The sequence below is a fragment of the Caretta caretta genome, chromosome 1 (assembly GCF_965140235.1).
Source record: "Caretta caretta isolate rCarCar2 chromosome 1, rCarCar1.hap1, whole genome shotgun sequence".
Lineage (NCBI taxonomy): Eukaryota > Metazoa > Chordata > Testudines > Cheloniidae > Caretta > Caretta caretta.
This window is the reverse complement of record NC_134206.1, coordinates 193231819-193290972: the sequence shown is the minus strand read 5'-3', so window position 1 is coordinate 193290972 and position 59154 is coordinate 193231819. Positions and strand designations below refer to the sequence as shown.

The window sequence follows — 59154 nt, the reverse complement described above, 5'->3', positions numbered from 1 at the left end:
TACTGACTACTAAGAGCTGCTCGGTGACCTTTGTGTGGGTGCTTCCTACAACATACTGTCCTTGTGCTGTCTTTTCAAATTGTGATGTATGTTTTTTAGATCAATAAAAGCTTCTCATATGAGGTTTTTCTGGCATGTCACACAAAAGCCTTTCCCCCAGTAGTTCAAAAGTTTGTTCTGGGAACTGCTCAGCAGGGACAGATAGAAGAACTCTATTCACTGATCCCCCTCAGAAGTTTGAAATTAAGTTGATTTGTCTTGGAATCTTGTTTTTGCAGCTGGCTGAGAAGTCAGCAGTTTATCTGTTGCCGCTGTTCCCTGAGTTGGAAACTGGGGAGTGCACACGTGAGTGTGCATTTTTGCTTCTTCCAAATGACTGCTGAAAACTCTGGTTTGAATATGTCTTGTTGGTCATACAGCACCTCATTGCTTCCGAGCATAGCCATGACATTTACCATGTTGGCAGCACAACTGTCTTAAGGATGGGGTCATGATTTAAAGTAATGAGGACAAGAGATGGCATTGGAGTTACAAGCAAAGATTTATCCCCCAATGGCCTATGTTTAGGAATGGGGATGCCAGATTCTGGCTCATCTAGAGCACAATTTCACTGATTGGTAATAGGGTCAGATATTACCTTTGTGTGAGGGGTACTCAAACTGCTTCTGTCTTGCTGTTTTGTTGTCATTTTAGAAAAAGTAATCCAAGGATGAGCAGAAGAAAAGCCTCAAAACCAATTTATTCTGTTTGAAAAACCATTACCAGTGCACTAAACTTCCTAAAAAATAGACCTTGAACTGCATATAAAAAGCCATTGTGTATAAAATAAATAATTGCCGACTGTAAGTGTGCAGCTCAATTATTTTTGTGAAAATAGAGCCCTATTGCCATAAAATAAAGTGACACTGGTCCTCAGCATATATTGAGTTATTTACTAGGCCCCCTGTGCAAAGCAACCAGCATGTTGTCAGTCTGTCTCTGTGAATCTGCATTGAAGACCACTAATTTGGGCTAAGACTGAAGCTCAAGCTCTGATGTCCAGCTTAGAGTTTGCTTTTACACCATAAAACAAGCAGGAAAAACACCCAAACTCTTTTTAATGAAGAACAGCCACATGTATTAAAAAGAATGTCAACAATTAATCTAACACACAAGGAAAGGGGAAGAACAAAATTACTGGAGGAGAAACTGGTAGTGCTAGAATATTTTTTTCTCATTTCTGTTTTGAAATTTGTCCCTTCATAAGGATACTGTATCAGATCTCAGTGGTTCAGGAGCCAAATTAGCTATCAGTATTACCCAAAAGAGCCACAGTAGTGTGAATTCATTGTTTCATTTACTATTTTATATATATTACAGCACATGATATTAAAACTGTGTCATTTTGTCCAGTGAGAAAATATATATAATATTCTCACCACAAAATGACTGACCAAGTATTCTACAATTGGTTAATAACACAGTAAAAGCATCCTGAATGGTTAATATCTTATATTGGTTAATAATTAAATCACAGTGTTTTAACACCATGTGCCACAAAGAGCCACAGGAGACACATTAAAGAGCCACTTGAGCTCCCAAGCCTCAATCTTAGTATCATTGATCTAGCTAAACCAGTGCAAACCCTAATATAAATGTATTTAAACTGCTTGAACCTTGCTAAATTTGTATTTCTTTTCATTGGTAATTTACCAATTTAAAATAAATTGTTTATGCACAAGGGTTATAACAGCTTAAGTGCACCTATATTAGGGATTTGCACGAGTTTAAGTAGATTTAGTTAAACTGGTGGGAAACTTGTCTAGTGTAGACAAAGCTCAAGTGTCCCCATCTGTAATAAAAGGCATGGACCTTACCAAAATGTGATTGAGCAGACTGGGAAATGTGAATTGGTGAGGGAAGCAGTAAACAATAGGGATGCTCTGCCTGCTCCTAGAAACCCAAAACATGTTGTAATGGGGTGCTTCACCAGCAACAGGACATCTGGTTTATGGCTTTACAAATGCTCTATGGGACAGTCCTGTGGGATTTCTGCTTCTTTGACACTGTGTAAATGGGGACAGGATTTACACACTCTGTATGTTCCAAGTGCAACATTTGTAACTTTCAAGAAGCTGACAATTGACAACACTGCAAACTCAGTCTGCATGATTATAAGTTGCACAGGGTTTACCATACTAATTAGAACTTTCACCCACAATTCTGCAGCTTGTGATACTGTGGTAAATAATTAAACAGGAAACAAAACAAAACGATCAATATAACTGGAAATACCCCAATGCACTAATTCTCTGACCAGTGAATGTAGCATGTGGGTTGTACACCAAACTACTTTGGAGGCACATGTGAGGGAAAAAACACAGAAGAATGGACAAATTGATTCACCGATATTTAATGTAGTGCTGTAGATGCATATGGACCTTACCAGAACAAATAAACATGGAGTCTCTGCCATGAAGAGCTTTCCAAAGGCCTGATCTTGCAAGCCCTTACTTACAGGAGTGATCTTTACAGATTAGAGTAGTCCCATTGATTTCAACTGTGTTGTTAGCAGTAGTAACAGTAATGGTTTTAGCAACACAGATGCTGTTAGCTCACATAATGTTGAACAGAGTTTTTCTGGTCTACACTGAGTCCAAACTGTGTTCCGCATCATGAGGAATCCATTAACATTATAGTACAGAGGTGTTCATCAATAGTAAAATTTGCTCCTCTCAGTCGGGCCTGACAGGTTGAATTAACTTTGAGAACAAAATTCCTGTCTGTTCATTGATGGGTTCTTAAAAATGTAGGAGTGCACTGCACAGCAAATAGTTGCATTCCTGTTAGTTACAATGCACCCCTGCTCTATACAGCACATCATACACACTTCTTAAACGCTTAGGCTATTTTCAAGAAGTTTACATTTATCTTAATAACTGTGTCCATTCTGGAGTTTTGTATAGAGAATGAGACAATGCATTGGGTTTTGTATGTGAGCTGTAGAATAGATGTGGTTTTCAATTTACAGTTTAGATAGATTTTCAGAGAGCATTTAGGGTTTATATTTTGAATAAATCAGCCATGATCTTTACGGAAAGGTTTTAAAGGTTTTTTTCTGTAAAGATCTAATTTTACCACACCAGATGTGAAAACCTCAGTTTCCTGTTGACGTTGCCCTTCTCTGAAGCCGTGCTGGAGTGGTGTGTCTGGGTTGATCAGACATGTTTGCGTAAAGCAGACTGTTTTGGCTTCATTTACAGCAATCACTAAGACAACTACGGAAATGTTAATGTAACACCAAGCGATGAAGATGGAGAAAAGGTGGCCTTCCTGTGCATTGTATTTGTTCATCCTAACACATCATGTTGCTGGTAAGTAAGTGTTTTATGGACTGAGCTTCTTTAATTTGGAAAAAACCTGTTTTAAATTTCACATTAAGGCAAAAATCAAACTAACATTGATTTTATGTTTCAAGGCAACTTTTTCATAGCTACAGTAAGATACAAATTACTACTATTGAATGTTAACTAGAAGTACTGACTAGCAAGCCAACTTCTTCAAAGTTGTAAGCCAGTTTCACAGTTTCTCTCATTGCAAAGAACTCACTCATTTTAGGAGAATATATGTTTTAGAAATGAGCTTCCCTCCTAACTATGTGGGTTTTTAACTTCCTCTTCCCCTCCCCTCCGAAATGTGACCATTAATTGCAGAACCGTGATACTGACTGCTTGGAAATCCTGGAAAGATTTTTTCCCATCTGTGCACTGTATTACGGGCTTGCAAGACAAGGTTGTTGCTGGGCATATGTCTCTACAGCAGCTGGTAGGTATGATTCCCAGCACGGACGGACAGACACACACTAGCTCTGTTCAAGCTAGCACATCAAAAAGAGCCATGTGACCATGGTAGCAAGTACACCAGCTCAGGTTAGCTGACTGAGTACAGTCCCACCTGGACCCCCTGGCTGCATACTTAGCATGAGCTGCTACCCACACTGCTGCAGCCACATTGCTCTTCTTAGACTGCTAGATAAGCACAGCTAATATACATATTTCTACTCAAGCCGGGAATTACACCTATGTAGATATACCCCGAGAGCAAGGCATTTTGAATATTAGAATAAGACTTTAGAGAAGGGAGAGCAACTGTGTCTGTATCAGGGGAGCTTAATCAAAACCAGCCTTGTTAAAAATTAGAGTGGGGCTTGAAACTCAATGCTTCTTTTGTGCATCCTGAAGTTTGGAGTACTTAAAATCCAGGGCCGAGTGTGCGTATGAATGTTGTGGCTTGAGTCCAATTTCCAATTCAAAAAATAAAGATGTTCCAGGTACCTAATTGGAACTGCAAGATGTATCTGATTATGTTTATTAATGGCTGCATATAGATGGAGCAGGTCAGGGAAATTTCCTACTTATGTAAGAGAAATCGATGATGGTAAAAATAAAAAAAAGCCAAGTAAAATGACTAATGAAAATCCATATTGCACACGGAGAAACAGTTGTCCATATTAAATCTCAACAAAACACAAGTTAGGGCAAAATCCTGCTGTTGTTTATCCAGGCTAAACTCCCATTAAAGTTCTCTGCAGCTACAGGTGTTCTGCCCTAATAAAAATCAGACCACTGAGGAAAACAGAACTGGAAGAGACCTTGTGGGTCATTTAGTCCAGTCCCCTAGTATTACAGACAGCCCTGTCATATAATCCCATTCATAAATTTATCAAGTTCCTTCTCAGAACTTCTTAGGTTGTTTGCCCTCAAAACTCCAATTGGAAGGCTGTTCCAGAACCTCCCTCCTCTGATAGTTAGAAAGTTTCTTTTAATTTCCAGCCTAAATTTAATCATGCCCAGTGCATACCGATTTATTCTGGTGCCAACAAAATCCTTCAACTTTATACTTAAGTGTCTGAGTTGCCCATGCTGCACGATACTTTAAATGGGTGGAACATCTTGAAGGAAAAGGGGTTAAGTATGGACGTACTGGCATCTTATTTTTTTTTTTTTAATGTTGGGTTAAATTGGAATTTTTAAAACAATTGGCAAGATTCCAGTGCCAAGAAGAGAGAGCTGCAGGACACTTTTAAATAAAATGGACTCCATCAATTTGGTGCTGTTAAGCAATTAATTAAAAAAAAGTTGAAGTATTAAAATATTTATCCCAAATTCCTGCTTGATGTGGCTCTTTGATCTTAATATGTGCTTTTAAAAATAATTTTCGTTGCGAGTTATCTGTCTGGAAACTACTTAAGTGATGCTACCTCTTGAATATAACAGATGCCTTTAGTAAGTAGAGGTCTTAGATCAGTCATCATACTGGACAGGTACTGAGATTTTTATTTAGGCAAATCTTCCACTTAAATCTTAACTTGTCCACCTTATGCCCCTTTATTTTACTGTAAAGGATGTACATGATGGGAGGGAGGGGTATTAAAATTCTGGAGATAAGTACACTTAACCTGACTATTCAGTCACATTGCTTTTCATGCTCTATTCACTTGGTTTCATATTTTGGTTATTTGAGAACCAGTTTTTCTGCAATGAGGTGCTGGTGGGTTCAGAGAACTGCCCACAAGGACTGGGGTATTAGACTGTAAACCCTTCAGGGCCTGCATCTTGGCTTTATAGCTGTCAATATAGTTCCTAGAGCACTATTAGTGCTGCATAAATGACAAATGAGTTCACTGCTACATTATATGTCCTTGGTCTGCACAGGCATTTAGGGGACTGTAGAACATAGAATCGTAGGACTGGAAGGGACCTCGAGAGGTCATCTAGTCCAGTCCCCTGCACTCATGGCAGGACTAAGTATTATCTAGACCGTTCCTGACATGGTTACATATAACATAAAATCAAATTTCAATTTCCCTTTAAAAATTCATAATGAATAAAATGACTTGAGGGTGTTGACTGCAGTGTGTGGGGAGGCACAAAAAGCTTAGGAGAGAGATGTCATAAATCTCTGGCTCTGACTGTAACTACACCATTTGGGAAGGGGGGGAGGGACGCATCGTGAGAATTTTCAAGGTGTTCTTTAAAGATGGGGAGAGGCTAAAGAGAATGATAAGGGGGAGTGAGCCCTACGCCTGAGGGTGCTCATACACATCCATTTTTTCTGAAAGTTTCTTGTGACTGCCAAATACTTCAGATAAAACGGTGATCAATGTATGGTACTGTTGTTTGGTTCAGTGGAGTTCTGCTGTAGGGGACTGCTCTGTGTAACGTCATCAGTTGATAGCTACCTGGGAACTTCATGCATACGAATATGCTGCATGCTATGTCTCTTGGAACTCAACAGAGACAGTGGAGATAGATCACAGAGTTCTTTTCCCCCAGGAGGAAAAAGAAAGAGAAAAGGTCAATTTCACTGTGGCAGCAACTATTTAAAAACAGGCTGAAAACTTCTTTTCCTTTCACAAATGCATTAGCTCTGTATTTATATGGTGCACAAAGGACCTCAAAGCGCCTCAGAAAATTAACAAACTGATAAACAAACCATACATGAGGAAGCTGCTTGCTCCAACATTGAAGTACAACCTCCACAGTGGAATGCAGAAGCTGTCTAGCAAGGTCCATGTAAAAGAACACCTTTTCCTATTGAAACAGCAGGAGTACTTGAAAAAGGCAGAATGCAATTGCGCAAAACAGAATTAGCAAGCAGGATTCACTACTTCTTGGTTCTTGCAAAGAGACCTGTGGAATAAGCAGTCCTGGCTTCTGCTTTACATATCACTTGAAAGCTCCCCTTTCTCTTTGTGTAGTATGATGAGCGCTCCCCATCCTGTTCAAGCTGCTTGAGCCACTGCTTATTTTTTTCTCCAGTTCCTTTTCTGGAATCTGTACTCATGATTTACTACTTCCGTCAACTGCTAAACCTTCTCACTCTACTTAATATTGCACTATTGTATTTTTGGCCCCAGCTTCTTCTTATATAGGTGTCTCTTTCTAGTGAAGGCACCAAACAGAGTTGATAAGAAGATTTAAAAGGGGGTTGTTTATAAGCATTGCTTGACTTGACAGTTTTCTGTTTCTTTTTAAGGCGAGCTTGAAGGCACCATTATAAAGACAGAAGCAGTCCATGCTTTCCCTGGCAGTGATGTGACTCTGGAATGCAGCATTCTGAGCGGAGATGGGATCCATGTCTCACAAACACAATGGTCAAAGATTGATGATACGCCACCCAGTAGAATAGCTGTATATCACCCTATATATGGCATTAAATACTTACCTTTTTCTAAGACTGATTATAACTATTCAGTGGCTTTCAGTGAGACTCCCCACCACTGCTGGGTAGATGTTAGCAAGACTTGGAGTTCCCATGATGCCAGAGCAAACCAGGTGGAATGCCATCAGTGGAGTCTACACCTGAGTAACGTTAGTCTCTCACTCAGTGGGCAGTATGAGTGTAGCTTTGCTACCTACCCATATGGGACAAAGGCTGCGGAAATTAATCTTAGTATCCAGGCAGAAGGTAAGTGATATTAAGATCCCTATTGTTTTTTGGTAACACTTAGGGGGAAAAACAGAACAAGTAAATGATGTGAATACTTTTGCCTGGCTACGCTCAATTTGTTCTGTGATTCCAGATTTGCACGTATTGTACTGCTGCTGCCTTGACACTTTGCTATCTCTGGTTTAGCTGTTGTCTGACAGCCTGGTATGCCTTGCCTTACCGTATGTAAAGAGTTTGCCTGGTGAGGAGCATAGCACCATTTAACTTATGGGCAGGAATATTGGAGCAAGTTGATGGAAGGAACCAGGTGAGTGACAGGGAGGAAGGATGATGTGTGTTCATTAGGGACAACAATGATAATACTGGGCAGAGAATGGTAACTGGGAAATGGGCTGGGCCATGCAACATCCTAGGGATGGAGGACACCTGTCTTTCAAATATACTATACTCTGTGTGTTGAAATTATTAGGAAAGAGACAGATAAATAGAAGGACTGAACATCCTCAGTTCCCGTAGACTGATGTGTGTGTTATTAATGCTGGGTGTCCTTGAGCACCAGGCTGCAATGTCTACGGGTAGCTAATTTCCTCAGTTTAAGGGTAGGTTTGGGAAGTGGGGATTCAAACTTGTTCTGAGCCAGCTCTCAAACTTGCACTAGGCTTCCTAGGAACAGCGAATAAATAGTAGAAGCAAAGGCAGGGCTGGCCGACTGCATGCGAGTGGCAGTTCAGTTCATGTTGAGAAGTGTTTTGCTGAAGGTCAGTAGGTTTGGTATGCAGAGGTTCCAGTTTTGCTTTGGATGAATTCATACCACTCCTGAGTTTGAACTAGCTCAAAAACTAAAGTCTGCTGAACTCGCCAAGTTTCATCTCTGAGCCATATGAGGTTAATAAGTTCCACCTGATTTCCACCCAGAAGCATGAATATGATGCTTAGGAAATTTGGTCCAGTTTGCGGAAGGTTATGGAACCTGGCTCAAATTTTTGATTTGAATGAAAATCAGAAATCACATTAGTTTTGCCTGGTTTCAGATAACGTGAAAAAAATGAGGAACTGCACTATTTTCATTTTAGGAAGGAATTTAGTTGTTCACATCAGCTGGGTTTTCTTGGTTGCTTAAAAAAACAACTGACATATGTGATTTCGAGTATTTAACAAACTACAGAAATGAAACAGGGAAAATGACAGTGATTTGCCATTGCTTGGGCACTACATGTTTTGTTGTTCTTGTTCTCCTGTGTCCTGCATTCATGTGCATGCAGGCTTTCAGGAGTGTTTGAAGGGTATATGGAAGGTAAAAGATAGTGACATGTTTGTCCTTGCATAGGATAGAAAACAGCCACAAAACAGAATGGCAGCTGCTGCATTAAGGGCCACCTACCAGCCCTAAGGGCAAATACTGTTGACTCAGTAGCTTTAGAATTTGACCCTAAGTTAGATCTTTTACCAAAAAGGCACATACGCTGCGATGTGCGAGCTGAAACTCGGAGTCTCCAGCGTGGAATTGTTACAATGATTACATATGTAGAATGTGGCTTTGAGTATCTCACATTTGTTTTTAATTTTCATGGACTTACATCTGGGCTGACCAGTCCCAAGAAACCCATCCTCATGAACTTGCTGAAACAAACACGGACAAACTATTGCTCTGGATCAAAGATATGAATACTAGGGTTGAAATAGCAAATGTTGGTTCATTAAGAAAATTCCATCTTAACTCGTGGGCGCAGGAGGTTCCTTGGAGTTACCGCATAGTCTCTTCTTTAGGGATCTTCTTGCCATTTGACTAACAGTAAAAGACAGATCAAATAAGCTAGGAAAGAGAAGTGAGCCTCTATAAAGAATGTTAATAATGAATGAGTGAAACTTAGAGGTTATAAATCCACCAGCCACTGTGAAAAGGACTGCAACAGCACTCTGTGCTATAGCCAAGGGGCACTTCTGACACCCTTGTGAGACAGAAAGTTCTGCTTCCGTGCCATGGCTATGGTACAGCCCGACAGTGTGGAGAGCACTGGGTGGAGGAAATGAAGGGAATACGCTAGAGGAGCATTTGACTATAAGCTTATTAATTGTGCTGGGTTTTCTCTCTCCTTCTTAAAGAATGAAGCCTTTCTCCTTGCTGATGCAGACCTGCCCAGCATTAGCATTACCATTCTACATAGGTTAAATTGAGGACAACTATTGTTCACGTTCAGTGAGTTTCGAACTGGCTTTTTGCAGCAATGGCACAAACCAGCAAGCGGTGCTCTACCCCCTACCAGAGCAAACCAAACATATTACTACATTTATCAATATGCCTATTTCCGATGTATATTTTAAGGGAGACTAAAAGGGTGAATGGCGATCATATAGGACCGTAGCAGACAGTTTGTTACTAGAGAACTGAATCAAAGAACTGCAGGGAAAATAGAGCTGTTGACACAGGACTGTGAGAATGCGGAGAGGCAGTCTGCAAAAGTACCTCCTGTGTCAAGAATTCATCTTTTAAATAGCTCTCCTGTTTGTCTACTGACCTTACTTAAACCTCACCGCCTGTAGCCTGCTGCATGACATGTAACTTATCTGCTGACTCACCCAGACAGTTTTGCCGTACTACGTACTTGAGAAATTAAAGATTCACTCCATTTCCCCTTTCTGGACAATTGTGCAAAGCTGATCAGTGCTCTTTTGTAATGCAGTGATAGTGACATTTACCATTTGGAGTGATCCTTCCCGCATTGAAATACATACAACTGCTTCCTCTTTTGAGCTTCCCGCAGAATATTCTGAGGGTTGCAAATCAGAGCCTTCATGACAAGGGCTGCTCGCCACCTGTAACGCTGCGCTTCACTTCCAGATCTGAGTGTTGTCATTACCGACAACTGTCAGCCACAGAAAGCCCACGTAGATTAAGAACCTGTGACTGAGGAAAAGCAAAAAACTAGTCTAGCACACTATCATGTGAGCTAGATGTAGGCTTTGATGAATCTACTAGTGGAATCTAGTTCTAGAGCTGAAGAGCTTCTAGTCAGCGTGCACTATTGCCTTCCCATAGCAAAGGCGGAAGGCCACATTTTGTACTAGCTAACATTTCCAGGTGGCCTTCAAAGACATTGCAAAGTAAACTGTATATCATTCATCAGCCTGGAGGTGACAAGGGCATGGATAAATGGGCAAAATCCTTACTAGAATGGAGAACTGCAAACCCCATGATTAGTCATAAAAATTCAGTGGGCCATTGTCGTCAGAACAGATAAGAGTCTGTGATGATATACCAAAGTATAAGGAGCAGATTTATCCCTATCATTTCTACAATATGCTTTTTCCTGTCTACCAGCATTGCCTTTGTATTGCCTGGATTGATCCTAAACTATCTGGGTTTCATCCAAATGCAAAGATAACAGAATCTAAGAGAAGCAATAGAGTTGACAGTAGTCTGTTCACTGATACTGCAGACTGAAATATGTCAGTCCCCTCTTAGTGGCCACTGATACATGGGGAACAAGAGAGACAACAGAATAGCACCTGGTGTGATGACCTTGCATTGCACAGCCTCAGGAAGGATGAGCAGTAATCTTCAGAACCTTCTGAGGTCTCCTTGTGAAGAGCAAATGGAGTTAACCTTCAGCAATCCCATCTATCCCACCGGGTCCTGCAGACAATCCAGCAGCACCACACAGGAATTATATCCAAGGACACTGATAAAACCAGCATGGGTGTCTGACCTCTGTACATCAGAGCAGAGCTTCAGCTTTTTAAAAAAAAAAAAAAAAAAGCAGCTTGTGTTTGATGGCATTTCTTAATCCACATTTGTATTTAGTTAGTTATATAATTGCTCTACCTTTTAATGCCTGTATTTCAGCCTTGAGTGGGGACACTAGGGTGGAAAATAATGCAGGGAAAGAAGCTGAGTGCAGACACTTGGTTTTTACTAAACTGTGATTAATCAACAGCCCAACTTAATTAAAGAAATTAATTGCGATTAAAAAATTTAATTGAGATTAATCGCACTTTTAATCACAATGTTAAATAATAGACTACCAATTGAAATTTATTAAATATTGTGGATGTTTTTCTACATTTTCAAATATATTTATTTCAGTTACAACACAGAATACAAAATGTACACTGCACACTTTATATTATTATTTTTATTACCAATATTTGCATTGTAAAAATGATAAAAGAAATAATATTTTTCAATTCACCTCTGTGAAAGGATCAGGACAAATGGCTACAGGAGAGTGATAGAAGGCAGATATATTAGTCCCAGGTTAAGTAGGTCCCTTTTCCCTGGGTAAGGTAACAGGGAAGGTTCCAGAACAATCAGGAACTTTCTGGAAACAATTCAGGCAGGCAGGCTAATTAGGACACCTGCAGCCAATCAAGAAGCTGCCAGAATCAATTAAGACAGGCTGGCAAATCAGGGCACTGGAGTTTAAAAAGGAGCTCACTTCAGTTTGTGGTGTGCGTGCGGGGAGCTGGGAGCAAGAAGGACAAGAAGCTAAGAGTGAGAAGGAGTACTACTGGAAGACTGAGAAGTACAAGCATTATCAGACATCAGGAGGAAGGTCCTGTGGTGAGAATAAAGAAGGTGTTGGGAGAAGGCCATGGGGAAGTAGCCCAGGGAGTTGGAGCTGTCACACAGCTGTTACAGGAGCCACTGTAGACAGCTGCAATCCACAGGGCCCTGGGCTGGAACACAGAGTAGAGGGTGGGCCCGGGTTCCCTCCATCCCCCCAACTCCCTACTTGATACCGGAGGAGTTGAACTGGACTGTGGGTTCCACCAGAAGGGAAGGTCTCTGGCCTATTCCCTGATCGACTAGGTGGATCAGCAGAGACTGCAGGGAATTATTGTTCTTCCTTTTCCCCATGCTGGCCAGTGATGAGGCTAACTGAATGAACAGCAGATTTGAGCCATGAAAGTGGCCAAACTGAGGGCTTCCGTGAACCTCTGAGGTGAGCAAATCCGCCAATAAGCGCAGGACCCACCAAGGCAGAGGAGGAGCTTTGTCATACCTCATACAAGTACTGTAGTGCAATCTCTTTATTGTGAAAGTGCAACTTACAAATGTAGATATATTGTTACATAACTGGACTCAAAAAACAAACCAATGTAAAACTTTAGAGCCTACAAGTCCACTCAGTCCTACTTCTTATTCAGCCCATCGCTGAGACAAACAAGTTTGTTTACATTTACAGGAGATAATGCTGCCCTCTTCTTATTTACAATATCACCTGAAAGTGAGAACAGGCATTTGCATGGCTTTTTTGTAAACTGGCATTGCAAGGTATTTACGTGCCAGATATGCTAAATAATTTGTATGCCCCTTCATGCTTTGGCCACCATTCCAGGGGACATGCTTCCATGATGATGACGCTCGTTAAAAAAAAAAGTGTTTATTAAATTTGTGACTGAACTCCTTGGGGGAGAATTGTATGTCTCCTGCTCTGTTTTACCTGCATTTGGCCATATATTTCATGTTACAGGAATCTCAGATGATGACCCAGCACATGTTGTTTGTTTTAAGAACGCTTTCACCTCATATTTGACAAAACGTGAAGGAGGTACCAATATGAGCTTTCTAAAGATAGCTACAGCACTCAACCCAAGGTTTAAGAATCTGAATTGCCTTCCAAAATCTGATTGGGACGAGGTGTGGAGCATGCTTTCAGAAGTCTTAAAAGAGCAACATTCCAATGCAGAAATGACAGAGCCGAACCACCAAAAAAGAAAAATTAACCTTTTGCTGGTGGCATCTGACTCAGATGATGAAAATGAACATGCATCAGTCCTCACTCCTATGGATGGTTATCAAGCAGAACCTGTCATCGGCATGGACGCATGTCCTCTGGAATGGTGGTTGAAACATGAAGGCATATATGAATCTTGAGCGCATCTGGCGACGCCAGCTACAACAGTGCCATGCAACAACTGTTGTCACTTTCAGGTGACATTGTAAATAAGAAGCTGGTAGCATTATCTCCTGCAAATGTAAACACACTTTTTTGTCTGAGCGATGGGCTGAACAAGAAGTAGGACTGAGTAGACTTGTAGGCTCTAAAGTTTTACATTGTTTTATTTTTAGCAGTTTTTTGGTACATAATTCTACATTTGTAAGTTTTCACTTTCACAGTAAAGAGATTGCACTACAGTACTTATATTAAGTGAACTGAAAAATAATATTTCTTTTGTTTTTTACCATGTAAATATTTGTAATAAAAAATAATAATTGAGCAGTGTATACTTTGTATTCTGTGTGGTAATTGAAATCAATATATTTGAAAATGTAGAAAACATCCAAGAAAACCTTAAATAAATGGTGTTCTATTATTCTTTAACAGTGCGATTAATCACGATTAAATTTTTTAATTGCTTGACAGCCCTAGTTATTACTATTTGAAGCATACTGCTGTTACGGGAGAGGGAATGTGCGCTCAGACTGTTGCATCCATATCTAAATTTTGTTGTGTGATTACTAAACAAAACTTTCGTGGGCAAAGACGTTATTGGAAGGAAAATAACCCAGCATGATTGTTTTAAAAAAGGAGACTCAATGGTAGAAAAAGGATGGGGTTTTAGGAGTTTTGTGCTCCATTTCCAGCTGTGCCACTGTCTGTGTGACCTGGATCAACTCGCTTAATGCCTCTGTCTCTTTCCTCATCAGTAAAACAGGGAGTATACTTCACTCACATGAGATGGTGCAAAGCTTAGTCAATGTTTGTAAAGCTCCTTGAGCATCTCAGATGAAAAGTACCAAAGATGGGAAAATTAGTGTTAAGGTTTATTCCAGTAGAAGAAATTGGAAATTTCAGACTCTTACGTGCCTCAGAAGGAAGGGAACAAACTCATTTTTCCCCCTCCTTTCCAAGTTTCCCTTCTGAGAGTAAATCTTGATTCTACAACTAGCGGAATTTCTTTTGCAAGTACTCCATTACAATATTCCTGTTAAACTCAATGGAACTTTTAGGTATAGGGTTGCTTGCAGAATTGGGACCGTGGTTTTCAGTTAGCAAATAAGTCTTAAAAAGATTATTGTGCTTTGGAAGTATTTTAACCAATTTTTTTTTAAAATAGTGCCTATTCTATGGAATCAATAGCATAGGAACAGCAGAGCAATGCATGTTTTGTTTTAGAGCACACCACATATTGTGCTAATCATTTTCTTTGTTCTTCTTGCTTTTTGCTACAATTGTAAAAGATGAGAAGCACTATGGGGTGGTGGAAGTGCTATTAAACGAAACACTGGAAATTCCATGCCTTGAGAACATGACTTCTGTAAATTTGTCCAAGTATCCTTTGAAATGGCTAATGGTAAGTATAACTACCCTCCATTATTGGTTAAAAAGTAAGGAAAAAACATAGCAAATAGAAATGTTATACTTTGCACAGGGGACTGCAAACAGTTAAAGTAAAGGTTTGTTAGACAAAAGGTATAGGTAATTTCAGTACCTGAGAAAACATCAGACTGTGACAACAGGGAGGAAAAGCTAGAAATGCAGTGTCTCCACAGTTGACAAGCAGCATACATCTCACCGGAAACAGTGTGTTTGAAAACAAAGAAAAAACATGGCTATGGTGGTTTAATTTTTCACAAAATAAATGAAACCAAAAAGAGTGTTGGAAAGGGTAGTGAAATTGGTAAATTGAATGACCAAATTAAAAACAAAACCAAAAAACCCTCTGCATCATTTTTTTTTAAAGTTGTTAAATTCTTAATTTGTTTGAGCACTACCAAATGTTCAACATCATTCAGGGTTATCTGAACTGCTCCTGGTTGTTTGATAAGTAATGTGTCTGGTGATTTCAGAAATAGAATGTGAGACTACATATGGGTATTTTTGCTCGCTGCTAACTTTCAATTTGAAAATGGGGAGAACAAAACAGCTCTCAAACAGTTGCTTAGACATGTGAAACCACATACAAAACAAATTTAGAAGCTCTTGGCTTTGAGCTGAACAAGTTATTTTTTGCATTGCAGTTACTTTTCGCAGGAATCTCTGTATTTTTTCCAACTTTGTCTTGTAATTACTTTCAGTAGTTCAGAGATGAAGATGAGCAAACTATGTCCTTGGCATTGCTCATTAATTTCTGTACCTTGTTTGCTCTTTTTGAGGTTTATATCTGTTGGCACCTGTTACTCTTGAAAAGCTCGAATTGATAGTGTCTTTGTTAATCTGACCTTCAAATATAAGCATAACTTTTATTTTCTCTAGTGGCTCTGTCCCCTTTGGCTATCAGTTTGGATCTCCTCTTCTTTGTACTACATTTATCCTAAACTTAGAAATTTTGTAGGGCAAGTCTGCATATTGTGCTAATTTTTATTTGGTGATGTTAATTCAAACTATGAATTGGAAAAAAAGAGCAAAAGTTCTGCATTTCAGAATGTGCAAATATATGGCACATGTTGAGATTGTATGTGTACAAACGCACAGAGAAAGGGACTCAGTCTTAACTCTAGGCATTGCTACTAGCTCTGGCAAACAGGAGTCAAAAGAAGATGATGAAGTTCAGCTTTTCAGTTAGTTGGGTGCAACTAGAAATTTAAAAAAAAATCAAAAGATTAAGAGAAGTCTCTAATTTTTCTCTAGTCTTAAATGTGCTAAAGTTGCCTAACACTGTGTGGAAGGGTAGCTGTAGGTGGGAAGGACACAGTATGGTTCCTGTCTAAGTCTCAGGACTACAATTCAGAAGACTTGATCATAAGCTCGTCAACCAGCTACTCTGTGTCTATTTCCTCCATATGTAAAATGGAGATCATGACCATTTCGGTGATGCGCTCGGAGATCCAGGAATTGAAAAGGCTATATGAAAAGCTAAGCTTAATGTTGCAACCCTAGATTGATCCCTGAGGCTTTGACTCAAAGAAGGTGAGAAGGAAATGGTTGTGATGGAGGGAGGGAGGAGTTTGTGACTGGAAGAAATATCTGTCTGTGTTTTAAACAGGGGGAATATGGACGTGAAGAAACAATTCTTATCAAAGAGTTCTACCACCAGGATGTGAATAAGACTTACAGCCTATTGTATAAGGAAAGAATTCAGCTAGGTCCAGACAATGCACTAAAGATTTCCCCAATCAAAATGGTTGACGATGGCAAGGTGTTCTCTTGTCGTGTGATGTACCATCCTGAAAGAATCCTGACGAACATCACCAAAGTGAAAGTCTTTGGTAAGCAGTTTATGACGACTCTTCCTTTTTTGCATTATAAAGACTTCTGATTCATGCTACGCAGACAGCCATTTTGTTCTTGTGAATTACTTCAGAGAATAAACCCACATTTCTTAACAAACACTTAAGGCCAAATTTCCAGTATCTGGTGCCAGCACCTGCAACACTGAGGAAAGCATCTGTGGAAAGTACCTTACTGGGTATACAAATAGACAGTCAACATGCAAACAGGTGTGTAAGTAGCTCATCTGTATGTGCAAGTTTGGTAACAGTTGGGCATTCATGCACTTTCACAGTCAAGCTCATTGTGCCCTTGTTACTGAGATCATATAAAAGTGTAGCCCTTATTGGCTTGTGATCAGTTCAATTATATATCACGGCTAAGATTTTAGTAAGTAACTAGTGATTTTGGGTGCGTCTTTTTTTTTTATGCCTCACCTGAAACACATTAAAAGGGCCTGATTCTCAGAAAATTACTGATCCACCCACCCTCTGAAAATCGGAACCCTTTGAGTTGTCACAGACTGGGCACCCACAAAATGAGGCATCCCATATAACTATTTTATCAAATCTTGCTCTGTTCTGTTTCAAATAGTGTAGGAAGTCTGCTTGGAAACTGCTGAAGTACAAGTGGACAGCATTGTTTGCTGTGTCAAAGACCTGGGGAGTTGTGAGAGTGATTAATCTGCTTATAGTCCACTGACTCTTGGAAGGTACAACTCCAGGGTTGCTAAAATGAATGAGCAGCGAGTGGAGGGGCTGTCCACATATCCATTATATAACCACTAGCTCTCAGGAGTCTCCAACACATCTCACACTGGGCTGATGCCCAGAATGCAAAGATTCAGCAGGAAGCAATATTTTTGGAAAAAGGAAACTCTTTGGGGCTGTCACACGCTGAGGTGAGACACAAAAATAGAAGCTGATGGTCTGAGATTTCCTCTTGCGCTTGTGAGAGTCAGAAATGGCTTTTAAGTTTAAAAAGGGACGTTTGACAAATAATTAGTGTAATCTGGATAGACCCTTGAGCACTGAAAAGTATTGAAACCACTGCAATTAGAATAGCCCCTTGTTCTGCGTATGATAAGTTAGACATTAATATCCTTTGCTCGCTGTTCATGTAAACTTGTGTCGGGGTGGCTGTGCACAGAGACACGTACACCAGCATGTTAGCAGGAAATGGGAGGGGGCAGAAGCAGAGCAGACTTCAGCACAAACTAGACAAACCAAAACCTTTTGCTGTGCTATGCTATGCTCTTTGAGGGCCCTGTAGTAGCCTCAGCCCAATCCCTAGCAATTGGACTGCCTTATATAGCTTCTGTCTTGGGCACTCTTCCCCTCCTGGTCCCCAGTCAGCAGAAAGGTTGGAGGGGGATTCAGAAGATGACTTGAGGTCTCTCAAATCTTAGTCACACATGTTCAGAAGGAAAATAGAGTGCAGGTCACAGGGACTGCAGCTTGCTTCTCTTTCCCCTGGGGCTGGGGAGGGGCAAGCAGGGGGAGTGCCCATAGCACACCGATTCAGCAGTCCTCAGACCTCATATGGTCACTTGGGGATGACACCTAGCCATCTCAGGTTGCATCAGACCCTCCGCTATGGATACTGCACTGGAGCTGGACAGAGAATGAGGGAGCTGTAGCTTTCTCCCTAACAGCCCTCCCTATCTCACTGTTGTGTCCCGTTTTAACTTGGCATAGTAGAGACTGTGACCCTGTGTGTAAGAGTCAGTGATAGCAATTAAGTGTTATATTGGGTCTATGTTACAGTTCAAGTAAGATATGATATAAAAGCAAAGTCAGGGACCTGATGGATTTTTCTAGCCCCCTGTAAAACGTCAATAAGCAATTATGAGGCAGGGGTTAACAGAAGACTTTTGGAACTATGTGCTTAGTGAACATGCCTTTTCTCAAACTGAGTGCGCTGAGTTAAGTTAGTGAGAACTGTTATTTTTCAAGTCTCAACTTGCCAATGATTGACAAGTCCAACAGCAGAAATCACTGTGCTAGATACTGAATTCTTCCTGGTCCCGAAACATCTGTAAAGATCCTAGAAAGCTAAATGGATGCCAAACAATTAATAGAAGCTTAGAAGTTAGATGGAAAAGACCTTAGATCTTCCAATTCCTTTTCCCGTAGATGCAGGATTGAATAGTTGTGCACCAAACATATCATGAAATGGAGAAAATAGCATGGCCAGAAACCAGCATGGACTTGGGGAAAAAATTGTCCAGCTGTGATTTAAAATAAATACATACAAGAGGAGTGCGCAAAAATGGCTAAGATATAATAAATTCTGGCTTAATCTTCGTCCAATATTCAACATTTCTGAGGTTTGAAAAAGTGTGGCTGTTTTCTTCCCAGCCCATTGTTGTTCATTCTGCTGTGCTGCCTAGTTAAAGCTAGGGTAAGAAGCAGAATATCTGAAAGCACCAGCTTTCCAGTACAGTATCTGGAGACAATAGCGAGAACCCCTCCAAAAAACCCAACAAACCACAAATAACACCCACAACATGTCACATACAACACAAGCAAACACCCAAACCCCTGAAACTAAAACCTGAGCCAGTCCAAGTAAAACAAGTCAGCAAAACTGAACACACATGCCAAAGATTCCAAAAGCAATAAGATGTGACGAAAGAAAGCCACAGTTATGGATGAATTGATCTGAACAGAACAGCTTTGCATTACTCTGATGTGACAGACAGATGTGGGCAGAATTCCTCAGTGAAGTAGTGCCGTGGTGCTATAGAGGTGACCTGGGCAAACATTTTGTGATAGAGAGCAAAGGCAACACAGCTGAAATCTGGAAAGCTGTAGGCAGGAAATAGGAAGAACCGAAATTCTCAGAAGAAACCCTTGGTTACCTGAGATTTCTAGTCCAGTTTTGCAGCCAAAAGAGGGCTAGAGAGTAAGGTAAGGTTGAGATAAGCATTTAATTTTGGGGGGTTTAGTCCAAATCTTTTGAGGTTCATTGTTCACTAGCCACAATCTGTCTGAAGGGTTGGTAACTAAACTAATAAATCCTTAGACATTATTAGTGACCTGAACATTCACTGGTGTCAGAATGCACCTTTTATTTTTGAATGATCGTTCAGCAACTTGTTTTAAGAAGAAAAAAAAATTCATTTAGACAGGCTTAAAAATATATGCAAGCTCATGTTAGTATAGTCACCTGTACTCAAATGAAACACATTGACGGCAAGAAAATACTCCTAGTCTTCCTCCTCCTGTGGCTATGACCATCATCATTCTGTATATAAGGTGTTATGAACTAATTTCTTGGGTACAAATGTCTCAGATACTAGGATAATTAAAAACAGTAAGATACGATACAGATCTTAGGATATACTAGAAGTAGCAATTACAAGTGTCGGCCTCTTCCCCTCTTCTTCAGTATTTAGTGTGTACTAACCACACATGTCATTATAAAAAGGCATATGTTGATCTTGGTATCAATTTTAGGAAAAACAATACTAAGACTCTTGTAAGAAGCTAAATTACTTTGGTGATTGCTGTAAGTTTTGTTAACATGTATTTTATTTGCTTTTCAGCCAAACCGGAAATCTCCATTGCCCTCCAAAATAGTTCCAATGGGAGCATAGAGGAGGTGAGTGATTTTAAAATTGACAGAATGCTCAGGGACCACAGGAAGTCACATCAGTGATTTAAGTTCAGTATTCATGTTCGTTCATCTGAGCTATTCATGAACCAGCTTATTGGTTTGGAGCTGTGTGCTTAAACTAGACATCAAGCACAACTATTGCCTGCTACTGATTGTAAAAGATCCCAGAACATTTTTGCAGGAGTAAGTATGTTGATGCTTGACTGCACCTTCATACGCATCAAGGAGGGAGTTTTTGAGGATGATCCGAGGGGGTATTACTAGCATTTTTGGTGATAAGAAACTGAACAAAGGAAAATTGAGACTGTTTATCAGGAAAAATGTTTTTATAGAGAGCTCTATTCAGCTGTGGAACAGCCTCACAGGGGAACTGGTGGAAGCTCCCCAAATCACTTGAATAATTAGCTACTAATGGTTGATTAAAACTGATTGTTGGTAGGGTAAAAATGAGATGAGGCAAAATACCAAAGTTTGTTGTTTACTGTTGGGAACAATTGTGCATGGCCTTTGCGGGCGTAGGATAAGGGGAGAAGAGTATGAACAAAATCGGAGATAACCGAACCAGTAAGCTTGTGAAAAATAGACAAAATGCAAAACCAAATCCTTTGCTAGTGGGCCACTTGGGCCAAAGAAGAATTTCAGCAAGCCTGCCTGATGAAATTGTCACTAGATTGATTGATTGAGATAAGGCTGCTGTTTTTCCCCAGCTACGAGATTTTAAGCCAAACCGTAGGTCCTTGCAACAGCTATGTTCCAATTATAGAAAACTCATAACTCAATTATTGTGTTAGCCAATCACATTTCCTTCTGTTACCTGATGGTGGAAAGAGGCAGGGAGATTGTCTTCCCGCATGGATAGATTCCTGGAAAGCCAGTTGATTGTATGAACTGCAGGCACGAGCTTGCTGGGAGTAATACTGCCTAAAGACATGAAATAGCATTTTTGCCATGTCACTGAGCACAGCTAGGCAAAAGTGGCTGTAGAATCAGTATATTTTAAAAGGAGCTGTAATGCTGAAATTCCACTTTGCACTCAAGTTGTTTCCAGTTATGTAACAGTCCCCCTGGGGCTTTTTTACCAGCCAGTGCAACTTGAAACAGCCCTTTAGCTGCTCTAACTTCTCTTGGGCTCCGACCAGCCCTGGCTACCCCCAAGATTAAGGTGGAGGTGTCCGTGTAGAGGTGACACAATACCACCTTTGCACAATCTCTATTTGAAAAGTGCATCCTGTGTCTCAAATTGCCACACTCATTGCCTAATGGCAGCCCTGTTGAGTTTCTAAGGCACACCTCTCATTTCTCCATCTATCACTACCCTCTGCCAACAGTAATGTAGCTTGGGCACATGGCTTACATTATCAGCAGAGGGACCCAAAGCAGAGGAAATACACTCAGAATTATGGATGTTCAGAATCTTTACCCAAATCTTACAGCTCAGATCATATTTAGTATAAAATGGATCAGTCGCCTGATGACCAACTGGTGACAGCATTGTCATGAAATCTGTCCGCATAGTTTTTGACCAGCCAAATTTAGCCTTTTGATCAGTAGACACCTGAAATAAGTTCTGTGATCTGAAGTCTATCAGCAGACAAAAGCGACATAAACCACATCCATCCTGCTTTCAGATTAGCCATATATCAGACACAGAGCATAGAACTGTCATAATTTCCCCCATGACGTATTTCAGTGCTGAATTTTCAATACCACAGTCTCATTTGCACTATTCTGCTTATGTTCAAGAGATTTTAACTCTTCTTCTCCTCATCCAAATATTGAACACCTTCCTCCTCTGTTTTAGCCCCCCAAAAGGAATAAAATCCAGTCTGGACAGCAAATTGGGACTTGCCATTAAGAAGCACTGATAAATGAGATCATAGTAAAGGAAGGACAAAGGGCTGTGGGGAGAACAGAAGGAAAAAAATCAATTACAGCATGATTTCAGAGATGACTTATGACAAGAAAAATATGTCAATCTCCATCCTTAATGTGTGGTTTGTAACCATTGTGATGCATTTGGAGTCAACTTACATGCTTTGCTTTCTTCAGAAGGGATGGACATGTAGTGTGTGACTACCCCATAATAAAACAAACTTCTTACTTTTAAAGTAGAAGAAAGCTGAGCTTCCTTTAGCACTTCAAAATGTTAAAACAAAATTAATCTAGTGCAACACACAGGCAGCGTTGGCATGGTGAGGCCCCACATGCTCACTGTCCATTGATATGTCTATGCCCCAATGTGGAGGCCCCCCCCTCTAGAGAGAGGTTAGTCCAATCTTCAGGTCTACCCAGTCTTTGCCTTTTGTTGGCTGCCACAAAACCCAGTTAGGGGTAAATGTGTCATATGCTTGGGAGTAAGTATGCTCTGTCCTTTGTTATTCCACGTAGGGTGCAACACATAGGCTTATGCGTGTCTCTGTAATCTTTGGCATCCGTGTGCCCAGTTCTATGGTAGCTAGTTCTATGTACTTGACACATCCTTTGCCAGGAAGACTTTCTGAGGACCTATCAGGATATCTGAAATAAAGGAGGCTGTGCCTAAACTTCCCTGAGAATCCAGACTATTACAAATGATGTGTTTTTTTAAAAATATGGATGTCTATCTATCTGCTAGGAACAGTACTGAGAACACCATCTCATCTCTCTCAAGCCACTAACAGAATTGGATAATGAATTTCAATCCTCCCAGCTTTCACTCAAAGATCTATATTGAGGATGAAATGCTTATACATTCTATTTAGCAGTCCTTTGAGCTTGATAAATCTTACCTTTTAGTGTAGAAATAGAATGAACTAGATAAGAAACATCGTCATCCTAAAAGAGAAGTAAATGGTTCTTACTAAATGGGAATGGCCAATATGTTCATACAATTTTTTTTATTATTATTTTTGTAATGAATATTAACGCAAATCATGTCAGAAATGTTTTGACTAGTAACTTGACTTATTCCTACTATCCTATAGGCTAGTCTTACCTGTACTGTAAGGAAGGCATTTCCCATGCCGAACCTCACCTGGTATGCAGATGGAGAGATTCTTAAAGACCAATTTGGAGGTAATAAATGTTAATCAGAAATAATATTCTTATAAGCCAAAAGAAAAGCAATTGGTGCTGCAATTGGGTGGAGGGTTGTGGGTACCCATTTCAGTGCAGAAGGAACATCCTTACGGTCAGTGAAGAACAGCTGACCAGCAGTGATGGCTCCCATACCGCAATTCCATTCATGGAGATGATAACTTGGAACAGTCATGTTTATCGGATTAAACCTTTATACCAGATCTGAGTTAAGAAACCTTAAGCTGTATGAGTGTGTTTTTCAGAGCTAGCATTTCACACAGCTCTGATTTATCAGACAGGGCATAAAAGAAGGACTAATGGCTTTTCCATCTTACTTTTAGGAATATCTCTTGAAGCTGAAAATCTAAAAGATGGTGAAGGTTTCTATGAATTGAGATCAATACTGAAGATACAAAGTACAAACCAGTCAGCCATTAATCAGACTTTCTGGTGTACGTGTAGTTTTCCCTTCCTGGGGAATAAAACATGCAATATTTCATCTGGAGAAATAGTAATTTCTTCTGGTAAGTCATCTTTAATTATGACACATCTGAAATCTAAAATATTCAGAACACAGAACGCATTGAGCTTTCTGTAATTTAAAGAAACAAAAACAAAATACGAGGCTCCGGGAAATACAAGATTGTATGTATAGAAATTACATGAGCATGAGTCAGGCAATACTGCGTGCACAGTTTCAAGGTAAGACCTTAACTGCGCTAAGGATCTGTCAAATATAAACTACAACAGCTTAAAAAAAAAGTTGGCTTCCGCACATGTGGAAGGGAACTCATTCCATTTACTGTTACACCATTGCCTGCTACAGTCTTCAGCTAAGTATACACTGGCTTAGCTACAAGGCACCAGTATGTTGTTATTAACAAGCATTTTTCAATATGCACTCCTGGGGAAAGGCATGCATTTGCGCAGTGAAGCTGTCTGGAAAGTCAAACTTCTCAGAGTTAAGGCCAGATTATTATGGGCAGTGAGAGTAAGGGATGAAAAAGGCTCTGAAGACAGTCAAACCAATGGGTAGGATGCATGGAGCCCTCTCTGCATTCCGTTAACACCAGATGGGTACCTTGTATTCCACTATTGTGGGAGCTGAATGGGAAATTGCCCTGCATTAAGTAGTTGAAAGCCTTCATGGACATGGGGTCATAGCAGCCTAGAGAGTAACTGCATTCCTGGGGATGCTGTAATGCAGGGGTTCTCAAACTGGGGGTCAAGGTTATTATGGGGGGGGGGTCGTGCGCTGTCGGCCTCCACCCCAAGCCCTGCTTTGCCTCCAGCATTTATAATAGTGTTAAATGTATAAAAAAGTGTTTTTAATTTATAAGGGGGGGAGGTCACACTCAGTGGCTTGCTATGTGAAAGGGGTCACCAGTACAAATGTTTGAGAACCACTGCTTTAATGGCTGTGGGGCACCTCTTTTCCCACTCCATAATTGAGGAAGGGGTAGCAGTCCACTGGCACTCAGATGCATGTGCACTCTTTCTCTGCCAACCACATTCCTCCCTGGTGCACAGACTTTGTATTTGTCACTGCAATGGGGACATGATTCATTCCTTAGTGACCATTCCTACTATGTATGTCCAGTCTTAACTTTAAAATGTTAATGACTTTGCTGCTTTGCAGCCAGAGTTGGTCACATTTGGTTATGGGTGTGCTTCCCAGTGAAGAATGTTTACGTGTCAATATTCAAATCTCAGCCATTTTGAATGGTTTCTGAAGAGGAAATAAGTGTGTGGAGGGATTGTCATATGTATATCTTAAAAGTAGTCTTCTTTTAGCAAACACCAAATATTGACAACGTCAGCCCCACAATGAATTTGTATCGACAATCAATCAAATCAAGGATTTCCAAACTTGACTATAGGATTTACTAATACCAACATAATGCTCCTCTATGCAAAAACGGATGAGTTTTTTAAAAAGGAAAATTCATAGTGGTACTGAGATCGCTGCAATGTGTAGAGGGGCTTTCACCTTGTGGCACAACACAAGTGAATTATTTTTAAGATCTTATTATAAACACAAGTTTATTGTCTTCTTTAAGAACTGATTTTATTTGCCTATTCCCAGGCCCTGTATATAACAAAGTGCCACTTCCAGCTTTTACAACCACAGCTACAACAGGTAAGATAAATTATTCTTCACTACATTTAATGTCATGCTGTTTGTTTTCCAACTGGTGCGCCCGTATTACGTGCACAAGTTTCTAACGCTCTGTTTTCCTGCGGGAACAGTGGGCACCCAAACTTGCCATAGCATTTCTGAATGGACTGAACAGCATAGTTAGAACACTCTGCTTTTGTGCAATTATCAGAAGTTCAGAAAATAACAAAAGACTTAATTGTGGAGTGGAACAGGGTGCTGGCCAGGAGGTCCTGAGCCAGGCCCCTGTTAGCCCAGCTCCAATTAAGAAGTATTAATTGGGGCTGGCTGAGTATGCTATGCCTAATTGCTAGAAGAGAAGCACCTGCGGGCCTCATTAGCCAGGGGGCTATATAAAGCTGGCAGGAAGGAAGTGAAAGGGGGGAAGAGAAAGGAAAGGGAAGAGCCAAAAGCTGTGCATCCCTGCTGGCTGGAGAAGCTAGCTGTCCCCCAGGTTGCTAGTTTGGAGCAGACTGTAAATAGGAGGTGGTGGGAGATGACACTGAAAATAAAAAGCACTGGTGATTGCACTCAGAGGGGGGTCTCTGGCTGATTTGTTGTGAGGACAGGTGAAGGCCTCGTTACATGGTGCTACCATCATAGTTGCACCATTTTGAGCTGTGATCTATCATAGCTAATTCTCACAAGCTAAGCAGAAGGGAGCCTAGTCACTCTTTGAATGGGAGGTCTTTTAAGGAACACTGAAGATGCTTCTGGAAGTTTGGGTTGGCAGTTGAATAGGTGGCTCTCAGTACTGAACTGATGCCTGAGAAGAACATTAGGCGGCTACTGTGCTATTAACAATACCTCATTCAGATTAGACACACTACCAAGGTCCTATACACTTCTGATTTTTAAAGAGTTGATGGCATATTTCACAACAGTCTGCTTGTTAATTCAGGTGTCCTTTTTGACCAAATTCTTGCTTTCTGTCACTGTCAGCTCTGCTGATAGTTTCAGCTGACAGATTATTCTTCATGTCCCTGAGCCTAGCTGCTGTTGAGTAGTGTTGTTGGAGCAAATACTCCAGTGTGTTCCACACCAGAGATTACTACATTTCAGTGATTTGTTGGGTGATCTGCATGTGTGTATATATGTATGTGTCTTTGTAGGTCTGTATGTATATAGAAGACTCAGTGCAGATTGACCTTGGAGAAAGATGTGTCCAGTGCCCTTGTAAGCCAATGGCGTGAGAGGCAGTGAACACTTAAATGGTCATGAAAAGTGCTGCTATTTAAGTTATTGGTCTAATCCAGGTATGGGTTATATTAAATATAAGCACGACCGTACTAGGTCAGACCAATGGTCCATCTAGCTCAATAACTTGTCTTCCATCAGTGTCCAATGCTAGATTCTTCAAAGGGAATGAACAGAACCAGGCAATCATCTGGTGATACATCCCTTGTCATCCAGTCCCAGCATCTGGCAATCACAGGCTTAGTGACACCCAGAGCATGGGGTTGCTTCCTGGACATTCTGGCTAATAGCCATTAATGGACTTATCTTCCATGAACTTTTTTTTTTTTTTTAAATCTAGTTATAGTTTTGGCCTTCACAACATCCCCTGGCAATTAGTTCCACGGGTTGACTGAGTGTTGTGTGAGGAAGTACTTCCTTTTGTTTGTTTTAAACTTGCTGCCTATTAACTTAATTGAGTGAGCCCTTTTTCTTGTGTTATGTGAAAGGGTAAATAACACGTCCTTATACACTTTATCCACACCATTCAGGAGTTTACAGATTTCTATCATATCCCCCCTCAATCATCTCTTTTCAAAGATGAATAGACCCAGTATTTTTAATCTCTCCTTATTTGGAAGCTAAAAAAGTACCAGATGAAATAAGAAGAAACTTCAATCTGTGCAGAGAAGCCTGCTGTCTCCTATTAGCTAACATATAGTGCCTTTTTCAGATAGAGTGCAGTGCGTTGTGCAGTATATATCAGAATTTCAGTTTCAAGGCTTTACTCCTAGTTATGCATCCTTGTAGCAGCCTGAATGATTCCCCTCCCTCCGTGGTATTCACTAGAATTATACAAACCCTACAGAGTCCAAGTTACTGTGGGCACATGAACCTGCAGTGTTTTGTGGATGGGAGCTTTCAACAGCACAGCCCCTGCTTGAAGATTCTTGTCATACAGAAAAAGAACCCTCATCCTCTTCCCCTTCGCAGCAGTTGGTCCTCCCCTCCTGTTTCAAGGACATCATGCTTACCTTGGACATATCCAGGGAATGTTGGTGGCCTACTCCCCTCCCACTGGGCTTCTCCTTGTGCTGGATGTGGCCTGCCCCTCCAAGGGTGCATGGAAGACTCCAATGGGGGAGTGGCCTTCTGGTGTCCCCAGAATACACAGGGGAAAGGAGAGGGGACTCGTTCTGGCTGTAGAACCTGGTCAATAGCATCAACCCAGCTGTAGAACACCTACTTAAACCTGGCCTAAGGTTTGCAAAACAAGTGTTGATGTCAGAGGGTTTGAATATCTGTAGCAACGTTGCACACAACCCTTAGGTTGACCACATTTGTTTACTTGTTAGCATGCTCCCCCATAATCACCTATTAGAACGGCATGAAGAGAAGAAGGGCTTTCAGCTTTTCCTTGCTTATGTGTGTCTGCGCCTTCTGATCATATTGATTTCTCTGACAGATCAGTGTGAGGTTTTGTAAATTGCCTTGTGCCTTTGGAAGCCTTAGTGGCTCTATTTTCAGGAACATAATAAATAACATTGCTATACTGAAAAAGCCATTTAAAAGTCCTTGTTGGATTTGATTGCTTATAGATCCTGGAATTTCAACACTTCCGTCAACAATCATGGCTACCACAGGTAAAATATTTCATCCTATTTTTCTGCTAATAGATTCTTACTTGACCTGTGCTTACGCATCAGGTTCACAATGAGGCAAGACTGAGAATCACGTTCAGTGTGTGTTCATGCTCTAGTAGTACCTGCTCACACTGAGAAATGGTGTAATCCTCAGGGCTTTTTTTCAGTCTGGCCCTTCTCCTATTGGCTATGATCTTAGCTAAGTCAGAGGAGGCATGACACAAATCTTGGAAAAATTCTCAATCACTTTTACTTGAGAGGTAAAAAAAAAAAAAAATAGAATGTTGTGTTGAATACTGAATAGGATTGTTACACACATTTACTGAATTAAAAAATAAAGTAAAATACTTTACAAAAATTGTATTACTACTACAGATAATTGATACGAGTTAAAACTACCCCTGCACTCAAACATCGTAACTGCACATCTTCACTATTAATATGAGCCATGTGCTCCATATTCAATATACTAATGTATGCACCAGACATGTCATAAATATGAACTTCCTACCCTCACTGCCAAGTTTCTTAATTTCACTTTCCCTTTTGGTCCAATTCTGCATCCCCTAACTCAAATGGTACAACATGACTGTTCGTTGGTAAAATTAGTTTTATGTGTGGTTCTTAATTGACAGGAATCCACCAATACTTGCTTAGAAGTTTCAATTGATTATGACTGCATTGTTGTAACTTCATGGATATGTAATCCACATATGTTAGCATGGACTACATATAGTGTTATACAAAGGAAAGCCTTTCTGTAGTGACCACCTAGTAGGTCTAATTAATAATGCTACCATTCCTGGGCTAAAACAAGCTTAGAGATAATGGTATAATGTTCATCGGTATCAATTATTGTGTCCTGCCTCTCCTTTTAGAAGAGTTTGGAAAACACCAGACCTGCTTGGTAATCCAAGATGTCAAGACTAGAACTGCAAAGACCTTGTTTGACTAGACCGAAAGTGGGAATAAAGAGCATACAGCATTCACACCACACACAAACCTAGCAACCTTAGATATCTAAAAATAGTGCACTCAGCTAGCCTATTCAAAAAAGTATTTCTATTATTATCCACAGCCTCCTTCTCTGACTGTCTTGTTAATTTTCTACATTTATGTAATGCATCTGCTCTTAAACTTAAATAGACTTGGAGCAGAGTCTCTAACTGTATGTTAGCATGGGGCCTAGTACAATAGCCTTGACTTTGGTTAGTTCCTCTAGGTGCTACTATAATATTAATACTAAGCACGCCATGAACTAAATGTCTTATCACATAATATTTATTTTACATAGGACTTCAAACTACATCTTCAACTTGCCTAAACTTCACAAGTCCAGTAACCTCTGAATCTGTTTCCACTGCACAAAGTAAGAAAGATTCAGCCTCATTTTTGTCTCTGAAATGTTTTCTGTATTGCTGCAGGAATTTAAAGAAACAAATTAAATACAGATGGACACTAAATAACTGACATCAATTTTTTGGCAAAAATACGCTTAACTTACATTTACACCGTAGGTATAATCCTATTTCACACCATGTTACAATCTGGTAGTTTGCAGTGTAGTCGGTCCCATAAAAGGTATTACCTCACCGACCTTGTCTCTCTAATCTGGTAGTTGGCAGTTTAAGAATAAACTGATGTGAGAAATTACGGTTATGATGTAGTAGCATGTATTGTGTTTGTTTCAGAAAATATGCATCAGTTTTAGAAAGCGAATTGAGCAAAAATACTGTGCATACATGTTTTTATAATTAAAAAGATATTTGAAAATGGGATGATATTACAGATACCGAAAGCTCAAACCAAGTGTTGCAGCACCAGAGCATACACAGAGTGCTCAGAGAAATAAAATATTTACAATGCATGACTCAACTTAGTGATTTCCCCTCTTCCGTCTGTGGCAGTCTTAGTGGGCCTTGCTGACACTCGGGTTTGCATGATGAAATATGACTCAGCTGGAAGTAGAGCTGGGTAAAATTTTTCACAACTTTTTTTTGGTTTAAAAAAAAAAAAAAGCAAATTCAGTTACTCCAAAACATTTCACGAATTTGTGTTAATTTTGCCAAACTGCTTAAGTAAAAAAGACTAAAAAAATTCAAAAGATTTCATTTCTACACTTTCAAAATGAAGCATTTCGATTTTTTGTTTGAAATTATTTTTCATTTAAAAAATTCCTTGAATTTTACTTAACTTTTCAACTTTCTGATTTTTTTTTGTATTGATTTTGAGCATTTTTTTAATTTCAGATTGAAAAAATGTGTTTGGTCCTAAACTGTTCTCCCCCACCCTTCTTGCCCCCCCCCCTCTTTTTTGGGAATTGCCATTGAACCAAAAAAATCTGTTGTTGAAAGTGTAGTGCCGGGTTTTACTCAAACTACCTTGGTGGGATTAGCTCACAACAAATGTCCCTGGTATACACCTGACAACTCTATGACAGTCCCATGAATCAAAAGCGGACTAAGGTCTGAGCCTCTTGCATGTGGTTTGGCCCTGATGGTTTGGAATAGCAAAGACCTTCCTAGTACTGAGTGCCTCTCTAGTAATCGAAACACTGCCCTTTTTGAGGATTGTTTGCATTATGAGGCCCAGTTGTCTGTATCTCCCTCCAGCAGCCTGTATGATCCAGGATTAGGCAGGCATTCTTTCTCCCCTTGCTAGCAACAGGCTGTAGACTTACTGGCACATAATATAATCATGCACAAATGAAACAACCCAGAACGCGAAAGATAAACCACATGCTGTGAAGAATGGCAACCCCCGGGGCATGGAAAAGAGTCAGTGTAACAGACTACTCTAATCTCATCTTCCTCCTCAGAGCAACACCATAGTCATGGCTCACAAATGAAAATATATTTGTATATTACAATACAGACAGTGCGCAGTGTCAGCTGTACTGTGGGCATTGGCCTTCTGTCATCTTAGACGTCAGAGAAGGGCAGACACTACATATCTGTGATGGCACTTAGTACATAGGGCAAAAGTGATTGATTGTTTTTCTTTTCTTTTAAATCCGGCTTCTCTTAGGAAGTTAGTCCAATAAAAGATATATTACCTCACCCTCCTTTTGTCTCAAATAAAATGAAAACCTTTTAGCTTGCTTTGCAATATGGAAATATAAATGTCTGCCACCCAAATAAAGCTTCAGCTACACTACAAATATAAATAAGTCTGCCAACCTAGTTCGGACATGTTATAACTGGCTCAGGTCATTGGTAAAAAGCTGTGGTGTAAACAGGACTTCAGCATGTCTTATCTCCTGTAAACAGGGAACAACTGTGTTGTAACTGGTTCCCCTGACTCAATTATAGTTGCACAATAGACAGGGTCTGGGTGACCCAGTGCTCTACATAACACTGCTCCATCCTTTCTACTAACTCGCACACTTCTTTCCACACCAATGTCACCATAGGCTTCTTCAAAAGATCCCCCGGGAGGCAGCTGAGTTAGTGAGCAGAGGATTTGCCCTCTAAATCCTCATTAGTATAAAAGTTGTTTGATTCAACTTCTTATTTCACAGCACTCTTAATGAAAATCCAGGAGACAGCTGGTGTAAGGGAATTGATACAAGCAGAGAGTGCACACAAATAGATCGGAAGGCTGTGAGAGGGCAGTACTGGAGCTCTTGCAAGGGCAGCCTGTTCTATGCTTAGCTTTCATGTTAATCCCTCGTGTGCAGCACATGGAGACACTTGCATTCTGAGTGTTAGGTAATAGCTTTGTCTCACCTTCTCAGGCGTGCAAACATTCTCAGATGACTTAGTGCCATTCTTGCAGAATCAGACAGGTGTCAGGAAGGATTGACATTTTTAGCAAGTCTGAAATAAGCCATCTGTGAGGATTGCTTGCTATCTGCCTGAGTCAATGCCTGATAAATAGCTGGTTCAGCTCTAGCCTATTCAGCATTTTACTTGATTCCTTTTGAACTGTTAAATGGAGAATTGGAATTGGCTCTCATGAGGGTCCTGATTGGCACTACCTCAAAACTATCATCTTGCTAGAGCTGGATAAAACATGGGTTTGTTTCATAGGTGTTCATGCAGAGAACCTTTTTCCACAGTTTTGATTCACATATGTTTGGCTTCAGGTTTGAACAAGCCCCAAAATTCAATTAAAACCTCCAAGTTTCAACTGCTTTCCCATTGAAATGATAAATCAGTTCAGATTTTCTCCAAAACTCAGACTAGATTCCTTAGAAATGTTTACAAACCTGAATCATCCTTTCATTAAACTCATGCTGTGTTTCTACTTGATGACAAAACCCCAAACCTTGCTTTAGTTTTTTGTAAAGAAAGCCCCATCCAGTTCTTTATCATCATGCGTGTCTGTGAATTAACCAAAACTGTTGATATTAGATGAAACAGACATTAATCATTATCCAGTCAGGAGACCAGGAGGAGAGTCTGAGGAATGGTAAGTACAACAATGTTTTCTAGCACAACTTTTGCAAACTGTTGGTTTGTTTTCCAACAGGCCGGTTTGATTCTACCACAGACGTTCAAGGCTATACCAACACCACAGCCTCCAGTGAGAGTGAAACAACACAGCGTAAGTAGATGACACCTATCTCTCTGGTTATATTTTTCTTTGTAAGATTTCATTAAATAAAAGATTCTGGATAAAGGAGGCTGGAAACTGAATGCTTAGAGCACCAGTGCAAAATTACCCAACAACAGACTGGACTTCTACATAGAGTGCTTCCACCGACATGCATGGGCTGAAATTGTGGAAAAGTAGCATCACTTGTCCTATGCAGAACACAATGCCATCCACAGCCTCAGAAACAACTCTGACATCATAATCAAACCTGGAAATCCTGGATGCCCCATCATCTCAGGCATTGGCATCCTGACAGCAGGATTGTCTGGCCATGTAGACTCCCTCCTCAGGCCCTACGCTACAAGCACTCCTAGCTATCTTTGAGACAACACTGACTTCCTGAGGAAACTACAATCCATTGGTGATCTTCCAGAAAACACCGTCCTGGCCACTATGGATGTAGAAGCCCTCTACACCAACATTCCACACAAAGATGGATCACAAGCCGTCAGGAACAGTATGCCCGATAATGTCATGGCAAACCTGGTGGCTGAACTTTGTGACTTTGTCCTCACCCATAACTATTTCACATTTGGGGACAATGTATACCTTCAAATCAGCGGCACTGTTATGGATACCCACATTGCCCCACAATATGCCAACATTTTTATGGCTGACTTAGAGCTTCCTCAGCTCTCGTCCCCTAATGCCCCTATTCTACTTGAGCTACATTGATGACATCTTCATCATCTGGACCCCTGGAAAAGAAGCCCCTGAGGAATTCCACCATGATTTCAATAATTTCCATGCCACCGTCAACCTCAGCCTGGTCCAGTCCACACAAGAGATCCACTTCCTGGACATAAACACCACCCTATACCAGAAACCTACTGACCGCTATACTTACCTACATGCCTCCAGCTTTCATCCAGACCACACCACACGATCCATTGTCTATAGCTAAGCTCTAAGATACAACCGCATTTGCTCCAACCCCTCAGACAGAGGCAAACACCTACAAGATCTCTATCCAGCATTCTTACAACTACAGTACCCACCTGCCGAAGTGAAGAAACAAAGATTGATAGAGCCAGAAGAGTGCCCAGAAGTCACCTACTACAGGACAGGGCCAACAAAGAAAATAACAGAACGCCACTAGCCATCACCTTCAGCCCCAACTAAAACCTCTCCAGCGCATCACAAAGGATCTACAACCTATTCTGAAGGACGATCCCTCACTCTCACAGATCTTGGGAGACAGGCCAGTCCTTGCTTACAGACAGCCCCCCCAACCTGAAGCAAATACTCACCAGCAACCACACACCACACAACAAAAACACTAACCCAGGAACCTATCCTTGCAATAAAGCCCGTTGCCAACTCTGTCCACATATCTATTCAGGGGACACCATCATAGGGCCTAATCACATCAGCCACACTATCAGAGGCTCGTTCACCTGCACGTCTACCAATGTGATATATGCCATCATGTGCCAGCAATGCCCCTCTGCCACGTACATTGGCCAAACCAGACAGTCTCTACATAAAAGAATAAATGGACACAAATCAGATGTCAAGAATTATAACATTCAAAAACTAGTTGGAGAACATTTCAATCTCCCTGGTCACTCGATTACACACGTAAAAGTCGCAATAGTACAACAAATAAACTTCAGAAACAGACTCCAACGAGAAACTGCTGAATTGGAATAATTTGCAAACTGGACACCATTAAATTAGGCTTAGGAATTAGGAATAAAGACTGGGAGTGGATGGGTCATTACACAAAGTAAAACTATTTCCCCATGCTTATTTTTTCCCCCACTGTTACTCACACCTTCTTGTCAACTGTTGGAAATGGGCCATCCTGATTAACACTATAAAAGGTTTTTTTTTTCTCCTGCTGATAAGCTCACCTTAACTGATTACTCTCGTTATAGTTGGTACAGCAACACCCATTTTTTCATGTTCTGTGTGTGTGTGTGTGTGTGTGTGTGTATATGTATGTATGTGGGTGTATATATATATCTTCTTACTGTATTTTCCACTGCATGCATCCAATGAAGTGGGTTTTAGCCCACGAAAGCTTATGCTCAAATAAATTTGTTAATCTCTAAGGTGCCACACGTACTCCTTGTTCTTTTTATCCAACATTGTGCTTCAAATCTAGAGGGACCTGGGAATCCTCTCCAATGGCAGAGAATAGCTCAATCTCAATTTGACCATTAAACCATTGATTGTTTTGCTGAGTGTCAACACTCATGGTGATAAATATTAGAATATAGAGCCTACAAAAATAGGTTGGTTCCCCTAATTTATTTCTCATAGGCCATCAGTGGTAATGGTTTTCAGTCATTAGTCAGAGAAAGACCAGTGATGTGGTTTCAAAAGATTTCCTAGTTCATAATCATTCTCTTGAGCCAGACAGTCTCCAAGTATTAATGTTTGCAAGGCTAAGGCATGAGTGCTGCCTTACAAGCCGTGAGAAGAAATCCCCAATGGCATGTTATTCTGTTTGTAATGGTTCACACAAAAACTAATATTGATTGCTCACACCAAAACTGTTTCTGACACATGTTCCTGAATGTTATTTTGTGTTATAATGCAAAGTCTGATATTGGACGCACATGGGGCTGTATTCCTGACAGGAATTCCTCATGCGATTGATTTTTTTTTTTTTTTTGCTTTCCCCTCCGCCAATAGATTTATTTCAACACACTTTAGAAGAACTGAGCAACTTAGAAAAAAGAGACTTAAAACAAAAACCTCTGTCTAAAAATGACCTGGGTGAACAGCTGGCACATGAACCCACACTTTCCCTCGCCCACTGACTTCAGGTTTATGGATTTGAACTTATGCATGTTGCAGCTGGGTGCAAACTATGTTGTAAAACAGGTAGCATCACATTGTGCTGCTTGCCGTGACTACTCCAAAGTGTAATCGCTAGGCCACAGGCAGGAGTCCAGAGTTGGAATTGGTTTGATCATCTTTGTAGTTAATACTCAAACCTCATGTTTACCTAGTCCTCTCCACCACCACCTTACACATCCCAACTCAAGCTCCTGTGGTTGGTGTCTGTGGACTTCACCAGCATGAAAGAAGAAGGTCTCATACAGCATACATGGGAAATTACTTGCTAACAAAATATATGCATCAAAAGAGACTAAAACTAATATTTTAAAGAGTTTCTGTGTAGTGATGATAAGGAGTATTGAGGTATTGGATCAGAAGGGCAAGGCATGAGTGTCTCAAAAGCCATGTGGAGTCACTGGTTTAAATCTAGTTCCAGACAGCTGTGACTATAAATTGTTTCCTTATCTGGTATCATTGGTGGCCTGTGCAAAATGAGTCACATTTCAGTTTATGGTTGACAGGACAACACATCTCAGAAACCACCACCCCACCCTGCCCTCCATGTGGCACTAATTGACCAAGCTTTGTCTTAACAGAGAGGGCAAACACTAAAAGGGTCTTGGAGTCTGAACTGTGCTTTTACCACTAATGGTGATCAGTGGTTTCATGTCAGGTTTGTGGCTCACTGGCAGGGCAGTTGAGAGGAAGCTGTTTCTGTCTAAGCTATATGTGTCATTATATGCAGGACTTGAGTCTCCAGGCCTGTCAGGGCAGGAACTTTCCTCAGCACCAAAACTGAAACTAAAGATGTTTACAAATAATGTTGAGCATAATGTTAAAATTAAGGTAGGTCCTTGAGCAGAACCAGAACGCAGAGAGGGTAGTTATAACATATTAAATATATTAGTGGAGAACGCAAACAAAGCAAAGAGAAGCAATGAGTTCATGAGACACCTGAGTAGGATAAAGCCCTAGTGACAAAAGCTTTAGCTAAACCGTGGATAAATAAAACAAAAATGCAAACAAGTTGTATCAAATATTTTCCTTTTTGACCACATCTGTTTATCTATAGTGTGTGTGACATTTTAATAATAATAATACTTCATTCTTTTACTCTTAATTTGTTTTTGTGTACTTCGATTGCAACTCTTCAGGGCAGGGAGTGTCTGAGTTTGCATAGTGTCTAGCACAATGATCCCAGCTGAGTCCTCTCTATGGGCTGCCATAACACAAATGGAAAACACTAATAAGAATAAATATATAATGCTGTTCAAGCTGCTATATAGAGCAATTAAGATTTCCCAGTAGATGTGTATCTCTGTTTTTTCATATCATGCTCATGCCCATGGTAATTAAGTGCTTACTATGTTTGGATAAAATAAGAACTGGTGTAAACTTCCATCTAAAACTTGAACTGAATTTTTAAAAAGATGCACACTATTTGATTAACTTATTAAAAAAAATTCTTTGACTTCTCTGTTCTGGTGAGAACCAGGAAGTCTCATGTAAAGCTAGGGCCATTGTTTTTTCTTTTATCTGTTCAATTATTTAATCTCCCACAGGGAGTTCATATGGCTCTTGTGGAATTAACAACCATATTTTGCCAACTAAGTATTACAATGGAATTTATATTTGAGTATATTAGGTTTAGGCACCAGACAGTATACCTACGTTTTTTAGGCTCGTCTGCTATTTTGTTTACTGCCAGAGTCCAGAAGAGAAAAGGACATAAAATAGTGCAACTAAGCCTAATGTGGCAGTAATGGCTTGTAAAGTAACTTCTGAAAATGCATTGTTTTTGTATAGGACTGAGTGACCCTACTACTGCAGCCCAACAGAGCAACGTGAATACAACGCTCTCCAGGGAGAATGTAACTCTGCCACACCGTAAGTGTTTGGGCAGATCTAGAATGCATGCCGTTGTGTGGTTAATTGTTTATCCATTGTTTTGGAATAGTGATTAACTGAGGAGGCAGGTCCAGAAAAATGACAATAAATCCTAAGGTAGTACCAATCACAAATTTGTGTAGCCTGGCTAAACTAGCAGGGATGGGAAGGGGATGTAACTGTTCACAAGGCAATGAAAGGTGATTTTGTAGTTGTGACACAGTACTTGGGGTTATATTATTGGCTCGGCTACCAAACTCACTTTGTGATTTTTGGTAAGTCACTGGATATTTCTTGGATTCAATTTCTCCATCTGTAGAGAAGGTGAAATGGTTACCTCTCTCCCAGAAGTTCTGTGTGACTAAAGTCAATGTTTAGTGGAGGTTTTTAACATTTGTAACTCCTTGTATAAACCCTTGTTTATATCAAATTTAGATCTTAGGTCAAAACTTAAGTTGGCTTTGTCCCTTTAAATGAAAGTGGGCACTCAGATTCTGGCAGTTGATTTTAAGCTCTTTCAGGCTCTCTTGAACTATATATGGTTAATTTTCAGAGTGGCAGCATTGTTTCATGTTCTCTGTGTATATAAATCTCCCAACTGTATTTTCCACTGAATGCATCCGATGAAGTGAGCTGTAGCTCACGAAAGCTTATGCTCAAATAAATTTGTTAGTCTCTAAGATACCACAAGTCCTCCTTACATATGGTTAGGTTTCTTAGTAGCGGCCGTGTTAGTCTGTATCCGCAAAAAGAAAAGGAGTACTTGTGGCACCTTAGAGACTAACAAATTTATTTGAGCATAAGCTTTCATGAGCTACAGCTCACTTCATCGGATGCTCATGAAAGCTTATGCTCAAATAAATTTGTTAGTCTCCAAGGTGCCATAAGTACTCCTTTTCTTTTTATATATGGTTAAGTGACTTCTAAACATCATGCTCAGTAAAATCAAATACACTGTTTACATTGTCTGTCTATATCTTTTTAGGCAATCTGTCCTCCAGCACAATGGTTGATCCAGCTTTATTTACGAAACTTGATGGTTTATCAACTACAAGGGAATTGATTAATGGTACTGGTAAGCCATCATTCACAACTCTCTCCTTCATAAATATTTGTAGGTATGCAAGAACTTGAGGGAGTAATCCTCGGAGCCTCAGGTAGTTGCACTGGTAATAGAAAACCAACCAAAAAAAAAAAACCCAGTCAAATCAGGGCTGTATATGGAGGTCTAATGGCCATTCATGTCTCCGCAATGCAGATAATCACAGCTGCTTTTGGTATTTCTATCCTGGCATATCTTTAGCAAAAGAGCATACTAAGCATGCTACTTGTGGGTAGCCCCCTGTAACCGAAAGATGGTGTTAATGTGTGAAATGTCATGCATTGCAACTTTTAACAACATGACACACCTATAGAATTCCACAGACATATCAGTGTGTTACTGGTGTTTACCCCCCCTTTGCTTACTAGTGGACTGACAACATGGTTTCCATGCTAAAATATCACGGATTTATTTCAAATCCATGACGATGCGGTACTTTTCATTAGTTGGTGGTAATGTGATGATGTTGAGCTTGTGGTTGTGATATCTCTGGCAGGAATGTCAGGATGCTGTACCCTTGTAACCGTCATACAAACCAGTGCTCCAAAAAATTGTAAATGAAAAGTTCCATTAGGGTTGCCAGTTCTACTCAGAGCACAGTGAGCAGAGCTACTGCTGCTGTTGGCTAAAGGAAAAAGAACGCTGAGTTACAGTAGCAGTTGGAAGGCCAGGCTGTGAACTTTCCACGCACATTCTATGAGCAGTCAGTCACACGAGTAGTTGAGTTGACTCAAATGGACTAGCACGGTAAGCAGCTGTTCAACAAGGTGAATAATGAGTTCGCACGCTGGCCCACAGTAAGTGAAAGAGGGCTTTTCCAGCTGCCATCCTTCATAACTTGTACCCAGCCAGGTCCAAATTTTTGCTTCAAGCGGCAACTCTGCAATGCTAGTGTTGCCTTAAGTTGTATGGCGCCTTCAGTTAGCTCAGTAAGACTCAGTATTAAGTTAAAGAGTTAGAGCTTCATTGAATGCACTCACCAGCACTGGAAGTCTTGTAGAATTAACTAAAACACCCACAACATGCATGAACCTGGAGCGGATTCTCTGAGGGCTATCTCTATGTGGTTAGCATCATGGAGGATCTGTTCAGCACATCATCTCTGCCTAAAAATTATTCAAAATATTTTAACCAGTTCTAATGGGCATGTGGCAAACTTAGGAAAACTAGATCTGTGTTCCGCACTTTGGTGCAGACAGGAGCCCTAGTGACATGTTTATGTTGGTTTCCCATTCTTATAGCATTTCTAAAACACAGTGGGAAAAGTATAGGCCAAACTTTTTCAACGTAAGTGCTTAGAAGAAAACACTCAAATCGTAGTCTGGTTTTTCATAAGTGCTGAGTATTTGCAGCTTCAGTTGACTTTGAATGGAGTTGTAATCTCAGCAGCTATGATATGAAACCCCTTAATTATGTGCCTAAATTAGGATTTATGTGCTTAAACTGATGCATCTAAATTTGAAAATGCTGGCAATCCTACACAGGTTGGGGTTGCTGTATAGATGTGTGGGTGAGGGAGTTTCCTACTTAATGAAATCAAATAGAAATTCCTTTTTGTTTGTTTGGGTTTTTTTGGCAGGATGTTGCTTTTCCTTGTGAACTGGAGTTTGAATTATGGCTTTTTTCTATGTCTTTTTCAGGCATCGTGGGGAAACCAGAGAATCCTCGCTTCTCCTGGCCTGCGGTTGTAGCACTCTTGCTTCTGTTTTGTTCTTTTCTAATCATTTTAGGAATCAGAAAGTGGTGTCAGTACCAAAAAGAAATGTAAGTATTAGTATAAAAAATGGTGAGCAGAAATAGAGATGTTAGTGTAGATTCCAGCCCAAAGTTTCAGAATGAAGTTCAGATAATTATCTTATTTTGTAGATGTACATGTACATGGATAGAAATGAACAAGTACAGACATACAGTTGTGTGAAATACATAATTGAAGCTTAATCCCATTCACTGCTCAATATGCTTCAATTTAACATTCCACATAAGAGAGCTTAGTTCCTTATTAAATGTTTGGGGAAATATAGGGATAGCAAACTAAACCCCTTTAAAACGTACCCTGGTTATTCTGAACTTGCAGTTAACTGCAGTAAGATTATATTTATCCTTGGATTGTTAACATTTTGGGACAGGGCTTTCACTTTATGGAGGCCTGTAAATCTCCATGCACAGCTGTAAATCTTTGTAAATGTGTCTCCAGATATCAATGCAAGCAACAGCTTGCTTCTTTATTTATCCAAAGGTTTTGGATTTCACCATAGCACTTCAAGTTGTAAAAGATGTGTGTTGTCCCCAGCCCCCCACCTCTGTGCACAAGAGAGCTTGCATCGATGCCAGAACATGGTTTTGAGCTGTAGAGTAGAATATGTAGGTGAGAGAACAGACATGAGCCCTACAGAATGTTAGAGAAGAATGAGGCCAAAATTATTTCTGACCTTTTGTCCTTACATCTCTTCCCATTTTCCCTCATAACTTTATATTGATTTTTACATCATTAGCTGTTGTGTTTTCAAAGATTTTTTTTTTTATTCTAGTATGAACAGGCCTCCATCTTTCAAGCCGCCACCACCTCCAATAAAGTACACATCCATGCTAGAATCTGATGGAACTACCCCATCCTGCCATGAACTGGAAAATTTGTAATGTTTCTTGGACTATCCCTGAGCCATCTCTGAAGAATATTAAATCTCATAACTGCGTAAGCCTTTTAAAATGCAGATTGCTGGAGTTCAGTCTAAATGACCCATATTTAAAGTCAAACTTCTAAACTGACAAGGTCTGGTATCTCCCTGGTTTTTCCTTGGAGGTTTTTGACCCAATCCTAACTATTCTAAACTGACAAGGTCAGAAGCAAAGCACTCCTGTGTATGCTTTCTCATCCATTTAGATATGCATTCATCTGACAGACTGAAGTCTAACTGCAGCACATTGGAGATTACAGGTGCTCAGCTTGGATTGGGTGATCAGATGGGAATTTGCTGTCTTAATAATGGGAGTAGATTAATGCATGTGTCACTTCATTAATCTGCCTAGAAAAAATGTTGAAGCATTTTATTTTAGTATGCCTATAATGATGAGCACTTTAAGCATATGGCAGACATAATTACTCCACAGTCTTGGTAATACTTTGGAAGCTTTCTGACACATGAGTGAACAGGGTTTTTTTAAAAAAACTATAATCTTTCTTACGATACAAATACTGATCTACAGTGAGGTTAGTCAATGCTAAACCTAAAGATCAGGAGCATTTATAGTAGGGCAATAGTCCACATATATCATCACTGACATCCAACGTGGACTCACTTGGAAAGGCTGATATGAAAGGAGGCTGCTGTTTCCTTCTGACATGATCTGCTGAGAAGACCTGGCTGCATATCTTGAAACTGCCAGAACAAGGAGAGGTCAGGTGATCTAGTGAGCCGTCTTGAATGGGAGACCTAAGGACTGAAATGCATAACAATCCAAGGGGATAATAATAGAAACAGTGACTGCTTCCAGGGACAATAGCTATTGAAAATAACAATTGTTCAAAGATAAAAATATTTTCTGAAGTATATTTATATATCAAATATATTGATCTCAGTAAAGAAAAAAGGAACAAGGTTCTTTATTTTTCACTCCACAGTTGTAAATGTGAGCAGGGAGAATCCTGCTGAGAACTGGTTTAACTTTTTGTATTTGCTAAATATCTTTTAATATTGCAAACAATTTTCAGACATGTACAAAGTCAGGCTTCAACTGGAAGCAGTACAATTAATGTAAGGAAATGCCATCATGATAAAGTGTGTGTTTCACAAAGAGCTAAATTCAGACATGGTAAAGTTGAAAATAATGTGCTGGTTTCGTGATGGGATATGCAGCACTTTCTGCAATAGAAGTGGTATATGAGTGTCATGGAGTTTACAAATGCTGTTGTATTCCTCATAGCTTTAAATGACTGAGTTATTTGATAGGAAAAAGAAATTAAGAAACTGTTCCCTTTAAAATCTCAGACGTGAGTATGCTATTGTGTTTGTCCATTTTTAGTTAAATATCTGAGGGTTATAGCAAGCACTTTTCTTTACAAAGAACTTTACAAACTTCACATGCACAGAATAGGGATCAGCTTTTCCACCACTGAAATGCATCTGAAATGTAAAACATAGCAGATAACTAACTGCACAGCACCGTTTACATAAAGTTCACGACAAAAAATGAAGAAAAATGTCATCCACTTACAACTCTAGGGAAAATATAGAAAGGCAAATAACCCACGTTGGAATGCAGCTGGGACACAGCTGCAAGCTTAGTAAAAAATTAGCAAAGAACTTTCCGTGGCTGCCAGTGGTCACTACCTTGGTTTTAATAAATGATCCCAAAAGATGTTGTTATCTCCAAGGCTTAGAGGGAAGAATACCATCTTTGTAACTAACTTCATTTCTGGTACCTCCCTGGGTTTTCCTTGGAGGTTTTTGACCCAATCCTAACTATTACAGGGTTTTCCATAGCACCCATCACTGCCATATAGAAGAGCTTCCCTGTGACATAAATCTGCCTAGCAATATCTGTGCTGGTCTTCATGCAGTCTTCTGCTCTTCTCCCCTCCCCCGTTAAAGGAAGTTCTGCTTGAGGAGTAATTGTAGTTTTGATCATCATTTTGCCATTTATAGTAGAAAAGCTTCCTCAGAGACTTGGGATCTTGTTGTCTGCCTTGAAGGTGGTCAGACTCTGGTTTAGACAATCCTTTCATGTAGCTATTTCAATAGCCAAACTTCTTAAACCAAGGATGCTCTGCCTTCAGCTCCCAGGAACTTTGTCCTGGGCACTGTGAGCTACCTTTTTCCCAAGGATGCAAGTGCCTGGGCAAGTCATGGAGGAAGACTTGGATGCTGCTGTAACTGGGTGAATTAAAGCACTTCTCTCTGGAGGCAATGAATGCAATTCAGTGTGTCCAAGTCCTGAACTGGTTCAACCTTCCTGGGCTGTTTGAGATGTTGCCAGGTCACACTCAGAAGAAGAAAATGGAATTACTCCAGGTTGACACCCGTGTCAGAACCCAGTCCCATGAGTTCATTGTAATCATAAGGCTTTCTGAAACTTAATATGTATTTTCCTATTTTTTCCCCTTTCATTATCTATTTTCTTTTCAAGACTCATTATTCAGCCACACAGAGAGAAAAATGAGTGCCATCACAAACTGATATGTCTATTTATATGCATATACCTATGCCCCTGGTGTCTTTTCCCATAGAGTTCCTTCCCTCATAATATGAGGTTGGTTTGTGTCACATCTTGATTGTTACCCTGTACAGCTTTTTTTTTTTATTATTTGACTTGAAGTTGTAAAAGAAATATTATGTGGGTGTAATGCCCCCTTGCTACCAGAAGGTGGCTCCATAGCTGTAAATTTAATTCTTTGGTTAGTACAGTCATAACAATAAAATGATGAACATCCTTACTAAATTTTTGTTGGCCACAGGTGAAATAATTGTTGAAAAGGTATTGATGAGTATGAAAAATATTTGATGCAAAGCTTCCTTCAAAAACAGATAAATAATTGATGAGTATGAAACTCATAAGATGCAAATTTGGTCCAAAACCCAGATAAAGATACAGTATAGGTCCTTCAGCTTTAAGAAAGTTGTTTTCTAGAGTCTCCTTCCTTGCACTATATAATGTTTCTCCAATACAGTCTAGTGAGAGAGAAGGCAATTACAAATGTCAGCTATTCACTTCATAAATGAAGACATGGCTTCCGAATAAGATCAGTCAGCTCATTGTGTATCACCATTTTATTCTAGCACAAAGCTAGAATAGCTTTGAGAGACTGGATGGCTCAAGAGGTCAGCTCTGGCATTTATAAATTTCACTTCTAGGTTTCAGTTGTCACTTCAGACTTGGCTGTTAGTGGCCATAGGATCACTGTTCAGTAGCGTATGTGAAGTGTCCTGGGTAGACTCAGTCTACTAGGTGGAAAAGTGTCCACATCACCAGAACTGACATGTTTGCAGGCAGAGCTGAGAGAAGTAAGGAGCAAATGGGCATTAACACTGAAATATCTTCTTGATGATCTAGGTGGTCTGTTCCTGCCATCACAATGGAAGGACATGGGCAAGGGAAAGCATAATGGATACATGCATGGCCATTGCCCTTGGTCCACCAGTTAACTCCTCTGGTCTTGATTTACTTTAACAAAAAACCTCTGTGGCAGATGTTTTTCCTTTCCTCTTTCTCACCAGCAGCACAACTGAGCAGCAGGGATAGCAGGAAGGAAGAGCTTGTGGCTTCTCACTCCTTCAATAGAACACCAAAGGGCACCCTCCGGAGGAGGGGGATGCTCATAGTCACCAATCATGTTAGGAATACTTTATTTGTGGGGGTGGTGGGAGAAGGTTGGGGAGAAGGAGAAAGGAAGTATCTAATTACCAGCCCCAGCCACATCACTTACTCCGGGCATCACATGCCACAATCAGTGGGACGTGTGACCAGTTCCAACTTATGCAAGTGTGAGTTGGCATTTCCAGTATTAAGCCTTGTTTACCTAATGTTAGTAAACAGCTATGTGATTGTCAGATAGAAGGTGCTTTATAAGTGCAAAGTATTTATAATACTTACATTATAAAATTACACTCCTTGGCAAAATCTTGGAACTTGTAGAATAAAAGCTGAACAAGACTTTAAAATGAGTTCATTTTGAAAAAGAAAAATACATTATAAAATGCAACCTGCACAGCAAAGACAGTGATAATTAGACGGTGCAGTTTGCTACTTGTATTTGTCTAAGCGGCAAAGGATCCTGTGGCACCTTATAGACTAACAGACGTATTAGAGCATGAGCTTTCGTGGGCGAATACCCACTTCGTCCAGTAAGCTTATTCACCCACGAAAACTTATGCTCCAATACGTCTGTTAGTCTATAAGGTGCCACAGGACTCTTTGCCGCTTTTACAGATCCAGACTAACACAGCTACCCCTCTGATGCTTATATTTGTCTGTATTTACTTTTGTACGTATATGATTTAGGTACATCTAGGTCATGCCCTAGATATTGTCATTCCAAAAAATGTGTACCACATAGGTTTAAGATCACCGTACTTTGAAGCCATGCAGCTAAGTATTTATGTTAATGTATGTGTTTACTTCCGTTCAAAAGAATAAAAAAATTGAATGTTTGAAGAACAGAAACAAAATAAGATTCTCTGTTTAGCTAGAGACAATAAAGATAAGTGCAAAATAATTAATTTAGGAAGGAAAAATCAAATGCACAACCACAAAATAGGAAATAACTGGCTAAGTGATGGTACTTCTGAAAAGGATCTGGTGGTTACAGTGGATCACAAATATAATGAGTCAATAATGTGATGCAGTTGCAGAAAATATCACTCTGGGATGTATTACCAGGAGTGTCCTATGTAAGACACAGAAGGTAGTTGTCTCACTCCACTTGACACTGGTGAAGCCTCAGCAGGAGTACTGTGTCCAATTCTGGGTGCCATATGTTAGGAAAGATGTGGACAGATTGCAGAGAGGCCAGAGGAGAGCAACAAAAATGATAAAAGTTTTAGAAAACCTGACCTGTGAGGAAAGGTTAAAAAACCTGGGCATGTTTAGTCTTGAGAAAAGACTGAGGGGGTGACCTGATAAGTCTTCAAATGTGTTAAGGGCCATTATAAGGATAACTTTGATTAATTGTTCTCCATGTCCACTGAAGGCAGGACAAAAAGTAATGGGCTTAATCTACAGCAAGGGAGATTTCAGTTAGATATTAGGATCAACTTTTTACCTATAAGGATCATTGGAGGTTCTTTTGAGAACAGGTGGGACAAATGCCTGTCATGGATGGTCTAGGTTTACTTGGTCCTGCCTCAACTCAGGGGGCTGGACTTCAAGACCTCTCAAAGTCCCACAGTCCTACATTTCTATGGTTCTATGATGATTCTATCTTCAGTATTTAGGGCCTCAGCCAGCATCTTCTAAAGCCAGTGGGAGTCTTTCCAGACTTTACTGGGGTTCGGCTGGACCTTCATTAGAGTTGCCACTGCCATTGTATCTCATTGCTCATTGCTGTGCTTATCAAGACTAGATATTTTTTCCCTGATCACATTAAATTACTGGAAGCCACCTGTAGCCAAGCCTTCCAGCCTTCTGTCATTTAGAGCACACAAAATATGTATTTCCCAAACCTTTCAGTTGTTTCCACAGATCAGAGAGGGGCTTTTATGTGAGACAGCTGAGAGCTTAGAGGACAATCTGGTTATTGTTTTACATTCAAATGATCCCAACAAGTGTTAATCCTCTTTTAATACCTTCTGTATCACTCTAAATTATATGCCTCTCAAATGGCTTTCAGTGTGACATCTAAAAGGCACTTTTTTGTACTGTAGGTAGATTAGACTTGGATTGTTCCTTTAAAAGGCACCTCTATTATTTGTACCATGTTCTCTGTCTTGTAACTTGTGTTTTTTCTCCCACAACCTGGAAGCAGGTTGTGGGAGAATGCAGTCTGGTCAAGAATCCCAGGGTTGGATTAATAAGTGTAATGGTTGCTGCTAATGAACATCAACTTCTGAAGAAATAGCTCATCTTAACACAGAGCTAGAAAGTAACTTTCTATTTTAGCTAACACTTTCTTGTTCCAATAGTGTCTTTAAGCCCTTGTTTAGAAGTTGCTTTTGCGAAACAAATCCTAAAGAGCCCATTGTACTGGGTCTCTTATGAGGCCTTTTCCAGAATTTAAGCCTTCATTTATCAGAGCGAGCAAGCAGACGTTAGAAAGAGTCAGGTGTAGAGAAAGCACAGGAGGAGGCGCATTGAAAAGAGAAATCAAATTGTTGTTTGGTCAGGGAAAATACTTAAGTTAATGTGGACTGTGACTCACTCATTGAGGTTTGGCACTCCCAAGAGCCTTATGGGCAGTGACCCAAGAACGGGTTTGCCTATGAGTTCTGCAGAGGAATATTGTTAGCTTAATCCTATAGAAATATGTTCTAATATAGTTTTTTTTTTAAATCACACCATATTTAAAATTATTCCTTTAGGGACTGATCCAAAGCCTTTGAAAGCCAATGCCAATCTTTATGTTGATTTAAAGAACATAGGATTAGGCCCTTTAATCACAAGTCCTCATCATCTGGTGTCTCTCTCTGGTTGTTGATTCTCCGAGGCAGACTCATCCTAATAAGATTTTAACCAGTGGAAAAAAATCCTCTTTGTGTCTTGTTGGTTTACTAATTTTTGGTGGGAGTTCTTTCTCCATGCAAACTGATCACAGCATGAAGCATAACTGGAAACATTCTCATCTGGTGTAAATACTGTATTTAAAGGGACAGCACTGTCATGTAGTTGAGTCCCAAACATTAGGTTTTGGTTGAAAGAAAGGAAAATAAAGGATGTACACTTTATACAATGCAATAAATAGAAGTGAAGAGCATGAATGCAAAAAAATAAATAAAAAGTGCCAATACAAAAAACATTATTGTCATTCACAATTGCCTTTGCAAATAATTGAGTTTCTGTGATAGTCACAGTATTTTTCCATTTTGATATGTAAAGGGACTGAACACAGTAACTTGGTCTACTATAACTGAAGAATCAAATTTTAAAAAAATCAATGGTGTCTGCTATGCATTACAAAGGACTGTGTCTGATACTTCAGTATGAAATAATAATTCCATTGCATCGCACTCAGTGGTGAAAATGGTAATGAACAATTTAGAAGAGTTCAGTATACTTACATGAATTGCTGAATCCTGCTTTTTTTTCTTTTTAAGGGTAGCAGTGTCCCTTTAAAACACTGGGATGATGCAGAAGCCAGTTGAATAATCATTTTGATCTATTATCTGATGATAATTGCATGTAAAGATTTGGAATTAGCATGGTGCTGTGGATTTAGGACTAACATGTAAATCTTGAAACACTTTGACTGAAAGCCCTAATAGCAGCTATTCATCTCGTTGAGTAATGGGATGTGTGTTATAATGTCAGTGTGACAGAAAACAACGAGGGTAGGGTTGCAGCAGATCTTCCATTAGAAACCTCTATTTTCAGTAGCTCATAGACTTTGAATTTTTCATAATTTTGGCTTAAATTTTTCATACTTGGTGTCAACCTGGGAGTGAATTTTACTTCATTTTATTTTATTTTTTTTATTTCTGAAAACTTGAATAGAAACCATTCACTTTTTTTTGTTTAGGCAATGGTGAAAAACATACATTCCCCTTACTCTTAAATAGCCCCAGCCTGATGACCTTCAGGGTATGCTGCAAAACTAATCTTTGTACCAAGCATTTGGGGGGAATTGTCGGCAGGAGAGAGGAATGGAGATTTAAGTTTTTAAGTTGCCTGGCTTGCTGATAATGTAGAGTTGTACTGCTGCCCTTTGAGGGCACTAACCTACATCTAGGGTCGCCAGCTCAATGGGGATAGGTATCCTTTTTTACCTTTTGTGTACGTCTAAATTCAAGCACCGAAGTCCTGATAATCTGTGGCACACTGGATATAAATTCTGTCAGGAGGCCACCCTGGTTTCTGTTGCACACACTGCAGCTGAACGAAAATTCCATAGCAGCTACAGAAAAAGAAAAAATACAAGTTTTTACTGAACTTTCTGCAAAAATGGCGAGTGTAAATCAGTACAATATCCCTAGTAATGTTTGTTTAGGTATCAATCCTGCCAACACTTAAACATGAGTTTAACTTTAAATACTTAGTCTCACTGACTTCAAGTTGAGCATGTGTAAGTGTGTTTGCGGGACTGGTCCTTGGAAGATGATGATAATGAGTAGTTTTTTCAACTCTGGCCTAAATTTATAAATGTCACTGCTGCAAGTTTCTGTGTTGAGCACACATAAATAAATTGTAGAAGTCTTCTGGGCCAGAGGGAGCTAGCGATTTTGGCAAGGGAATAGGTCACGTTGGGTTCTGACATCTGGTACGTACGGGAGGTGATTTAGATGTGGGAGAATGACACTTGGTGTTTCTGCTGAAGATAACCAGTGAAGCAGTTAGTGCTGACCATTAAAGTCTCACCTTTTAGGTTTCAAAATGAACATGCTAATGAGATGAATGGGACAGTCCATGCCTCTCAATACTGTTGTTTCAGGCTGTTAAACTCAAAGTTATGATTCTGCACCAGTTACACTTCATTCATATTTATAAAATGATTTTTTGCCACAGTAAGTTCTGGAAACAACCTTTTTGGACAAAGGAAAACACAGGTTCTGGAGCAGAACTATTCAGCAAAGGATGGAGTTGTGGAATCCATGGGAACCCACATTTCGTTTTTCCATTTTTATTTATTTTAATCGTATAGATATTATGGTAGCATCCAAATGTCCCAATAAGAATGAGAGCTGTGTTATGCTAAGTGCTATACAGATACCTGAAGAGACCGTTCTGGTGCTAGAAAGCCTTTCCATCATGAAAAAAAAAAAAAACAGGTTACACAGTTAATGATTTACTTTAAACAAATAGCTGCATTTGATAGCCAAATAGATGCTAAACCAAAGAGTGAGGGGCATTAGAGGGTGAACGGCAGTGATGAATTACAGAAGACAAACTCAAATTAAATGAACGGAACTACCAAGAAAAGTACTGCACAAGCTGATGCAGCCACATGAAAATCTTCTCTGTGTTCAGAGCTTTGATAGCATCTGCAATTCTATGGCCTTAATTCAGTGAAAAATATTGGTGATTGGAATAGCATAGGGGTTGTGCTGAAATATTGGGGCCTGCTTTTGCTCCTTTTAAAGTCAATGACAAATATACTAATTGACCTCAACTGGAGGGGAAGCTGGGCTGCAATACACAGTTAGCTAGATCCTAAACCCATGCTTTCTGTTGTCTCCTGGATGCAGGAGAGTCTTGGATCAGTTTGCTGTGTGAATACATACAGCTGTAAATTATTTTTCACACAATTAAATACTTAACACCTAGAAATGATCATATTTTTGTCAATCTACTTGAAAAATTAATTTATTTGGCATATGCAATCTTGTCAAGCGAAGCCACAGAATTCTTATCAATGATGTTTAAGGTACAAAGATCTCCAGGAAGTTGAGTCATTTTGCAGTCCTCAACAATATGTGTCATGTTTGTGGCTGCCCACATTGACCTACTTGCCATGCATCCTTTACCATAAATCCCTCAACTGGTAAACAACCACAACGGGCGACATGAGGGATTAAACAAGTCTTTAATTAACGGTAGATGTGGCATATCATGCAATTTCGCCATCAGTTTTGCTATACTTACCTCTCTCTGAACACTGAGCAGAGCAATATTGCAGAGACCTGGTAACCATGGTAAAGGAGTTGATTTAATTGTACCTAAAATAATAAGCATGGTGGAATTAAGTTGTATGTTGATCATCTTTATGTGATACAAGTGAGCCCATATTGGGGTGCGATACTCTGTTGCTGAAAAACAGAGTGCCAAAGCTGAAGTATGTAACATTTGGGCATTGGTGCCCCATGTCATTCTGGCCAGTCTTCCGAGCAGGTTGTTGCGTGTTTTGACCTTAGTCACTATCTTTGTAAGAGGGTGAGAGTTCTATCCAATATGAGGCCTAGATAGCTCGAGTGTAACTCATACTTTATTCGCTGACCATTGAGAACTATGGTCATCTCTCTGCCCACTTGTGCATGGTCTAAGTGGAAGACACTTGACACAGTCTTACTTCTATTTTGCCATCGTCGGTGGTGTCTATACCATCAGCCATAACCACCATATCTACATGGAACAATGGAAGTATGAGTCATTTGGGGAGGTGGTGTTCCAACACCAATGGAAAAACCCCTTCCATTCGTATAGGTTAAGTCTACTTCACAGGCCAATGCTGGTGTAACTACAGTGACCTAGCTATGCTGCTATTGTCTCTATAGTGTAGACATATTCTTAGAGCCAAAGACAAAGGTGAAGTAAGTGCTAAAGTAATGAGTGAACATAGGTTGGTAATCTTGCATCTTGAGCAAGTGGAAGGGGCAAGATGTTGCAAGTGCCACAGACTATGCAGAGATAAAATAAAGGGGTCTATCTTAGGTCCTGGCTACACTGGCAAATTTCTGCACAGTGAAGCAGCTTTCTGTGCTGTAACTCCCGAGGTGTTCAAACTGCCAAGCCACTTAGTGTGCTGAAACTGCGCAGCTGTAGCACTGTAAAAAAAAAAAAAAAAAAACCACGCCGAGAGGTGTACAGCTTTCTGCACAGGGGCTACAGCGCTGCGGTGCAGGTGTGGACACCTTGGTCGATGACAGCGCTGCAACTGGCCTCCAGGAGGTGTCCCACAATGCCTAATCTCGCCTCTCTGGTCATTAGCTTGAACTCTACTGCCCTGCATTCATATGACCAACCGTCATCCCCACCCCTTAAATTCCTTGGGAATTTTGAAAGTCCCTTTCCTGTTTGCTTGGTGACGCGTGCAGTGGTCTCAGTGCATCTTTCCAGGTGGCCATGCCTGCTCCACGCACCAGGAGATCCCCTACTTGGAGCAATGCCGAGCTGCTGGACCTCACCAGCATTGGGGGAGTGGAGGCTGTCCTGTCCCAGCTGCACTCCAGCCATAGGAATTATGATACCTATGGACAAATTTCACAATGCATGACAGAAAGGGGCCATGACACACTGGAGTGCAGGGTCAAAGTGAAGGAGCTGTGTAAGGCCTACCACAGGGTGCAGGAGGCAAACCGCCGCTCCGGTGCTGCGTCCACCAGCTGCCAGTTCTACAAAGAGCTGGACGCGATACTCAGCGGTGACCCCACCTCCACTACGAAAACCCCTGTGGATACTTCGGGGGTTCACAGGCCAGTCGAGAGTGGACCGAGCCCGGAGGAGGAAATCTTGGATGAGGATGTGGAGGGGGAGGGGGACCCAGAGGCAGAGGATGACTCGGAGGTCAGAGATGCATGCAGCTGATCTTCTGGACCCTGGAGGAGCCTAGCCCGTCACAGGTGTCGGAATTTGGCGACACGCAATCAGGAGAGAAGGCCCCTGGTAAGTGGATTTGATTTGGGGAATCGCTGAAGCTAGTTGGTGTGGGGCAGGAGGGTAGCAGAAAGCCGGCTCGTCTCCCACCGCGTGCCTAGTCTGAGCGGTGGAACAGGCAGTTGATTGACTCCTTCAGTTCATGGGAATCTCCCTCCGAGATCTCCAAAAAAATCTCGTGAAGATACTGGGCAATGCTCTGCCGCAGGTTCTTCGGCAGAGCTCCTTTGTTTTTTGCCCCATTAACGGTAACTTTCCCACACCACTGTGCCATCGTGCGGGCGGCGGGGGGGGGGGGCGATTGCTGCACACAGATGAGCCACATAAAGGCCAGGGTGGAAGCCGCAGTCTTAGAGAAGACCCTCCCTTGATTCCCTGCTCACCCTCAGCAGCAAGATATCTTCCATAATGATCACATCCTGTGAAAACTGGAGGGACAGGAATAATTATCATCCACCCGCCCAACCCACCCACCCAGTGCTGGCTCTCCCCAAGAGCCACATGCCCAGTGAACAGCAGAGACTGGGAAGAGTGATTTCCCCTGCCCCTGCGGCTATTCACCATTTTGGGGGTCTTGTGGCTCATTTGTGCTTGACTGGGGTCAGCCAGTTAGTGAAAGGTGTGAGACTACTGGCTGTGTTTTAAATCACTGAATCAGTGTTCTCTGTGTTTGCAAACAATACTGCTTCTTTAAAATGTTGCATTTAAACTTCACAGAGATGACCTTGGGAGCCCAGCTTCCCTCTTTGTTATCGCCAGCTGAACAGCTGCGCAGAATTAGAAAGCGGCCAAGAAGAACTAAGGAGGACTGTCTGTGAGATGTCATGATGCTTTCTGCAGCCGAAAAACAAGAATTGAAGGAGTGTCGGGACAGCGAGAAGAGGGACCAAAAGGAGAATGCAGTGCACCAGAACAAAGCCACGGAGCGGCTCTTAAACATTATGAAGCGCCAAGCAGACAAGCTCCAGGCAATACTGTACTAGCTCTTCAAACCAAGCAGCTCCATGCCTTCCCTCCCCTGCAGCCGCTGTCGCAAAACTCTTTCCCATGCTCCCCCCAGACACTGCCAACACACTCTTATCAACCTCTTGGCTCCAGTCTATACTTGCTGCATTCCACTCCTGCCCTGTCACAGTCCAGCCCTGCGGACTCCCACTACCCACTGCACTCAACACCCATCCCTCTGCAGTTTGGCCCTAGTGAAGCACAATATCTGCTGCATTGTACTCCAAAGGAAAAGGCTGGATATGATCCCTGGACATACACAAATCTTTAGTTGTCCTGGAACTCCTCCTCCTCCCGGGACCTTCCCTTCCCCCATCCCCCTCACTACTGGTTTGTTTGTTTGTTTGTTTGTTTGACTCTCTCCTCCAGTTGTTCTTTTTGAATAAAAGAATTGTGTTGGTCTGAAAGCAATCTTTATTCTATTAACTGAAAGCAAAAAGAGCCCTGTAAAGCAGCACACAATTATGTTAAACCCACGTATTGCATCGTCTGCACCAGTCACCTCCTAGCATTACAAGCACTGCACCTCCCGAGCATAGCAACAAATATTAGAGGCTTTCAACTTCAAATTGCTGCCCCAAGGCATCCCTGATCCTTATGGCCCCGTGCTGTGCCCCTCTAATAGCCCTGGTCAAACTCAGCCTCTGCGGTCCAGCCCTGAGTGAAACTTTCACCCTTCCCTTCAGAAATATGAAGCATACAGCATGTGGCTATAAGCATAGGAATATTGTCATCGGCCAGGTCCAGCTTCTCATAGAGGCAGTGCCAGCGAGCTTTTAAAAGGCCAAAAGCACACTCCACAGTCATTCTACAGTTGCTCAGCCTGTTGTTGAGCCGCTCCTTGCTGCTGTCAAGTTGCCCCATGTATGGCTTCATAAGCCACGGCATTAAGGGGTAGGCGGGGTCTCCCAGGATCACAATGAGCATTTCGACTTCCCTTACAGTGATCTTCTGGTCGGGAAGAAAATCCCTGCTTGCAGCTTCCTAAACAGACCCGTGTTCTGAAAGGTGCGTGTGTCATGCACCTTTCTGGACCAGTCTGCGTTAATGTCTGTGAAACACCCACAGTGATCTACTAGTGCCTGGAAAACCATTGAGAAACACCCCTTGCGATTAATGTACTCGGTGGCTAGGTGGTCTGGTGCCAGAATTGGAATGTGCATGCCATCTATCGCCCCTCTGCAGTTAGGGAACCCCATTTGTGCAAAGCCATCCACAATGTTAAGCACACACGTTGCCCAGAGTCAGTCTTTCGGCACAAGATGCAATTAATGGCCCTGCAGACTTCTGTCAACATGAGTCCAACGGTCGACTTTCCCACTCCGAACTGAATAGCGACTGATTGATAGCAGTCTGGAGTAGCCAGCTTCCCCAGTGCAATCACCACACACTTCTCCAATGGCAGGGCAGCTTTCATACTCATGTCCTTGCGCCGCAGGGCTGAGGCAAGCTCATCATACAGTCCCATGAATGTGGCTTTCCTCATCCGAAAGTTTTGCAGGCACTGCTCATCAACCCAGACATGCATGACGATGTGATCCCACCACTCAGTGCTTGTTTCCCAAGCCCAAAAGCGGCATTCCACAGTGGTCAGCACCTCTGTGAATGCCACAAGCAATCTCGTGCCATAGTTACTATGCATGGTGAGATCAATGTCGCACTCCTCTTGCCTTTGTAGTTTAAGGAATAAATCCGCTGCCACTCGGGACGTGTTGGTCAGAGCGAGCAGCATACTGAACAACAGTTCGGGATCTATTCCTGCAGCCTGAAGAGGCAGGGCGCGCAATACACAAACTGTTGAAAGATGGTGCCAAATGCGGATGGAAGCAGAGGGATTGCTGGGATGCGAAGCAATACATCACGGGGCATTGGGACAGGACCCAGGATGGCCCACTACCTCTTCCGTCTTCCCACAACTCTTAGCAGCAGAAGAGAAAGAGGTGCTCTGCGGGATAGCTGCCCAGAGTGCACCACTCCAAATATCACTGCAAGTGTCGCAAGTGTGAACATGCTATTGCTCAGGCAGCTGACAGCGTGAACACACAACAGTGGTTCCCAATCAGCACTCTCTGAGCGGCGCGGTAACTCCCAGTGCTGTAGTTCTGCCAGTGTAGACATGCCCTTACTCTTTAGCCTCTCATGTTAGTTGGTTTATACTGTTATTCCTTTACTCTCCCTTGGTGTGGAAACTGCACCAATTTCTACACAGTTGTACTGACTAGCTGACACCTGGAGATGTGATTTCCAACTTGAGGAGAAATACCTGTGCTAGCTCTGGTCAAGCTAGGACACCAGAAACAGAGTGCAGTTGTAGCAGTGTGAGAAGCTAGCCACCCTGGCTGCATACCTATCTGAGACTTTAGGCCTGTACTCGGGGCAGCTAGCCCCTCCTGCTGCTTGCACTGATACAGCTACACTCTATTTTTATCATGCTAGTATGACTATGTCTCTCCTTGAGCTGGGAATTATACACCTAGCTTGAAATGTAGCTGTACCCTAAATTTTACCCTGCATCGTAATGTCTGTGGACAAGGGGGCAGAGTAAATTGACAGCTGCAATCTTACTGTTCACATTTCCTGATTTATGAATGCTTAACTACACAACCTTAATGCAGCAGTAATGTAAGGACTGATTCTGCTGTCATTCTGCTGTATGATGGGGTAACTCCATTGAATAGAATTACAACAGTGTGAGTAAGATCTGATTCAGGGCCATTGCTTTTTTGTGGATACAGATGGAATCCAGTGTATGTGGTGTATGAGCAAGCATACAAGAAGCTGTAATGTGATAATTGCAGGCCTTGGGAGCATGCAGAAGTTCACAGTTGGCTCAGTAGATTTTAAATTTAATGGCAGTGCAAATCTAGAATTCTTATTTGGTGCCAATTGGGGTAAGATTACATCTGACTCTGCTGACATCCTCCCTGATTTGATCACCACTCCCTCTTTGGCCCAGCCAATGCCCAGATAATGATGGTTCTTGTTCCAGTTCTGTTGCTGAGCCGATGCAAAAGAGGAACCAAAGTGTTGCTTATTCCTATTGTTATACTATCCGGGCATTATTTGACCAGTCGTGGGGCAACGCTGTGTGGGGTCAGCTTTTTTTCGCATGCAACTGTTCCCCTTGCTGATTGACATTGCAATAGCTGGATGGTCAGAAAAACATGCAGATGTTAAAATGTACTACAGAAGAATGACTTCTTTTTATTTAGATCTCCGCTACCACTGGGACGGGAGGAGGAATCAAACAGTAAGGAGAAGCAGGCATGTTGTGCACTACTTTACTAAGAGACCAAATAATAGTAACAATCACTGTAAAACTTATATAAAACAAGTTTAAGTTGTGCAAAACGCAACTTTGATCCAGAAAGTAAAGGTCCTGCTTTCTACTGCTGCCTGATTAGGCCCATTTTTACAAGCCATCTTTGCAGGAGAAGAGTTTGGGACTCTGAACTGTGGGATCTGACTTCTATTTGTTCCTGCTGTTTGCACAGTGCCCTTCAGAAAAAGAAGTCCTACAACATACTCGATCGAGCGTCTGGGTCCTGCTGCATGAGGAGTTAAATCTGTCAGATATGCCAAATGTGCATCTCTACGCAGATTTGCCAAATATGCATACAGCAATAAATAAATAAATAAAAAGGCAGAGATGATGAAGCAGAGTGCAAGTACTCTACAGAAAACAGGCACCTGGCTGACCTCCAAGATGCCATGACCAGCACCAATGAAAAAAATGTAATCCTTGGGGATCAGATTTCAGAATTCAGGCTACATGAGGCTTTTTAGGAGCCTCTGTGGCAACATGAGAGACTACGAAGAAGAAATGGCGACAGATCTCAAAAGTTACAAGTATTAAGTGGAGGAACTGCAGGATTGGCCTAGTGTCTGGTATATAGAGAATGTGAAACATTATGTAAGTATTTTTAAGTGAACCTCAACTCCATCCCATGATAATGGCTAGGTACACACTATATCAATGATACAGGCGCAGAAAACTGTGACTTGCCTGAGGTCACACAGCGGTGAGATGGTAGAAAAGGCATTAGGGTCAACAATTGGTGAATTCTAGACTGTGCTTGTTCCCTGGAGGCTATGCTGCTTCCAATTTGACTAAAGGATAAGTTCTTGAGGGGAGAGCAAGAATCTACTTAGATGCCCTGGATATTGAGGAATAATACAATATTTAGGATTTGCCTCTTGTTTTGGAAATAGTTTGCTTTATCACAGGCCCAAGAGAGGCTCTGGAAGATGATCTGGGAGGACAGCCAGGAAGGGTATCTAAGACATGTTGCAATAACTCAGTTGGATCTGAAAATGAGAAAGCCAAGCAGGATGGCTAACAAGAAAGATATTTCTTTGTTACCCAGCTTATACAGCACAATACTCTTTAACACAGACTCATATTAACAGCTGCTAAGAAAATTGCTAAGGATTTAAATTTAGCAGTGCTTTAACTGATTCCACTATGATACGAGTTATTCTGGAGGTATGTTTTACTGTGCCCACAGAAATGAAGGCTTTCTTGAAGTCTGAAAAGATTTATTGAGGCTGAGGTGGGGCTTGAAACGGACATGGAGGCCTTTGTGACCATATAAGCCTTGTTTTCATTATTAAAAATGTATGCTGTTAGTAAACAATTATGAAGAGTTGAGTTAGCCAACACAATGCTGACCATGACTTTGGCACTGTAGACAGTGTTGTTAGCTAGTTGTGCTGCATCATACTAAACACAGGTTAGTCTACTCTATGCTGACCAGAGTCCTGATCAGTATCATGCAAGTTGATTCAACTTTGCACAGTTGTGTTGTAACCATATAAAATTTTGTACTGAGGACAAGCCTATAGAAATTCTATAAAATGATTTGCTATGTGCTTTCTCTTATAGGTTTCCCATTCCCCCACCCAGCTGTGTAGCAGGTGAGTGTGGTTTGAGAGAGGCTCTGCAAATGGAAAGTGTGGAAGGCAATGTTATTGAGTGTGGGGCTGCCTGTAGCCAACTCTGATCTCGAGGATGCAGGTACTGCTGTGTGAGGGCTATGGCTGCATTAAATAACTGTTGTGTGTAAGACAGGGTGGTCTTGCCTCATTCATTCCCATTCTCCTGAAGCTACAAAATGATAGACCAAATAGCCCTATTACTGCACATATGTACCAATGTACCTGTTTGATATCTGAATATAGTACATTTGAATTTTATATTAGATGTACTATTTCCTCCCTCGTACGTTGATCTATGCACATTTATTCCATCTGTATTAGGTATTTGGACTCCTCAGACAGTTGAGTGGGTTTCACGGTTGAATATTCAGAGAATAATTACTGCACTGGGGGGGAATGACGATAAAAGGATGAAGCTTTTGGTGAATGATGGACCAAAGGCCCTTGGCATATAGTACGTGTAAGTGATTCTGATCCTAATGTCAGTATCAATAGGTATTTGTATTATGGCAGTCTGTGGCTATGCCCACTGTGGATTGGGAAGTTTAATTCCAAAAGGAATGTGAAGTTGTATCAGATGCTCTTCCATGAGCTAGATGGATATGCTCACTTCAGTTTGTACCTTGAATGTGTCTG

The 59154-nt window shown here is 40.9% G+C and overlaps 1 protein-coding gene across 3 annotated transcripts; it reads left to right on the top strand.

Annotated features, from left to right (window-relative positions):
• The first annotated feature begins 3192 nt into the window (after window positions 1-3192).
• CD96 (CD96 molecule) lies at window positions 3193-44056 on the top strand. Of its 3 annotated transcripts, none has more exons than XM_075118281.1 (15): window positions 3193-3353; window positions 7018-7449; window positions 14618-14730; window positions 16363-16585; window positions 20137-20192; window positions 23171-23261; window positions 23606-23788; window positions 25351-25404; window positions 28197-28241; window positions 29536-29610; window positions 32715-32789; window positions 37440-37520; window positions 38506-38589; window positions 40263-40386; window positions 41151-44056. In XM_075118281.1, the coding sequence occupies exons 1-15, from the start codon at window positions 3287-3289 to the stop codon at window positions 41257-41259; spliced, it is 1812 nt and encodes a 603-aa protein (XP_074974382.1). In that variant the 5' UTR covers window positions 3193-3286; the 3' UTR covers window positions 41260-44056. The 3 variants fall into 3 exon arrangements, with proteins under 3 accessions (XP_074974382.1, XP_048726512.2, XP_074974385.1); XM_048870555.2 differs by having other exon boundaries at window positions 38506-38595; XM_075118284.1 differs by lacking the exon at window positions 29536-29610 and having other exon boundaries at window positions 38506-38595.
• The last annotated feature ends 15098 nt before the right edge of the window (window positions 44057-59154 follow it).

Coding starts and splice junctions, on each gene's coding strand:
- CD96 (XM_048870555.2), top strand. CDS start 3,287: ATGAAGATGGAGAAAAGGTGGCCTTCCTGTGCATTGTATTTGTTCATC. Junction 14,731..16,362: donor ATCCTTTGAAATGGCTAATG/GTAAGTATAACT, acceptor TGTTTTAAACAG/GGGGAATATGGACGTGAAGA. Junction 16,586..20,136: donor CACCAAAGTGAAAGTCTTTG/GTAAGCAGTTTA, acceptor TTTGCTTTTCAG/CCAAACCGGAAATCTCCATT.